The following is a 72,089-nucleotide window of genomic DNA, read 5'->3' on the forward strand; positions in this document are numbered from 1 at the left end:
ATGCTCTCCTTTTCCATGACCACTTTCAAAGAAGTTTCAAAGAAACTTAACATTTTGTCTCGCATATTGTGTTGCAAGCCAATTCAATGCTTTTGTAGACTTAAATTGCCCTAGGAAAAAAATTAAAATAAATTTCTGAGTAATCAAATCTATATATAATTAATTATTTGGTTAATTAAATATGTGCATGAAATTTTTAAGTTTAACTTTCAAATACACGTACCAACACAACCATCAGACTAACTCCAATGTTCTGAAGCATTTATCTCACGATTCACAAGATCATCAAAGAAATTCCAAAACAATGAGCTACATAGATCCTATCATGAACCCTATCATCACTAAGATTAAAATAGACCTCCTTGTTAATAATGCATTCATCTGGATCAATAATTTCTACCCCATCCACCTCAAATTGAGCATGTCTATAAGAAACTTGTACAAAAATTGCATTTTGATCTTAGTGTTAATATTTAGCTTGAATTTCAGATTGAGGGGAAAAAGTATAGTTTTCAAAAAAAGTCTACAATTGATAGAATGCATCCTAGCGGAAAATAATTTTTTGAATCTCAAAACTATTTTGCTTGCCATCTTGCACCATGAAAATGTTGGATGTGTGGATAAATCATAGTTCTAATTTATCCATAAACTCACCATATGAAAAATTGCTCTCCTCCAAAGTTTTTTTTTAAATTCTTCTCCATTCTTTGTTCAATATATCTCATACTCAAATCTATTCCACACAACTTGTGTTGAAATATCAATATTGTCCATTTCATATGGAAATTTTTGCAACTCTCCACAATTTGTACATGCATTTTTATGCATTGTACATTGAATTCATCTAACTCTTCAGCATTATCACATAACAAAGATTGGACAAATTGTGTTTTGCTTCTAAGAATTATCACATCTAGCTTAAGTGTTGTCATAGCTTTTCTAAAAGATTGCAAATAAAGATGAAACTCAACATGATTTCGACAACAACAAGTTTCACATACCTTATTTATGTATACAAAACATGGGTGCAACCTCTCAAACATTCTTTGGCAAATTTTCACATTTAAAATTTCTATTTCAAAAGCTTCAAATAATTCACTTTGTGTTGTATCTACAAAGTGTTTTGGATGTGCTATTTTCATACCTATCTCTTCCTCTTTGATCTGTAAAGTATCTCTTCTATTTGAAAAAACACGTGACTAGTTGGTCTAATATTCAACAACATGTCTTCTAACATCTTCATAAATTCTATCCCTTCGAAAAAGTTGACAAATATTAACCCAATTCTTTTCATTGTTCTCATCAAGCAAATTTCTCCTTTTTATTTATCTTTGAACAATTCTTCTAGATAGATTGAGCATTTCAGAAATTGCTCGAACTTGGTTTTTTTGTGACAAGTCCTTTTTCGTAATCATAGTCATCAATGCTCTCCATGCAACACTTGAATCAGCTACTCAACTTCTGTTATCAATAGCATTTAATGCATCTCTCAAATTCTAAAATATTGTTGCCTTCACATTATATTTTGAGCTTTTCTTATTGTTCACACCTAACAACTCTAGGACAGGACTCATTTCTCTTTTCCTAAATAATCTGACAAATAATTGTGCTTTACCAATCAGAGATTTATTTTCAAAAAATTCCTCCCACATATTCTTCAAATGTAGCATAATTGTCTTTTTAGACATCATGTGTTCAGATGATTCAATTTCTCTAAAAAGAGAGTCTTCATTCGTCTCTACCAAATTTTCCGACCATAAACCATATTTTCCAAATGTCCTACTACTTCCTGGAACTTCAACATGATATTCTTCAACTTCAATCAATGGATCTTCTATTGGTCGCTCTATATTACATTTTTTCTATCCCTTCTTCTGGTCATGTCTGACTCAATCATATCTTTCTGCTCTTTTCACTTTATTCCTCATTGCACAAAAACCTGAATAGAGAGCTTGATATCACCTGCATACAAAAGACTTCCAAATTCAATTACATAAATACTAATAGATCATAGACAATTTAGAAAAAACTTTCAACTTTAGAAGCTTATTAAATTTGACTATTTGTAACACTACAAAATCTTAAGACAAGTAGTTGCATTAAATCATTGCTAACTTTAGATTAAATAATTTATTAAATATAATAAATAAATTAAATAATTAACTATTTAATAATTTTAATAGTTTTCATAATATTTTAAAACACCTAAATTCATTCTAATAATATATTTAAATAAAATTAATTAATTAATTTTAAATAAACAATAAATTTAATTAATCGACTTCAATATAAAAATTGTTGGAATTATAGATGGAGTAACTGAGAGGGGGGGAATGAATCAGTTACCACAAAAACAAATCCACAGATCTCTTAGATGTCTTAAATACCTATTTACTGTTGATAATCGGTAAACACTATAAGAATGTTGTAACTCGGTAGATTAACTAGTTACTGATCATCTAGCATTCATAATTATTAATATGCATGTAAAAGTTAAATAAAATGAGCACAAGAGACATTAGATTTAACGTGGAAACTCAATATGGAAAAAACCACCAAGTAACTAGCTACCAATTTTTCAATATTCCAAAGTGAGCCCTATTAGGAGCCAACCCTGTTAAAGGTTACAATACACACTATTAGGTGTGACCCTATTAGAGGATTTAATCACCCTGTTAGGAGTGGCATTGCTAGAGGTCTTTAAAACAATTCAACTAAACTCTCACCTTGTTAGAGGATTTAGAAAATGGCTGTTAAACCAACTCTGTTAAAAGATTTGAAATCACTACTACAATGGTTAGAAAGTAACAATGAATTGACTTGAATAAGATGCAACTAAATTTGCTGATAACAGATCTCCATTTTGCACTATTAGATCCTTCTTGATCAAATATAGCTTTGCTGCTCCTCAATGATCTCTGATCATCCTTCAAAATTTTCTCTTAGTCCTTCTCATTCACATCCATCACACACTTAGAATTCGCAACTTGACCTTATATATATACCATTTAGATTATCAAGTCGGCTCATTCACAAGTTACATTTACCAATAAACCATATATCAATTAGCTACAAATATTACATTAAACAAATAAACTTTATTTCACAAAATAATGAAATCCTTTACTGGTCGACCCTGCTCGATAAATACTGCTTTCAGAAATAATTTTCTGAGTTAACCGTCTTAACTTAGTTAACATTACAAAAGCTGCAAAAAAATCCTTTGGCTGCCGAGTTAACTCAGTAAAAACTAGATTTCCTTCACTGTTCATGAAAGCTCAGTTAAAATTGTTTCCTACACTATTTTCTCTTGATGATCGAGTGAGCTCAGTAACAACTGAATTTCCTTTGCTAAACCTTGAAATCTCGGTAGCAACTACCTGTGCAAGGTAAAGCCTGAGAATTCTCGGTAGACACTGTAAACCTTATTTGCTAACCTTCTGAACTTGGTAAACTTTTTCTTTTGCCTTGTTGACCATCTGAGCTCAGTAGACTCTGACTGATAACTGATATGACATTTGTGTAACATCAAAGACAACACACAATTGAACAATTGTATCCAACAATCTCCCTCTTTGGCATTAATGGCAACACAACATGTCATAGCAGAATGAAATTTGAAAATGGGTCTAAACAGATCTTTACTTTACAGAAATCTCCCTCTTTTATACTAATCTCTCCCTCTTACACAAGCTCTCATTTTCTTGCAAATTTCAGAAAGATATGACAATATACTCTCTCTTTGTCAACACACGCCAAAGACAACAGAAATCAAATGAATAGCATTTTACCTGATGCACTGATTCATATGCAATGTCTTCATTATTTTGCTGCATCAACTGATAGATCTTAAATTTTGTTCCTGTTGATGCATCACTAAAACTATATTTTAGTCAGCTTTAGATAGGGGAATGACCCCTAGCTTACCTCTTAGATACAAGAATGCATCCTAAGGTAAAGGCTTTGTGAATATGTCAGCAATTTGTTCCTTTGTATGGACATATTCCAATCTGATTTCCTTTTCTTGTATCAATTCTCTAACAAAGTGATACTTTATAGCAATATGTTTGATTTTTGAATGCATCACTGGATTCTTGGATATGTTGATTGCACTTGTGTTGTCACAAAACATAATAACAAGTTCTTTGATTTTTTGCTTCATACTTTCCAATAATTGTTTGAACCATACAATGTTTGAGCAGTTTACTGCTGCTACAACATATTCAGCCTCTGCTGTGGATTGGGACGTACAGTTCTACTTTTTACTTGTCCAAGAAACCAACCTCTTTTCAAGAAAAAAAGCTCCTCCACTTGTACTCTTTCTGTCATCAACATTCCCTGCCCAATCTACATCAGTGAACACTTTTAAATCTAGATTTCCTCCAAGTTTATACCATAATCCATAATCTCTGATTCCTTTTAAATATCTCATGATCCTTTTGATTTCCATCATGTGATTTTCTTTTAGTTGTGCTGAGAATCTTGCCACAATTCCTACTGCAAGGGCAATGTCGGGTCTTGTATGCACTACATACTGCAACTTTCCAATCATAGATCTATACAATGTCTGATCCACTTCCTTTGATTCATCATCTTTGGTAAGTTTCAATTTAATACACATAGGAGTCCCAACTAGTTTGCAGTCTTCCATACCAAACTTTTTCAGTATCTCCTTGATGTATTTAGATTAAATGATGTAGATGTCATTCCTACTCTGTTGAATTTGAAGACCAACAAAGAATTTGACATTTCAAATTCCTGGTTCATTTGTTCTGAAAACTCTTTGCAAAGATTATCATTTCCTGTGAACAAAGTATCATCTACAAATATCTCTGCTAAAACAATTTTATTATCTGGTCATTCCTTTATGTACAAACTACAATTATCATTAGTTCTTTGAAAACCAATTTGAATAAGATAGTTATGCAATCTTTCATACCATGCTCTAGGGGCTTGTTTTAGACCATATAATGCTTTATGCAGTTTGCAGACCATGTCCTTCTTGTTTGGATCAACAAAACCTCTAGGTTGTTCAATGTAAACATCTTCATCCAATATGCCATTGAGAAATGCCGACTTGACATTCATCTGATAAACTTTGAATCCTTTGTATGCAGCATATGCAAGTAAGGTTCTGACACCTTCCAATCTTGCAATAGGAGCAAAAGTCTCACCATAGTCTACACCTTCTTCTTGAGAGTATCATTTGCATATCAATCTAGCTTTGTTCTTTGACACTTTACCATCTTCATTTAACTTGTTTTTAAATACCCACTTAGTTCCAATTACATTTTTGTCTTTAGGTCTAGGTACAAGAGTCCATGTTTTGTTTTTCTCTATTTGTTCCATTTCTTCATTCATAGCTTCAATCCAACTTTCATTTTCTAATACATCTTTGACATTTCTAGGTTCAAAATCAGCAAGTAAACAAGTGTCTTTCAACTTACTTCTTGTCATTGTTCCTTGTGATTTATCTCCAATGATCTGATTTAGTGCATGATGCTTCCTGACATACTTGGCTAACACGAGCTCCTTGCCTTTTGAATGACTTGCATGGTTATCCTTTTGTGTCTCAACTTCTAGTTCTGGATCTAGTTGCTTGGGCTCGGTAGATGTTGATTCGCTAGCTTTTGTTTGCAACTCGGGTTCTTGCAACTCGGTAGGCATTAGCTCAGTTTGAACTTCCTGCGACTCGATTACTAAAGATTCCTAATTAATAGGTATATTTGGCATTGTATCAGGTTCAATGTAAACAAATCTCATGTAGTCTTCAGTTTCCCTTTTGCTTTCTTCTTCAGTTCTTTCTGCAAACTCATCAACTTTCACACGTGCACTTTCTATGAATTTGTGAGTAGACAGATTCAAACATCTATATGCTTTACTTTTGCAAGAATATCCCAAAAATATTCCTTCATCACCCTTTACGTCAAATTTACCTTTTCTAGATTCTTTCAAAATGTAACATTTGCTTCCAAATACTTTTAGGTAACTTACATTGGGTTTGTAGCCATACCACAACTCATAGGGGGTCTTGAATGAGTCCTTTTTCAGTTGTACTCGGTTCAAGGTATGAACTGCAGTGTTGATAGCTTCCTTCTAGTATTTGATAGCAATGCTTTTCTCAATCATTAAGGTTCTTGCATAGTCCATGATAGATATGTTCATTCTTTCAACTATTCCATTTTGTTCAGGAGTTCCTGGTGCTAAAACCTATCTTTTGATTCCCCTTTCAATACAAAAGTTATTGAATTCATGTGAAATAAATTCACCACCTCTGCCAGACCTTAAACATTTCAGTCTTTTACCTGTTTCCTTTTCCACTTTGGCCAAATACCATTTGAACCAAAGTAATGTGAATCGGAATCGTATCGGAATCGGCACAGCCGAATCGAATCGTGAATCGGAGGTGAATCGTCGGTGAATCGGCGATGAATCGGCAAATTTGAAAAAAACCCTTTAAATGTAAAAATTTTAACAATTTAAGACTTATTTCATGCACCCTTTATTGAATATAACTTAAAAACACTATGACATCATCAAATAGAATCTAACATACCTAAACATGAAACATAAAATCCATCACATACGTAACTATGTTATCATTATGTACTAAAATGTAAATTGTATGCTAGCTGAAGTAAATAAAAATCAAATGATCATAATGATTCAAATCATAGAATCAGTAAGATGAAATCATGAAGATGTATAAGACATCAAATCATATTATGTATGTATAAATCTAAGATGAAGATCCATGAAAGTTTGAAACATGTCTATCAGTGATTCAGTATCACTATCAATATCTATACAGTGTAAACAAAATATAAAAACAAGGCTCCAGCTCAAGCCTCATCATCCTCCTCATCATCCTCTAGCTTTGTTGCAGCCTCAACCTCAGCCTCTGAGTATCTAGTTTGCCTATGAGAAAGGCGTGTAAGGTAGGTCCTAGAGGACCACCGAGCCATGTCCCCTGCATGGGCAATGGGCTCATGAATAACGTCACTAGGGCCTGTATCTGTGCGTGCGCGTGTGCATCTACCAATGCCTGAACGTGCTCTAGCTGCCTCCTCTGCCCTGGCCACAGCCTCGGCCTCTACATCCACCTGGTCAACCCACACGCGGTCTTCCTCAGTGAAGACTGGGTCCACAGTCTCTGTGATCCACTCTGATTCTGGATCAATCTCCTCTAGAATGATCGAAGAGGAGTCAGCGCCCAAAATCTGTCTGATACTAAGATGAAGGTTGTAATGAACAAAGACAAGATCATTCAACCTCTGCACTGTCAACTTGTTTCTCCTCTTCGAGTGGATGTGCTCGAACATGGACCAACTGCGATCACATCCAGAAGCGTTGCTCGGCCGACTCAAAATGCGGATGGCAATTTTTTGAAGGTTTGGGGTTGTGGCCCCAAACATTTGCCACCATCTATCTGAAATAAGGAAAAAACAAAAACAATTAGTCTCATTTACAGATTACAACTCTAAAATTAATGCATTATATAATCAACTTTAAGTTTAGAATCTAGATTCATGAACATTGAATATATTATTTAATTTTTACCTGGCTGTAGTGTTGTCTGAGCATTTATGGCCATCCTGCCAGAGAAAAGTGGCCCCTCCTTATTGTTGAACTGGTCTAGCTCAACAATCACAGCAGCGCTATTTTCATCGCTACTCAATCTCTGAATCACTGTGTATAAGCTGATGAGAACCTCTGCATCCGCCTTGAACTCAGGACGGAAATGAAATGCCGGATTCAGATAGTAAGTTGCTGCATGGATGGGTCGATGGAGCTGATTCTGCCATCTCCTATCGATGATGTCCCAAATAGGGCCATACCTCTCCTGCACTCCTGCATATTGGGCTCTGATGGCCTCCTTGGCCCAATCCATGCCCTCATAAATGTAGCTCATAGAGGGCTTCTCCTCATCAGCAGTTCCTAGGAAAGCTACAAGGGGCTCAGTGACCGACATATAAAGTAAAACAAAAAATTTGAGTCAAAACTTAAATATAAAATAATACAACTTAAAGTAAAAGCAAAATACTAAATGTTAAATTGCAATAAATTTACCTTAAGGATTTCTCTAGCGGGTTTCCAAAAACCATCCTCATCAAATATGCAATCCGCTACATCTAACCCTACAGTGGTCGTAGCATAGGAAGAGCAAATCCACTCCTGCCCAACAAACATGCTCCTCAACCCATCCCTTGATGTCAACAAGGACTGCAAGGAGATGAAATTCGAGGCAAACCTCGTGATACTTGGGCGAGCTAACTCCTTGCCTTTTGTGTACTTCCTCATTGTGCTAAGGACAAATGCATGATTATAAATGAATTTGCATATGTTTTTTGCCCTTTCCACACATGACTTGACAAACTCAAGTTTGCCAATTTCCTCCAACATGAGGTCAATGCAGTGTGCCGCACAAGGGGACCAAAATATGGTGGGGTGTCTCTCCATCAAAAGTTTACCTACAACAATTTTACGTCAATTAGAAACTCAAATTTCAAAATTCAAATAAATTTATTTTCAAAACTTGCAAAGTTAAAAGTTTACCTACTACAACATAATTTGTTGCATTATCCATCACCACCTGGATCACATTTTGTTCTCCCACCTCTGCTATAACTTCCTCAATAGCCTCACATAAATATGTGGCATTTTTCACATGTGCGGAAGCATCAATGGATTTTATGAACATGGTATATCTTACAAGTAACAAAACAACGAATTATAATATTAAATGGATCATTAACGAATTAGCATTCAACAAATCAAAATTTACAATGTATGTAGGAAAGTAGAATGATCAATCACCTCCACAGGATACAAGAAAATTGAGGAGTGTTCTATTCCTCCTATCGGTCCAACCATCAGTCATGATGGTGCAACCCTTTGCAATCCATTCCTTTCGGTTCTCCTCGAGGTCAACCCTCATGTCCTCTACCATCTCATCCAGGAGGTATCCGCTCAACTCAGCCTCAGTTGGGGCTTTAAACCCCGGACCACAAATAGCAACCGCATCTATCATATTCTGCCAATAAGGAGCTCTGTCACAAATAAAAGTTTAGATGTCAAAGACTCAAATTATAAAACAAGTAGATATAATTAAAGTTTTACTTTTACTTTTAATTTTAGCTTTAAAGAAAACAAAGAAAAAAGAATCAATTACCTGGCTGCAATAAATGGAATGTTGCAAAAGTACCAAAATTTGCATATCTCCTTTCTAGCAGCATTGTGAATCTCCTTGTTCAAACCCATGCCCTCAAGCGTGGGTTGGGAACTAAGAGTAGTGTGGGGCACAAAGTAACTATCCATTCTGTTTTTCCGCACTCTAGGCTGCAATAGGTTGTTGTGGGACTCTGTCTCAGTATGTGACCGACTAGCACTAGCACTAGCACAAGCAGAAGAACTAGGATAAAAAGGAGGCCTAGAAGAACCCTCTCCAACACAACCTACGGATGTGAAAGCTGATGCAAATGCAGATGTGGATGCAGCTGCGGATGCGGAAACATGGGAGCCAATACCCCTTAACCCTTCAACTTGCATTTTCCTATTTGCTTTGTCTTTTTCAATTTTTTCTAATGCCATTAAGCAAGTGTGTTTTGCCTCAGGAGTTTGGTGAGTGCAAACTGTAACATCATGTCCAGGTATAGCAGCAATGTGGAATTTCAATCTATAAATACCCCCGGAAGTTTTTTTTTCTTTACAAAACATGCATTTTGTTTGATATTTGGTTCTTCCAAGAAACTCTTCATTATATTTCCAACATTCATCTTTTTTACCCATTGGAATTTGCGAAAAATGAGAGCAAAGGCTGCTGCAATAAATTTTTTTATGTAAAATATCAAAGTTTGAAGCTAATAAAAATTAGAAAACAACAAACCCTAGCTTGCAACTTAGTAAAAATAAAGAACATTTAAGATTTACACTAAAATTCTTGAAAACTATAGAAATTTAACAAAAAACGCATAATACACTAAAAATTTAACAAAAAATGCATAATACACTAACATGCAAGAAAAAAAAAGCACTTACCTCTTGCAAATGAGTTGAGGAGTGTTGATATTGGCTCTTTAATGCTCCCAAAGAAATTGATGGGCTCCCCAAATGGCCTGCTGATCTCTTTGGTGCTCCTCCTTCTTGCCGGTTGGAAACCTATGGCTTTTCTTTTCTCTTCTTCTCTCTCACTTTTCCTCTCTTCTACTCATGCTTCACAAATAGAAGGCCCTTTAGGGTTATAACAAAGAGAATAGGTCAAAAACAAAGTGAAAAAAACAAGTGATTTTTTTTAAAATTTCAACTTCCCTTTTTACATGCCGTGGGCGATTCAGAGCCAATTTTTTTAAGCGATTTTGCCAATGTTTACATGAATCGCCTAAATCGGCGATTCATGGCCCAGAAATCGGTGATACCGATTCACGATTCAAAAAAAATCGCGCAGGATGAATTGGGTCGCGAAATCGCCGATTCAGGCGATTTTTGGGCAATTCTTGTTACTATGATTTGAACTTTTCAAATGCTTCTGATTTCTCTCTTAGGTACATGACAGTCATCATTCTTGAATGATTATCAACAAAAAGAATGAAGAATTTTTCACCAGTATAACTTTCAATGCCAATAGGTCCACATAAATCAGTATGCACAATTTCTAAAATTTCTTCAAATTGATAGTTCTTGCTTTTAAAACTAGTTTTTCTCATTTTGTCAATTTGACAATTCTTGCATAGACTAACCTCAGCTTTCTTTATGTTAGGAATGCCTCTTACTTTCTTGAATTTACTTATTTTTATCAAGTTGTCAAAGTTTACATGACATAACCTCCTATGCCATACCCAACTTTCTTCAACTTGAGCAATAAAATATGAACATTCACCAAGTTCGAGATAAAATAAGTTATCTTTTGTTTGAGTGCCTGATCCAATCAACTTTCTTTTGCCATCCAGTAATTTTGCTTTTCCATGCATAAATTCCACTTTGAATCCATTATTGAGTAGATGTGCCACACTCAACAGATTGTGCTTCAGTCCTTCTACCCAATATGCATTATCACATACAAGTTCCTTAGTCAGTGAGATTCTTCCTTTTCCTCTTATACAACAAGGTTCATTGTTACCAAATCTTACACTGCCACCATCATAGTCTTCAAAGTGTTCAAATTTAGTTTTATCACCAATCATGTGATGAGAACAATCACTATCTATAATCCATGTATCATTTTTGCTCACATGAGAAATGAGTGTCATTTATTTATCATTATCATATTCATCCTTTACAGCTATGTAAACAATTTTATCTTCTTCTTCTTCATCAGAATTATTAGAATCTTTAGCCATGAAACATGTTTTCTTACCTTTATCTTTGAATGATTTGAAGTCTTTCTTGTCATTGCACTTGTGACTTTTCTTCTCATCCTTATTTTTCTTATTTGGGCACCTAGCAGCAATATGTCCAATTTCTTTACAAGAAAAATAGATTAGAGGAACCTTACCTTTGTATTTTCCTTTGCCTCTTGAATATTTCCTTGCTAATAAAGCTTCAACCACCTCAAGATCACTGTCTAAACTTTACTCTGATTCTTCATCACTATCTAATTAAGGATCCTTTCACTTTTTGCCTTTTTCTTTGATTGAGTAAAAGCTTGGCTTCAAATACTGATTCCATGTTCTTGGCAGCTAGAACATAATTATCATAGTTGTCTAGCTCAAATGCAGTCAATCTTCCAACTATGGCGTCTAAATTTATCTTATGATTTGCTTCACATCTTCTTTCTTGAATTGCAGAGACTCTGATTGCATAAATGAGAAGTAGAGTTCTAAGAATTTTACTTATAACTGTCTCCTCCTTGATATCTCCTCCAAATGCTTTGATTGCACTAACACATGCTTTAACTCTTTCAACGTATTTTGCAATGTTTTCATCTTCATTTGATCAAATTGTCCTCTCAAACTTTCTACTTTGGCTCTTCTCAGATTATCATCTCCTCCATAGATCTCTTTTAGCTTGTTCCACATTTCAAAGGCGGTTTTGCAATCCTTGATGTCATCAAATTCTTCATAACTCAAAGCAGATGCTATATCTATCATCATATTGTTGTGAGTCTTATTTTCAGCAATATCATTGACAGATAATGTACCAGAAGGTTCTGCATATTTAGATTCTTGAAATCTTTTCCTACAAGCACCAAAAGCTCTGATACCAATTGTTGGAATTATAGATGGAGTAACTGAGAGGCATGCAGGGGAGGTGAATCAATTACCATAAAAACAAATCCACAGGTCCCTTAGATGTCTTAAATACATATTTACTGCTGATACTCGATAAACACTGTAAGAATGTTATAACTCAATAGATTAACTGGTTACTGATCATCTAGCATTCATAATTATTAATATGCATGCAAAAGTTAAATAAAATGAACACAAGACACCAGATTTAACGTGGAAACCCAATATGGGAAAAACCACCAAGTAACTGGCTACCAATTTTTCACTCTTCTGAAGTGAGCTCTGTTAAGAGCCAACCCTGTTAAAGGTTACAATACACACTGTTAGGTGTGACCCTGTTAGAAGATTTAATCACCTTGTAAGGAGTGGCTTTGCTAGAGGTCTTTAGAACAATTCAACTGAACTGTCACCTTGTTAGAGGATTTACAAAATGACTATTAAACCAACTTTGTTAAGAGATTTGAAATCATTGCTACAATGGTTAGAAAGTAACAATGAATTGACCTGAATACGATGCAACTAAATTTGCTGATAACAGATCTCCATTTTGCACTATTAGATCCTTCTCGATCAAATATAGCTTTGCTGCTCCTCAATGATCTCTGATCATCTTTCAAAATTCGCTCTTCGTCCTTCTTCTCATTCACGTCCATCACACACTTAGAATTCACAGCTTGACCTTATATATATATATATATATATATATATATATATATACCATTCAAATTATCAAGTCGGCTCATTCACAAGTTACATTTACCAATAAACCATATATCAGTCAGCTACAAATATTACATTAAACAAATAAACTTTATTTCACAAAATAATGGAATCCTTTATTGGCCAACCCTGCTCAATAAATATTGCTTTCAAAAATAATTTCCTGAATTAACCATCTTAACTCGGTTAACATTGCAAAAGCTGCAAAAAAATCCTTTAGCTGCTGAGTTAACTAGGTAAGAACTAGATTTCCTTCACTGTCCATGAAAGCTCAGTTAGAACTATTTCCTGCACTATTTTCTCTTGATGACCGAGTGAGCTCGGTAACAACTAAATTTCCTTTGCTAAACCTTGAAAGCTCGGTAGCAACTGCCTGTGCAAGGTAAAGCCTGAGAATGCTTAGTAGACACTATAAACCTTCTTTGCTAACATTTTGAACTCGGTAAACTTTGTCTTTTGCCTTGCTGAGCATCTGAACTCGGTAGACTCTGACTGATAACTGATATGACATTTGTGTAACATCAAAGACAACACACAATTGAACAATTGTATCCAGCAAACTAATTGTGTACATGGAGACCCTACACACAAATAGTAGTAGAAACACAATATTTTAAAGTATTTATTTGTTTCTATATACACCCCAATGTGCATGTCTAAATATCTCTCTGTCAAATGTATTTTTTTTGTTGAGATGCAAATGCATGCATTTAAGTTTTTAACAGACAAACATATTCAAATATACACACTTTTGTGTATCCAAACAAATACATACATCACACGGATAGATTCAATAAAGGTATTATGTACATTTAGACACCCAAGAAACACATAATATATGTTCCTAAAGCATAATATTACATATCTAATACCACTCTGTCTCTGTCTCTCTCTTACACACACTTGCACATTGTAGCATCCTCTGACAAGATTTTCTTTGCTAGGGTCAAAGATACATTTTCCCAATGAAGGGCAAATGAAAAAGCACCCAATCTTAAAATGTTTGGAGCGAGCCAAAGGAATTGTTTGCTGATTAGGTGAGTTTTAGATGAGAAAAAGAGTAATGCTAGTGGTAGTATCAGTGGTTATAATACATAACTGGCTCCAAGGATCCTGCTATAGTTGCCCCAAAAAGGTTGTTTTAACAGAGGTAAGTATGACCTTAATCTTGAAGCCCTGAAATCAAACCTTCACACTGCATTGCCAACCAAGATTCGATAAAGGCATGCGTCGCTAGGGCACTTTTAGGTCTTGAAATTTATATTACAATTTGTCAGTGTTATGTGTTAGTTTCCTGCAAATTCTACCATTTTTTTGTAGTCTAACATTATGAATTGAATGGGATAGTTTGTGCAAAGACTTGAGGTAAGTTGTATCTCTGATCATTTCAATAAGTTCTGATTTTTTTGAAATGACTTTATGTGTAGCCATGTAATTTTGTTGTTGTGTTTTATTTGTTCTACATTAGTTTTGTTGTTTTTATATCATCCGTTGTGGCTGATATATGATCCTACTTGTCTAACCTAATACAATACATTTTTTTTTAGGGTCTGTATTTTTCTTTTAATGTCAGCAAAAGTCACAATTGACATATTCCCAAATTATTAACTTTCCCTACTAGAAACCCTTTACGACTTATTACTACGTCAAATTAGGCTTATGTAGAATACGCTAGTTTTTGTCTGTGATTCTTTTCTGGTTTATTGTCAACATTATGGAGCTGCAATTATAGAGAGATTCCCTACATTTATAATTATACTTAATATTATGTAGACATTTTATCTTCTGGAATTTTCACCGGTAACATAATTTTTTCTCAAAATTTATTAACAGGTCATAGGTTCCAATTTCGGCAGTTTTGTTCATCTTCCATTCATTTCACGGATGGGCTACATCTATAGAGAAACACACATTTTAGCTTCAAGAATAACATTGTGTTATTGTAGTTAGATACTAGTTTTACTTTTTGCTGTTCAGATTTGTTGAGAACCAATAGACAACATTGAATTCCCATGTTTGGAATGATTTTGTAAAACTAATGCAACTAGTAAGCTAGACAGCTCTAAACACTTAATAAGTATGATTCTTCGATTTTTGGCAATTAATTTCTATCAATGAGCTATTGATTTATGTTTGATCTTTCATTTCACCGATTAATTTTGTATATTTCAAGGAATACTTCATGACTTCAGTATAATTCTATTTCAAGTTCATAGTTAAATACTATGTTACCAATTCGGATGTGGATTCCGGAGCATATTCTAAAAGAAGATACTGGATGCGGGAATTTTATTTTATTTTTTTTGTGCGCGCGCACGCGTGCGTACATTCAAAGAAATGCAAGAAATATACAAAAACAAATGATTTGATAGTATGTCTATGATACTTCACCCTTTATCAAAATTCAAGATATTTCAAAATTCATATGATATATCATATATCAATATGTGCTTGTCCAACATTAGAGTTTAGTCTTGGACAATAAGTTCAAATAGGTCATGTTCCAAAATGAGTTGTGAATGCCTTAAAATTCACCTTTAGGGTCATTTTAGGGTTTCATAGGAAAAAGTGACCTAAAAAAATCAATTTAGGCACATGCATAATAGGGAAATTAAGTTGTTTTTGGGTTTTCCTGTACATTATTGGCCACTGGGCCCATGGGTGTTGCTTGTTGCTTCGGGAAGCCCTGTGGATGCTGGCCGGAAGCCAGCCACAGGCTTCCGGATACGCATGGAAGCCAAAGACAGGCTTCCACCTGTATCTAGAAGCTTCTGGCCGACTTTTGGCCAGCTTCCACAGGGCTTCCAGAAGCACCGCACATCCGTCTACTTCCAATGTGGAAGCTTGGCCTATGGAAGAAGAATCAGTAACTTCGGTTAAATATACAACTTAATTCTTACCTCAAAACTTACCACATTAAAGGCATAAACTTTAGCGATTGCCCTTGTTCAATCCACTTTCATGCCATTCTACCCATTACCTCCATTTGTTATCTTTTGAAGCTATTTGCTTTGGAATCCCTTGGCCCATAGGTTGAAAAAGGATGTGTGAGTCATGTAGGCTGATTAGATAAGAACCCTAAATGAGAAGATGGTCATTCACTGAGAGTGTGTGTAGATAGTTGGATTATAATCCAATATCAAAGTAAGGGATAGTTATGAAGGAGAGAGAAAGACGAAGTAATGTGAGGAAGAGGAAGAGGAAGAGGAAGAGAAAAAGGAGAGGAGAGGGGAGATATGAAGTTGGAGGGAGAAATATGAAGAGAGAAGAGAGGAGGGGGAGATGAAGAGATAAAACAATAAAGATATTTGAGGTCATTTATAGATAGAATGGTAGAGGAAATGAAATATAAACAAAGAGAGGTAAAGGGTAAAGATAAGGGTAAGTTACGACAGGAATAAATGTGAAAATAAATACTCTATGAAAAGAAAGAGATAGATGTGAAAATAGATAATACTCTATGAAAAAGTATTAACTTATTATAGAGTAAATCCCACAGACCTGAATTTACATCATTAACTTGTCCTTACAAATATTCTTACAAGTTTCATAACATCTTTTCTTTTTGACAAGTTTATTGCAAGCTTCATAACATCCTTTCAAATTTTTGGGTACATTGTATATACAAGCACAAAAAACCTGTTGTTCGACCATGAGAAACAATCAAGATCTTGGAAATGGCATTTCACCAGGAAGAAATTCTACTCTTCAGAACTGAAACAGGCTCTTTTTCACAACTATCCAGATATATGGTGAAAAGGGCAGTAGCACAGAACTGATCGGCTTAAAGCTGAGGCTTCTTCACAATAAGAACTGGGCATTTTGCATGGTGTGCACAATAGTCACTAACACTCCCCAAAAGAGCCCTGTACAAACAATTTCTTCTCATCATCTTCTTTTAAGTCACATTTAGCTTACAGACTACAAGATAATGCCCGTTTGGCTAAAGCTAGTAGAGCAGGGACATTCATACCTTTTAATAGTGCTGTAGTCATGACTCCCCATAACAAGAACATCTGCCCTAAACTTCTTTGCTGCCTCACAGAGACTCTCTCTTGCATCTCCTGACAAGATCTTCTCTTCCAATTTCACCTGAAATGCTCAAAAAATGTAAATTTGACATGCAATAAACTAAGTTAATGCAGAGCATCCATTGTAAGTGCAATTTTTGCCCAGTTTGAAACTGTGTTTTTAGTAGTGTAGGACTTTATACTTGGCATTGTATCTTCTACAGAAAAAAATCAATTCATTACACCTCGCAGATTACATAAGACGTTTCCAAAGTAGGTCTTGTTGGCACATAATGTTCCAATAGTTGGAATTATAGATCTGTTATAGTTCTAGTTGTCAATCAGTTTTTAGTCAGTTGGCCATATTTTTAGTTTTTTGTCATTTATACTTGCTTCTTGTTGAAATCTAACAGTTAGATCTATATATTTGTATTCTTCAGTGATATGTTAATAAACTGTGATTTTTACATTTTGTAGTTCTATTTATTTATCCTATATTATAATATCTCTGTTTTTAATATGCTATCAGAGCAACTGGATTGGCTACAGCTGTTGTTATGATAGTTTGAATGGTAGAAGAGAAAGGAGAAGCTTTTCTCACAAACAGAGATGTATTGGTTTAGAAAGAAGCTGTCAAGGAAATGAGGCCTAAAGAATCATCAGATTGTAGATGGTGATGACAATTTCATTGAAGATGAGGCACTTTATTTTGAAGAGATTGCGCATTGTGAAGACAGAAAAGGTTGCAGTAAAGAATAGTGATAGGTGCTTGTGGATCAGAGAAATTATACGTCATTGGAATCATGAGACATACATGTGAGGATTGATATTCGAGAGCTGTAGGGAGTCCAGAGTCTGTTAAGTTCAATATTATACCTTTAAGAAGGCGATGAAACACTTCATGTCCAAATAGTATTCAATGATGTTGGAAACTTGAATGATAGCAAAGTAAATATAGATAGGGAGCAGCTTGAAGAATCCTTGACGGTCTGTAACTGTTTTCAAATAACAGCTTTTACACAATGTATTTCCTATTATTTTACATTGTAAGTTTAATGTTATAGTATTAAGGCGGGGTGCTGAATATAATGCTCCAACTGTTAAGAGTTTGAATAGAAATTTAGTAAAATTTGTAGAATCGTTTCAGTTGGCTTGAAGAATTTCCAATTAGTTGTTCCTCTCAATCAATTCATGAGTAATATTTTAAATTTTCTACCATTTCTATTAAGCATATTTATAAGAATTGTTGAAACCAGTTGAATCTATATATTTGTATCTCCAGTGATAACTAATGAGCTGTAAGTTTGATGTTCTTAATTTTGCTATTACTCCTGCCATAGAAAGAGACCATAGAATAGTATGTATTTTAATGTAACAGGCATAAGTGACCAGAACATAAAGCTAAGATGAAAGAGGGTATGGGCAAATGCTCAGAATATGGGAACCCAAAAAGACTTTCAAGGTAGCCACAAGGGATTAACCCCAAAACATTAAGGATATCTAACTGGCAGCAATGTCAGATATCAGAAGGTAAGTGTGGAGGGCATGACCCAGCTTAGAAGGTGGACTAACCATTGTCAAAGCATGAAATATATTAAGAAAATCACAAAACTTAAACTAGAGATGAAATTGACATCAACATCTAATAGTGTAGTTCTTGAGCCAAATTCATTGATCCATAATTCATGAGTAGTGATTCACACGAATCCATCTCTCATGAGAATAAATGGAACACTCACAGAGGTGAAGCACCGAGACTTTCCAAGAGGTCACCTATCCTAGTACTACTCCAACTTGAGCACGCTTAACTAAGAGTTTCCTTCATGGTTAAACCCACCCTACTTGCAACTCCATTTACAAAACCTTCACAAAGTCTTGTGCCTTATGAACCATTCGTTAGAAAGCTCCCTTAAGCTCATCAATTACTAAGTAGATATTTTTCCACAGCAAGGCAAATTGTGATATTGCTATCAAGACTTAACTGTGTAGTTTTTGAGTCATACTCATTGACCCATTTTTCATGAGTAGTGATTCACACGAATCCATCTCTCATGAGAATAAATGGAACGCTTAGCACCAACTGGATCTAGGTGATGCGTACAGAGGTGAAACACCGGGACTTCCGAAAAGGTCACCATCCCAATACTACTCCAGCTTGATATATTTTGTCAATAAGGAGTAAAATTCTATTTGGAAAAGGTTTTGCCTTTAGTTGGTCCAGATTGCTAGCATAAACCTAAAAGATAAGAATACAAAAGTAGAATGATGTGTGATATACAAACTTGACCACACCAATGCTGCAGGCCTTCTTTATAGTAGAGAAGGCTTGCGATAAGAGATGTCCAAGACCAATTTAGAAAGTACTTTTTAACATAAACTTGCAATGTACAACCCATGACCTAAAAGGAGATTAAGCATAAGTTTGGCGAGTTCCTAGCAGAGTTATGTTGGTTTTAAAGTAAAATTGTTTCTTTCTTCAAGGATAGGGTTTTCCTTTTAGACAAAAAAATAACCTCAATATGGTTGAGAAAATCCAAGGTGTGGTTCCCCTTAAATCTTATGTATAAGTACAAATTTTAATTTGTTTGAGGTAGAAATTTGCATTTTTAAGTCCAACTTCCTATGCTACTATAAATAGAGCCTCCCTCCACCCAAGACTATAACATGTGACTACATTTATTTGCTGAACTGAATTATCCTCCATTATTTTGATCTACTCAGATTCCTTTGTGAAGTAAAATTAAGCATTCTTGTCATGAGTCCATGACGAGTACATAGCATCTCTTTCCCCAAATTCACTTCGCCTAATCAATTGAGGCATAATTGAATTTGAACTAAAAGGGGTGAAGTTTTCACATCATCGCCCCAAAATTTTTGGGGACCCCCTTTTATTGATCACCTTGGCAATAATTTTTTGAAGTTGTCCAAAAGTTTCCAATTTTAGAAAATTTTATGCCTTGGACACCTTCAGGTCAAGAGGGAGGAGGTTAAATTTATTTTTCACCTAGTCCTAGCTCGATTTTCTGGAATTGACAATTATATCCTTAGGTCGAACAAATTTCAAAGACGACATTTTTTTCAATAGTTAGAATCATAGATGGAAAACTCGCCGAGTTTCCTAGCTCGGCGAGTCTTTCACCAGTTAACTCACTGATTTAAAAACTCGGCACTCTGGCAAAAACTCAGCAAGTTTTTAATAAAAACTCGCGATTTACTAGTGAAGGTTTTGCCCACGGCCTGTGACAGGTTAAAGCGGCAGTGAGTGTGTTTTTTCTCATTCTTTCTTGTATTTGCATTGTTTAGAGCCTTGAGGAGTCAAGAGAAGAAGGTTTGGAGGCATTCTTGGCTGATTGCAAGTGATTCAAGGCGGATTTGAGTGGATTGTAGAGGATTCTAACCAATTTTAGAAGACAAATTTCTTTCCAAGTATGTTCATCTTATCATAGTTTGAAAACTTTTTATAGTTTTATAACAAATGTTCTTTTGTTTTTGTTATTGTTTGTAAATGTTTTCAAATCATTTAAAATCATTTTGAATCATTTGAAACCCTAGCTTCTAAGGATATGGTTGAAGTTTGAAGTTTGAATCATTTTGAATCATTTGAAACCCTAGCTTCTAAGGATATGATTGAAGTTTGTTGTTTGCTAAGGATATGGTTGAAGTTTGAAGTTTGAATCATTTGAAACCCTAGCTTCTAAGTTCTAACTTTGTTTATTCATTTTTCAATAAATTTATGTGTAGGGCAGCGGTCAAGCATTAAAAAAAATGACAAATCCGCAAGAAGAGTGCCACAAACACCATGCCCTTCTGGATATATAGGCACTCGGCCTAAAAATGCAAGAGATAAGACATGGCGGTTTGCCTATGAAGCTCCAAATGATGTTGGGAAAGTGGTATGCATTCCATGTGAGAATTATTTCTAGAGGCATAAACCGCCTCAAATACCACCTTGCAAGCATAAAGAAACATGATTCAAATCCTCGTCTCAAGATAACTGATGAAGAAAAAAGATTCATCAATGCCCTACTTGCAGCTGTTGAAGAGAAGAAATTGAATAGGGGGAGGGCAAAATTAGCTATGAGGGCAGCCATAGCTGAATTTGAAGGAGCTCCTTTTGATATGCAAGAGGAAGAAGAAGCACTTGAGAACATACCAAGATCTCTTCGTGGCCCACGGATCCGCAAACAAAATTTCTCTTTTAGCGGTTCCACTTCTTCTACATCTCCTACTTCTTCATCACCATCCGGATCCCCATCAAGGATAGGGGGTTATTTTGTGCCCAAGAACACACTTGGGAGCATAGCCATCATTAGAGGGCACTGCATGGTTTAAGGAGGTGCATGAGCAAACTGATATTGTAGCATCTGATTTTTGGTTTTTCAACAATATCTCAATGAATGTCGCTGATAGTCCCTATTGGGTCAATATGGTCAATGCAATAACAATATCAAGCAAAGGGTACAAGCCGCCTAATCGAAAGGATATGAGTGGAAGGTTAGTATTTTACTATTTAAATTTTAGTAATTGTAAATAATTGTGATTCACTTTAGTTCATTGTTATATTTTAAATCTTAATTGTTATAACTTATTTCCTATTTTTTACTAACACTTACACTTTATTTAATATTACACCTAAATTTTGTAAGTTGCTTGACAAAGCGGTTGGTAGGGCAACATTATTGATAGAAGACCAAAAGAAAGAGTGGAAGAAGTATGGCTGCACCATTTTATCTGATGGGTGGACAGATGGAAGAAGTAGTACCATTATTAATTTCTTAGTTGCTTGCAAAGATGATGTAGTGTTTTGGAAATCTGTCGATGCCTCCAACAAAGTGAAAAATGCAGCCACATTGGCTTTAATGTTGGAGAATGTTGTCATGGAGGTGGGAATAGAGAATGTGGTGCAAATAATCACGGATAATGCAGCAGCATATGTGGCAGCAGGTAAATTTAATTTTTTATATTCGAATCAATATGAATCATAAATGTAATGCTATGGTATTATTCAATTTATAATTGATGTAATTTGTAAATACTAAATATGGAAAGTTTGTTACTGATTATTGATTTTTTGCTAATCTTTTAGATAGAATCCTCCAAAAGAGGCATCCCACACTTTTTTGGTCACCTTGTGTAGCACATGTCCTTGACCTTCTTTTGGAGGACATAGGAAAACTTGATTGGGTGAGTCCAATTGTGGAAGATGCTAGGCGAGTCACGAAATATATCTATAATCACCCATGGGTTCTCAGTTTGATGAGAAAAGCCACTAAAGGCAAAGATTTGATGAGACCTGCTATGACAAGGTTTGCAACGGTCTTCTTGACGTTGCAAAGTATTCTTGACCACATATTGGCTTTGAAGCAAATGTTTGTGTGTGCTGATTGGGTTGCTTCACCTTGCTCAAAGAAGCCCGAAGGAGAGGCTGTAGCACGGATAGTCTTTGATGATAGCTTTTTTGCAAAGGCTAAGGAGATTGTGGAAGTAACTTCAAAAATCAAAACATTATATTTTTAGTTAATTCAAATTTCATTATCAATTTGTAACTTACTATGTTATTAACTAATTTGTATTTTTCAAATTTCAAATGTAGATGTCTCTGCCCTTGGTTCTAGTTTTGCGCATATGTGATGGGCAGTAATCCCCAATGGGAGGTCTTTATGAGGCCATGGATAGGGCGAAAGAGGCTATTAGAAGTTACTATCATGGGGACAGTCTCAGATTTGACCCCATTTGGGAAATAATTGATAGGAGGTGGAACAATATGCTCCACCAACTTATTCATGCAGCAGGCTACTTCCTTAATCCCAAATACAGGTACTATGAATCATGATAATTGATTGTCCTTGAAGTTGGGATTTCACTAAGACTTTATTTTACTTTACTTTTTAAGGTTGTGTAGTAAGACTTGATATCATTTTCTATTTGTTTTAGGGCTGATGATTCTTACTCAGATCCTAATGGAGAGGTCATGGAAGGTCTCTCTAAATGCATTGAGAGAATGATATCAAGTGAAGAGGAGAGAGACCTTATTGTGACCGAACAACAAATCTATGTGGAATCGAGGGGTCCTTTGTTCTCTTCTATGCTAGCAAAGAGAACAAGATTTACTCAAGCACCAGGTAAAGCGTCAAACTTTAAAACTTTTGCTAATTGATAAGTTGTGCTTTTGATTTTTTTTTTATTGCTTTATAACTTTTTTTATTTTGTTTTGTAGATGCTTGGTGGGCAAGTTGGGGTGGCAATACCCCCAATTTAAGGAAATTTGCTTTTAGAGTCCTATCCCAACCTTGTAGCTCATCCCATTATGAGCGCAATTGGAGCTTATTTGAGTCCATCCACACAAAGAAAAGAAACAGAATGACTCAAAAACAGCTTAATGACCTTGTTTATGTGCACTATAATCTTAAGTTGCGCATAAAAAAGGCACAACTCTTAGAACTACCTGGTCCACTTGATCTAAATGAGATAGATCCTTATTCTGATTGGATAGCAAAAGAGCCAGGTCCATTGTTTGCACCAAATGAGATCGCTGATTTGGAGAGGCAGGCCATGGAGGGGGAGGCTGACGCTGATTTCCAGTTCACTATGGATGACATTGAGGATGAGGACGAGGACAAGGATGATTCAGGCGAGAATCAGGCATTACCATTAGGAGGAGATGCATCCTCTTCTAGGACGCCGCGCCAATCAGTAGGGATGTCGAGCCAGGGGGCACAGCCACAGAGTTCACAGTCACACAGCTCATGCCCTAACCTAGTGCAGGGCACTTCTTCTAGGACTAGACCCCCTCGCTTTCCTGCTAGTGCAAGTGGAAAGAGGAAGATGTGATTGAGTCATTGACATTGTATTGATGTATTTAAACTTTTAGTATTTACTTCTAGTTTGACAGATTGAAACTATTTACTATTTTGCTTCCTACCATGAGCATTCCGCATGAAAATGCAATTTTGTACGCACTATGCATTTATATATATCTAAACTCTGTTTGTTTCTTTTGTATTGTCTTTAATTAACTTATTAGATGCATCTTCTCATTAAATTTTGCAAAATAAATTTATTTTTAATTAAATTTCAGCGGTTTTTTAGGTTCCCAAGTTTTTTTTTTAAATCGCCGAGTTTTTCCTGATTAAACTTTTGGGGGGCTTGGCGAGTTTTCCAACTATGGTTAGAATAATATTCGGCAAGATAAATTTACAAATTTTTGGACTTAGACAATTTATTTTGAAAATTGGATGTAATTGTATAATCTTGAGCATTTTTTCAAAATAAAAAATCTTTTTAGATTTAATTGTTTTGGAATTTTTTTCATTTTTTTGGTGAAAAGAAAATTTTGTGATAGTGAAATTGAATTGAAAAAATCGATTTTGGATGTTAAAGAAATGATTTATTTTGGTAAAAAAAAAAAAAATTGATTGCATTGCAAAATCGAAAATGGATTAAATTGCAAAATTTTGAATTAAATTGGTTAAATTTGCCTTGAAGATTTTAAAATTATTTTTTAAAAAAATTGGCAAATTAAAGTTGAAAATCGATTTTAGCACGCTAAATCCGATTTTAAATAATATTTTAATTACTAAAACGTTATTAAATGAAAATTTTAACATCTCCAAGGCTTTCTTAATTTTATTTTGCAATTTTGGTTCTAACCGGCAATTAAATATGCTAATTTCACTATTGAAGAGGTAATTTTAATGATCCATTTAAATTTGGACCATGAATGGTGGCCTAATTTAATCTTTTTTGTCTCTCCTAGGGCAAGTCGGCCAGCTTTGAGGATTACTGAAATGATGGTATAAGATAGGCTTCCCCCTCTTTCACTTCTCATTCCATCTTTCTCATCCTCGTGTTGGCGAAATTTGTGGAGAGGCAATTTCCAACCTAGGTGATTTTCTTCTTGGAGCAGATTTTCCTTGCTTGGAGGCTTTTTTTTTCTTCTTCCATCTTGGGCGAACTTCTGCCCTAGGCGATTTTGAGGCAAATTCAGATTTCTCTTGCTTGGGCGAATTTTGTGGAGGCCTGATTTATTTTCTTGCAAAGGGGTTGCGATTTTATATCAGATCTGTTTATGGACAGCGAGTTAGGGTTTTGAGGCATGTGTTAGCATCTAGGGTTTTGGCGCCTCCATTGTGGACTGTTTTGGGCAGCATTTGATTCATTTTCAGATCTGATCCTTTGGTGTCAATTCCAGTCTTCATAAAGCAGCAAAATCCATCACATTTGAGCACCTTCATTCTGGGCAATTTGCATGTGCATGTTAGGGTTTTATTGGCGGCAACTTCTAGGGCATTTTGGACAGAATTTGGATAGTGTTTTCAAGGTCTGATTTATATCATTTATGACAAATTTGAAGGCCTGATTTGACAAGATTTATTGCAGCACTTCATGCCCTAGCTGGGTCATAACCAAACTCGAGCAATTTTCATTGACATCTTCTACTATTGGCAACTTTTTTGAAGGATATTGAAAGCAGATTTGAAGACATTGTTTTGTGCCCTAGATCAAGTATTTCGATGACAATTTCCAGAATTTGATCAAGTCTGATTTGGACAACATAAGAGCAGATTTTCACACATTTTGGTGCCCTAGACAAGGAGTTTTAATAAGCATTTTCAGTATTTGCATAAGGTGGACAGAATTCCAAGGTCTTATTTCACTTGCCATGACTTCACGTTCTTACCTGAAGGACTAAATTTTCACATGCTGGACAAATTTCCAAAGGTGTTCTTTGTTGGTAGAAGGACAAACTTCATTCCGTATTTGGAGGCCAATCTAAGGGCAAGGTTGTCTCTCTCTTGTTCTTGCTTGGTTTCGTTTCTCTTCTCTTGCTTATACTTTTCATCCACCACTTCATCATCCCATTGATAGGTTGGAGTTGGGAGATATAAGTGTAGTTTTCATGATAGGTCACTTGGAGAGGCAGAAATAAGTGGTAGTCCCACCCCTAGTTTGAAGATTGGAGATTGATAAGTGTAGTGATAGGACTTGGCAAGGCAGAAATAAGTTAGAATCCATCGATAGAAAGAAGGTCGGAGATCGATAAGGGTAGTCCATATCACTTAGAAGAATGAAGGGGCAAAAATAAGTGTTTAGGATGGTAGATGTTAGTGCAAGCGAGAACCCAAAAGGAACATATACCAAAAACAGACAAGGAAGACATGATGTCAAAGACCGCCTTCTTCTTGAAATTGAAGCAAGTCTGTGACACCAACAGTGGCACTATAAACATGATACAGTTGAGAGACAAATGATGGATCAAGCTACCAAGTTCCACCAAGATAATCAAGATGCCTACTTCACTCTCCTAAAACAGCATTGGGTACATGAAGGCAAGAAGGGAGTCACCAAGGCGTCAAGGTTCACCCGATCAGACTTCAAATCAGAGTATGGCGAACTCATTGTGCTGCCCAACTGAGTCATGAGCATCTCACAAGGTATGCAATTCGAGAATTGGATGTATTACTCTATTGATGAAATTGTAAATGGAAAGGGCAAATTTGATTGGTCTAGAATTATAAGTGAAAATCTAGAATTACAACTTAGGGCAGTGCAAAACTAGAAGCAATTCCACATGGGGTCCTAGCCCTTCTATTTGATTGCAAGCCGGCAAAGGTTGAAGTGCGAACTTTGGTGAAGAAAGAATGAAATCAGGTGAAGGGCGAATTTGATTGAAAATTGAGATTCAAGAAGCCCCGCAATTTCAAGAAAGAGCGGATTAGTAGAAGAGATTTGAAAATATTTCAGGTTGGGCAAGCCTTGGCTATACGTGCAAGCTAGCTTGGTTGGATTCGAATGGGAAGGTTAAGGAAGGCAAGGATAATGGGGGAGGTTAAGTTCAATTTCAAGGTAGTGGCCAAGAGCAAGGCTCTCAAGTTGCAAAGAAGTTCACATCCAAGGAAGCCATTGAGGCCAAGGCAAGATTACCCCAAGTGCATGAAGACCTCATCCTTTCAGGGTCAGGACATCAAGTACGAGCAAGTTCGAGTGGTGATGAGAAAGTTTCTAAGGACAAGCTCAAGCATCCAAGGCTTCACCTTATCTCAAGGATTGAATAAATTTATAAGATAAGGTTGATGAGGTGGCACTTTCATTGCATGCAATCAAATCATGCCAAGTGTCCTATGTTCTCATTGGTTGACAAATTATTGTAAATTTCTCATTGGCCCACAAAGTTGGTGCCCTCATGTAATTGGTTGAATAATGGTAACCCTAATTAGGGTTTGTAAGATATAATCTTGGCCCTTGATTTTGCCTCTTAATCTCGGCCATTCATTACAATTTGGAGCCTCTATATAAGGCCATTTTGCTCTCATTTGTGAGGGAGTTATGTTGGAGAATTGTTATCAAAATTGTTCTCTATTCATTGTTGTGGCTTGCATGGTGGATATACATGATCATTTTGGTGTATTGCATGGTTCTTCTCATCTTGAAAATTAAAAGTAGGATTTCATTTCATGTTGCTAGAGTAGAAGTAGATGGCTAATTGTATGGTGATGCTAGTGAATGTTTGATAGGAACCTATATACTAGGCCACTAGCATCCTAGCGGCTTGTTGGGAAGCCTTGTGTGGTAATATAGTCCAATCGCTCCTAAGTTCTACTGGCATATCATCTTTCCACTTGTACTTCAACTTGGGTTGGAAGATAGGTGTTAGTGTGAAAATCCTAAGAGTATCCCTTAGAATCATCGCACCAATGGAGGTAGCACCACTAGCAAGCTTTCATTTCGTTAGACCCCGTCCATTTCTTAATTTCTCCATCCATAGGAGTAGTAGTAGAGCAATAAGCATTTAGTGGTAGGAGTAGTTGAAAGTGAAAGTGATCAAGGAGAAAAGAACAAGTCAAGCAAGCGAAGTACCACCAAGTTATCTTCGAATGAATAACATAAGCCCGCCTACGTGATTACTAGCAAATCACGTTGATATACTGAGTTAGTATCCACAAGTGTAAGGAACATTGGAGTTCTTGCTTATGTCTTCATAACTATTAACTTTTCAAGAGAGGAATTGAGGACTTGATATTCCATATCATGTGTTTAATTACTATATGTTATGTAGTGGTACAAAACTAACATCAACAGTATACACCACTTAGTTTGGCAGTGATTTCTTAAAATTCTCTAAATCATCAAAATCACTTTGCGGTGGCCTATAAGGAAGGCTTGTGCATAAACACAAGCCATGCTTGTCGACAATGGCTTTAAGAACAAACCTAGGAACAACATAGCTCTGTTTTGTTTCAAAATTTAAAATTGTAAGTGCTGGACTTTGGGACCAGCTGTTTGTAGCTCCCCTTAAAAGTCTTTTGAATTCACTTCTTGTCAATTCCTTCCTCCCTGTCGTTTTCGGCTTGATGTTACTTTGACGATCTTACTTTTTGTTTCATTGTACAAGTTCGGACCCTATCCCACTTTATCTAATCAGAACATAGCTCTATTTCTACTTTGGACAGCTGATTGATCTATATTCCTCTGTTCACCCTTTGACAGAATTGATAGTGAGTATAACTGTTAAGACTGATCAAGAACATACATCTGGTATGGATCACCTATGACACAATTAACTAGCAATTTGAATCCTTGATGCCTAAACAACTTATAAGGATGACAAAGATTCAATTCATTGGTAGATTTATAGCCATTAGGAAAAAAGTGTTCATGTTGGTTTATCTAATTACATCAACTCATTAATAAAATAAGATAGTCTCACTTTTAGAATCTTTTGTGATCATCTTGAAAAGAAAATATATTGATTTAGAATCATATTCAATAATGCAGTCTTGAAATCTTAATTATAAACAAGGACTTCCCAGATAAACTGTAGTCAAAAGTGAGAGTAAGTAAAAAAAATTACACAGGATTTTGAAAAATACAATATTAGAATGTTCAACTACTCCCATATAACCATATAACACCAAAAGTCAATCATTAAGAAATTCTGTTTAAGCCTAAAACATTTGGTTCTTTTGTTACTCACCTACTGAGGTGCAAGATCCTATGTATAGATAGGACTACATCATTACTCACCGGGCATCTACTACAAATTTCCTTTGATTTCTTCATAATTATATCTGCACTCCGATTTTCATATCTCTCCAAGGAGATGGTCACCTGAGGTGTGAGCGCAAATCCTGCACAACAATTTTGTCTATTCAAAATATGTCATTTAAGTCATAAATTTAAATAAATCTGACAAAGGTTCCTAAACCTGTAACTCTTATAAAATTGTTGATACATGAAACACAATTTAAAATCAAAAAAATCTTACAGCATAACTTTATAGACGAGTTCTAAACCTAAACGTGTACTAAGTTATGTGACACGATTTATTATTAGAAGCAAAATATTCTTAGAAACAATAGATTTAAATTAAAACAATATGAAAAAAATGCATAACAAACACTAGTTCTGTACATCCAAGTGAAGCACACAAATCGTGCCCAAAACCAAAATCATTTTGACAAATTCAAAAGAAATAGCGATACACATCATAAAATAGTTAGATAGCTTTTAAGCATTTTCTCTACTACAGTACACAATTTACACCCACAATCAATAGCATTTAGAGAACTTCATATATAAAAGCACCATTTTCTATAACTTCTAAAGAGTACTACATGTACAATGTCAGGTGATTATGAGGTTTTTTTTTTTTTTTTTTTGAAATGAGGTCAACTTTAATAATATAAGCAATTCTCATGTTTCAAGAATTATGGAACCTTCCTATACCAGGATTTGGATATGCAAAGTCGAACAAGCTTTGCTCTTTCACATTTCATGTATCTTCAATTATGGTGTTCTCCAACTCATTTGTATATACTGCAGATTTTTAATCATAATTGTGCGTGCCTTCCTTTTAGATGTACTCAAACTAGCAAACCATGTAATTTATTATGTGTGAGTCTTGGTGTAATTTTGTTCTGTGTATATTCTGTTTTCTACTTTCATTATGATATTTAAACTTTTAAATTCTGTTAAATTATTTACCATTTACCAGGGGAATCATTTTTTCATTCTCTTACGGATCCTCACCCCCTTCATTTCAACATATAACACCTCCAACATAGAATAGAGTTATACATGGCTTAACCATCTCACTAATGTTGGACTTTTGTTTGTCCTTGATGCAGGGTTTCAAAAGGTTAATGCTGGCACATTGTCTTACGAATATCTGATGCAAGTTGTCTAAAGGCCACTTTACCAACAGCAATAACGGTTAAATGATGGTGCGTCATTGCATATGCTCTTTGAACACGTATTCTATTAAACCCGTGATTAAAACAATGCTTGACCTTGAGTTATTTCATTTGGGCATGATAGAACCACGTGTTGGCTCAGTGTGGTGGACTTCAAAAGAATTATATTTTTCTTAAGAGCATTGATATTTTGTCAAGAAAGAAAAGAGACTTCATTTTAATAATTTTCTTCAACCCTAACAAGGTTTCGACTGCTATGGAAAAATACATATTTCTGTTCAGGTAAATCTAATGCATCTCCCAGCAAGGTAGCAACATTAAAGTCATTTTTGATGTTCTCTCTATGGATATCTTCAGCAAGCCTACCTGTTTAGGTTTCTCTTTGCAAGTTAATATTCAGCTGTTGTGGTTTATGTGTTGCGTCTGCAGAGAATCGGAGGTTTTGCAATATTTCTACAAAGATGGAGTCCAAAGGAAAAAGAAAAATATTTTCTCCTGAGTAATTGCTGCTTCTATGTCTGCTATGGAAATGATTTTTTTTACACTTTGATAAGGTATGCATCTTTTTTCTCAGATATTTGTGGACTTACTGTGAAAATATAAAGATGACAAGAAGATTGATCCGCTTGTTGCTGCATGAGGTAAAAAAAATATTTAAGAAGATTTCATGATTCTGGGAACATATATATTGAGACAATTTCTATCATTCATTATATCAGTTATTGAGACAGTTTTTTTCTGGTTCCAAATAGCAGTTATAAAGGATTTTTATTTAGTAAAAAAAAATCAGTTTTGAAAGTGTGTTAATACGTTGAAGAGTTCTCAGAACCGGTGAACATTACGAGTCTATTCTTTGTATCAAATCTTCAATAGGGAAGTATTAACATTATACATGTTTAAAAAAAAAATTCAAACTGTCCAATGTACGAACAGTTACAAATTGACAGAGATGTTAAATGTACTATCTCAAATGGTTTCTCAACTGTTCAAATGCAAACAGTTCTTGTAACAGATTTTACTGTATATCATACTTTCCTATATAAGGAAATGTGTCTCTAGAAAATGCAAGTGAGAGGCATATTTCTTTATTTATGTTTGAAATACATAACTAAAACTTTGAAAGCAAATTTTAAGATTGATTATAAGCATAAATGTATGTATAAGCAACATGCAATTGTGTGTGTAAGCAATTTGTAAAAAGAAGAAGGGTGGGTTGTAGCCCAAGCAATTGAAGCTGCTGTTGTAAAAGGATCTGTTAATAAAGCTACAGGTTATGGAGTGGTTTTTCTCCCTATAACAAAACTGTAAGGATTTTTTAGGGTTTCCCACTCGGCACAACTCTTGTATATCTTTTGTGAATTGTAATACTTCCTTTGATTGGCTAAGTTTCCATTCATGATTATTTACTTTGAAATGAGAGTTATGTTTCAGTTTATGGTCAATCATTCTTAAATAAAAGATCGAACTGAAAGTTATATTTGGTATTTCAATGTTGTACTAAAGAATTAAAAGTTGTTAGAAGCTTATTGTTCTGATTCACCCCCCCCTCAGAACAGCATCCACTTCCAACAAGTGGAATCAGAGTGTAGGAGTTCCTTCCTAGGTTTGCCTATAGGAACTGTTCTTGGAATTCTTGGAAGTATAATGGCTCAAGCCGAAGGTGCTTCTTTTAATCGAGCTCCATTATTTGATGGAAATGACTATGTTTTCTGAAAGGTTATGATGAAAGCCTTCATACATTCTTTAGATGTCAAAATGTGGGATGTTGTTGTTACTAATTATATTGTTCCAAAAACAGTACCTACTGATCCAAATGATAAACTTACATATGAGTTGGACAAAAAGGCAAGATACGCTCTTCTATGTGGTCTTACTAAACATGTGTTTGCCAAAGCAGTAGATTGTCAGTCTGCAAATGACATTTGGGTTAAATTAGAGACCATCTATCAAGGAGATGAGAATGTAAAAGAGTCAAAACTGATAACTCTTAAAACTCAGTTTAACAATCTTAAAATGAATTAAGATGAAAAAATAGCAGCCTGTTTCTTGAGAGTTTGATGAAACAGTTAATGCTAGATGAGGTTTAGGAGAAGAGATTAAAGAACGAGACATAGTTTCAAAAGCCATAAGGTCTGTCCTCCCAAAGTTTGAAACCAAAATCTTGACCTTGTAAGAGAAGAAAAACTTCTCTAAAATGACTCTACATCAGTTACAAGGAACCTTAACTGCCTATGAAATGAGAAATAGCAATCAAACTAGTTCTACATCAAAAGAGACAACCTTTAAGGCTGAGAAACAAGAAGAATGCAATTAAGATTTAACAGAAGCCTTAGAAGCATTACTAGTAGGAAAATGAAAAAAAAAAAAAAATCAAGGAAAACCAAAATGTTTTAGTTGTGGTCAATTAGGACATTTTGCTGCAAAATGTCCCTATGCTGATCAAGATGATAATGATGAGAAAATTGAAAAAGTTCTCCAAAAGGAAGCCTTGGAAGCCTTGGAATCAAAACAAAAGATTCAAGAACTTTAAAAAGAAAAGTCTCTTGTCAAAAGAAGGCTCAAATGAAGAATCAAGTGAACTAGATGAGGAAGAAGAAAGATTATTGATAGCTGAAATAGTCAATATTCCCAATACAGAATCAAGCCTATCTGAATCTTCATGTGATTCAGATGAAGAAGTTGACCTTGAAGAAGAACTACTTCATTCCTTACAAGGATTGAAGAGATTAAAAAAATTAATCTCTAGTCATGAAATAAGTAACAAGAAACTTCTTGCCGATTTGGAGGAAACAAATAAATTAATTGAAAACCAAAAGTTGTCACTTGATGAAAAGGACAAGAAGCTGATTTCTTTGCAAAATCTGTTTAATAAATCTGATTTAAACATAAAAGAAGAGGAGGCTTCAAAACAGAGGACAAAAACAATTTTAAGGGTTATTGCTTCAATTGTAATATCTTTGGCCATAAGGCATTTCAATGTAATATGAGCAATACTAGTTATGGTTTGAAGAAAATTGTCAGGGGTTTCAAATGTTTCTATTATGGTCATTTTGCTAACTAATGCAAATTGAATTTAAAGTCTAAACATGTATGGAAAGCTATTGTCAAGAAGGTTGAAAAATCATTAATTGTTGAAAAAGCCCTATTTGCTCATAAACCAGCAACCTGTCTTCTGGACAGTGACTATTCTAATCACATGACTGGCTGTAAAAATAAATTCAAAACCTTAAAGGATTTTGATGGAGGATTTGTTTGTTTTGGAGATAATTCAGGTGCACATATTACAAGTCGTGGTTCAATAATACTTAATAAAGAAACACCTATTCATGATGTGTATTATGTAGAAGGTTTAAAACATAATCTTATAAGTGTTAGTCAAATTTGTGATAGTGGATACTCAATTTCTTTCAATGCTCAAGGATGCTCAATCAAAGATGAGAAAAATGAACTTATTGTCAGTGGTCTAAGGACAAGAGGAAATCTTTACAATTTAATTGATTCTACAGTTCAAGAATCTTTGTTAATTAATACCTGTCTAGTGAGTCAAGTTGAAGAAAATTGGTTATGGCATAAACGACTAGGACATCTAAACTTTGATAATATTACTACAATTAGTAAGAATAAGGTCAGCAGATTATCTCAGATTAGTAAACTAGACAAAATTTGTGAAGAATGTGTAAAAGGAAAACAAACCAGAGTATCTTTCAAAACAAAAGAATATCTATCAAACAGGCCATTAGAACTTGTCTATACAAATTTATGTGGACCAACTAAAGCTCCATCCTTGAATGGTGAAAAATACTTCATGCTGTTTGTAGATGATTATTCCAGAATAGTTTGGGTAACATTCCTGAAAACCAAATGTGAAGCATTCAATCGTTTTAAAGTCCTTAGGAAAATGGTGGAAAGAGAAACAAATTTGAAATTAAAGTGTTTGAGGTCAGATAGAGGTGGTGAATTCACCTCTCAGGAATTCATTGAATATTGTGAGAAACGTGGCATTAAGAAGTAGTATTCAACTGCCCATATACCACAGCAAAATGGTGTTGTGGAAAGAAAAAATAGACTGTTAAAGAAATGGCCAGAACTATGTTGAATGAAGCCAAATTACCTAACAATTACTAGAAAGAAGTTGTTCATACAGCTGTGTATATTTTAAATAGAGCTCAAATAAGAGTAAGGACAGCTCATACTCCTTATGAGTTGTGGAATGGCAAAACAGCAAATGTAAAAAAGTTTAAAATATTTGGCCGTAAATGTTTCATTAAAAAAGACAATGATTCTTTGGAAAGTTTTAATACAAGATCTGATGAAAGAATATTCCTTGGGTATTCTACACATAGTAAAGCTTTTAAATGCTACAATAAAAGATTGAATAAGATTGTAGAAGCTATAAATGTAGTGTTTGATGAAAGTTCATTTTTACACAGCAATAATAATGATGATCTTGAAAATATTTCTTTTCAAAGAACAAAAACCATATCTGACGATAAAAAATCAGATGATGCTGATTTAGATACACCTGATGAAAACGAAGAAGAAAGTTGTTCAAATCCTAAAATAACAAATACTAATCTAAAAGTGACTAAAACTCCATCCAGGCATTGCTAAAAGACATCCCGAGTCTTAAGTCATTGGAGACGTAATAGGAGGGATTCTAACTAGAAGAAAAGCCAAAACAGATGAGCATGCTCATATTGCTGAACATTCTGTCTGATATCAGATTTTGAACCAAAAACAGTGACTGAAGCACTAACAAATTCTTGCTGGTTGAATGCTATGAAAGATGAAATAAATCAAATTGAGAAAAATAAAACATGGGACCTTGTTCCTAGACCTGATGACAAGAATATCATAGGTGGAAAATGGGTGTTTCAAAATAAATTGAATCAAGATGGTAAAGTGGTAAGAAACAAAGCCAAATTTGTATGTAAAGGTTATGCTCAACAAGAAGAAATCGATTTTGGTAAAACTTTTACACCAATTGCGAGAATGGAATGTAATAACCCCAATAGGTTATAACTTCTTCCAACACCAAAAATCTTTATACTTCAGTGGTTTGACATTTCGTCAAACACTTTGCAAGCAAGCTCTGATACCATTGAAATAATCCTGCTCAATTTTGATCTCAAAATGCTGATTGAAGGCTTGAAGAATTTTGTCAAACACTTTGTATACAAGGGGTCATATGACTGATATAACTTTTCAAATTGCTACAATAACTCTTGTTTCGATTTGCATCAAAGAGAATGCTTACAAAAGATTCCAGATTTGTCTAAACAATGACCAAACATGAATGTGCAACTAATTTTGACAATATTCAATACAAATATGAGACTTAACTACTTGCAATATGCAGCTACAGCAACTAGTGATTATGACAAATACTTTGGATGCAACCTAGCATGGCATTAATGCACTTACAACCAATTGATATTTTGTCAAACAATTGGAATGCAAACTAATAAGCTGATCATCAAACTCTAGGCTTGCAATATAGTTAGTCTAAAAATTACAATGCTATTTCAATTGCAAAATCCTAGCCTTCCTTTGATACCAATAATGCCAAATGGCAAACAAAGACAAGTACAATATGAAATAGTGAAGTGCTGAAGTTATATTTGATACTCAGCTGAAAATCAACATTTCTCAGAAAATATGCCAGATAAGAAATGAAGAACCTGATTGTGGATGGCTGTAATATTTTCCTTCAATGCTGCCCCTTCTGCTTGCTTTTTTCCCGATCTGCTTTTTCCACTTGCTTTTTTCGGATTTGCTTCTTCCGTTTTGCTTTTTCGAACTGTTTTTTTGGATTGCTTTTTTTTCGGAGCTGCTTTTTTCGGACTGCTTTTTCCGCCTGCTTTTTCAGGTCTGCTTTTTTCGGCCTACTTTTTTGGTTCTGCTTTTTCGGCCTACTTTTTTGGACTGCTTTTTCGGCCTGCTTTTTTGTACTCAAGTATTTTTTTTTCAATGTAGCACAAATAGAAGATTGAATTATCTTCCTCCCAGCTGCAATAATTCAAGTGATATTTCACACCCTCAAAATTGCGTACCAATTGAGAGTTTTCGTTCTCAATGGCCAGTTGTGACTATTGCAGAAACCCTAGGCTCCACAATGCACATCAACAAACATCAACATCAACAACAAGAAGTCTGGATGATTAGAATGAAGCCCGGGGTGCCTATTTATTCTTTTTCCTCCACTTTCTCCAAAAGCTTCTAGAACATTATTTTATTTTATCTATTAAGTGACTTTATAAAATATTTTATAATTCAAGTCACTTTATTAAATTAATTAAATATAAAGTTACCTTTTAATATTTATTTATTTGATAACTTTATAAATAATTAACTTAATACCACTTATTTATTTAATTAAAATAATTAATTAGTCATCTTCATAAAATATTCATTATTTTGGACAACCTAATTAATTTAATTAATTAGGTCAAATTGCCTCCAAAATGGGGACATGACAGTCCACCCTTCCTAAAATTGCTTGTACCCAAGCAATGGCTGAACAATAAACCAATCAATTCGCCTAGATCCCAAATGTAGTCATGTACTATATTGCTATCAATCAACACAGGGGCCTGCAATATCCTCTGCAATATAACCAAGAGGAATCCATAATCAAATTGACAATTATAGCTCAACCAAACTCCAAAATCACAACTGCCATAGTCAAAAACCCACGAGACACAAACTCTTAGAAAATCAAAACCCAAGTAAAGTGGACAAATCAAACTACCAACACAATAAATACCATCAACGCATCCCACTGGCCTATACAGAATGTACAATCCAACTCTGCAACAATGGTGAACGCTCCCGAATGAAACTGTACCAAGCATGGAGAATCCACACACTGTACAACTCCTGCAGTCAACACAACTTTACAGATCAACGGCCACTGTTTCATAACCATAACTCCCATGCACTGCTGATGGCGAAAAGACATCACAAGATAAACAGCAAGAAATAGAGCCCAAACCAAATCTGCCTGCCATCAACTCCTCAACACAAAGATCAAAGGCTAACTGATGTACATACCCTGCAGTATAATGCTGATAAAAAGAACCAACCTCAGTCAATAGCTCACCATGAGCAAGTGATACAACCCACTGTGACTGATCACCAGCTAAGTCAGGAGATGTCATAGCCAAAGGAGTAGAATCAATAACTACAACCGCTGAAGCATCACTCCCAAACTCCTGCTCTAAGTCATGTATTATCAAGCTGTCAACCGCAAAACCTATCGCCATGTCATGCCCATCACAACTCTCATCTCGAGGCATCAAACCGTCCCATAACTGATGACAAGCACTAGGAACCAAAGTACATCTCTGTATCATCTCATCAACATGGTCATCAAAGGTAAATTGATAAGCATACTTCACAGTGTAATGCCGATAGAATGCGCCAATCTCAGTCAATGGCTCAGATTGCAATCGACCACTAACCAAGCTGCAACTGACTACTACCTTCGAAGACATCGCCAAGGGAGTAGAATTACTAGCAAGAACCATGCCAACTGCCCGCTCACCAACATCACACATGATCTTTGATACAACATCTCTAGTCTCTGTGCCATCAGTACTAGAGGCCACCACCATGTTAGGCATACCACAACAATCTGCTACAACACCCAACTCAACTGAACCTGACTCTAGTGGTAACGAACCCGATATGTTAATGTTAGTATCAAGGATGGATGCATCCCCATCTCCACTGTCAATCTCGACCATGGACATCCTCGAATCACCAGACACCACAGCTTGTGACTGTACAGAATTTGGTAAAGACTGCAGTCGCTCTAACTTCACGGTCACCTTAGCCAAATGAAATTGTGACTCCTTGAAAGCCAACTATGTACTCTCAAGAATCTCAGAAGTCACCTCGAGCTGCTGAGTAAGCTCACTCACCTCATCTTCCTTGGCCAATAATGCATCATATGCTGTACTCCCCCACTGCATAAGATAATCTTTGTCGGCTACCAGCTACATATAATTCTGTCTCAGAATCCGAATAGCCTCCCATAAAGAGTGAATCTCTGTCAAGGAAAAATAACTGCCTCCCTGCTCATCACTAGTAGGAGAACCCCATCCATAAACTGCTAACAACTGACGAGCAGCATCGAAATGCTGACAAGCGATAGCAATGTCTAGCTCACTAACTCTCAACTGACTGGACACATGATGGCACTGGCTAGACTGTCTCCTACAAACCTCCTCTGACGCACTGTCTAAAGGAGTATCTTCAAAGTTACTGGTCTCTAGAGTATTACCATCCATATCCTACGAATCAACTCCAAAGCTCATATCAACATACAAAGTATCAAAAACTGTAGCACTATTTTCCAACTCCTCTGTACCACAAGAAACTGCCAAAGAAACTAAGTCTTCAAAACTGCCCACTGCATCCTCCCAAATGTCATCAATGCCAATATGATCCTGGGACTCATCTGTACACACTGCCAAATATGAAAGATCATCAACACATTCCAACAAGAATGGTCGACTGGATATATGAACAAAGCCCACCACTGGTGTATAAAAACTAATACCAACATCGGACAAGCTGCTGGCACAAGAAAAGACAACACCGTGCAATCTGCTAATCAAATCCATGATATCACCCAAACAATCACTGCTACCAAAAAGTGATAATGATCTCCAGTCAACTGAATCCCAAACGCCAATATAACAATCTCGAGTCCATATCCATAAACTAGAATTAGCTAGTAACTCAAGCAAACTCCTCACCTGAGCAATATGACTAGTACCAACTAACTCCACATAACTGTCTGATATTGTCCCTGTATCCTGGATGTGAATGCAAGATGAACTCACAACACTATCAACGACCACATATGATCAGCCTACTGCAGAAAGCTGAGTATCAGGAGTGCAAGATGAAACTAAACTCAACTCCATGCCATGCTTATCCCCATGTCTCTCCAGTCCTGTAATGCCAATGGAGTATTCACCAAAGAAGCTCGAGTGTCCTCAAGCTCGCGAGAAAGCCTGTCAACTTCCTCCTCCTTCCTCCTCAAGGCATCTGAATAGTCTCTGACAAGGCTAAGAAGATGGTCATGATCTGATAGAAGATGTAAATAACTCAACTTCATCGTTCCCATTCCTTCCCTAATCGCCTGTAAGTCAACACAAGAAGACTTTGCCTGAACTCCCTTATGTCTACCCTGTAACTGAATCATCTGAATGTGATCCTCTATCATATCTCGCATCCTATCATGATGAGATAATGAAGTCACAATACTATCTTCGCTCACCTTCAGCTGGCTGGAAAAATCATGTGAAGTACTACCAAATTCAACCTCATGTGACGAAGCATCTATCTGTGCCTGGTACTCTCTCTCAGCAAAGTCATGAATGCTCAATGTCTGCTCATTTCTACCAAGTATATCACCATCATGCACAACAACATCCTCATAATCATCATCTGAACCCACTACGTTGTAGTCACTGCCTGTTGGAACTAAACCATCCCGAGTACCTGTGACATCACCCTCTGACGACCTGTATACAACTGTCTCAACTTGAGTACCAAGTTGACAGTTACTATCCATCAGCGTGATATCCTTCACCACTTCTTCCTGTTGTTGAACTGAAACCTCTGACTGGTTGCAAACTTGTTTCTCGAACTCCTCATTAAGGTTCCTAGTAACATCTCTCACTATATCAGTCAATGCTTTGCGAGAAGATTTGCCAAATAGCAATCCAGTCAACTTATCCACCTTAGCTGGGTCGGACAGCCTGTCATTTATGCGGTGGTGCTTAACCAACAGTTCAGACATGTTATGCCTTATTTTCCTAAGTTCATCTCGAATGTCTGAATAGCCATCCTTTCCACAATTCCGACTCTTGATACTGTGTCTATCAATTGTCCAAGATTGTGTCCTCAGAGACTTTGTACTGTACCTGTCCATTCTGGATAAAGTAGAGTGTTGATCACTCATGTAAGTCGGTTCTCACCCCACAGGATGGCAAGAAAACCGCTCTGATACCACTGTAATAACCCCAATAGGTTATAACTTCTTCCAACACCAAAAATCTTTATACTTCAGTGGTTTGACATTTCGTCAAACACTTTGCAAGCAAGCTCTGATACCACTGAAATAATCCTGCTCAATTTTGATCTCAAAATGCTGATTGAAGGCTCGAAGAATTTTGTCAAACACTTTGTATACAAGGGGTCATATGACTGATATAACTTTTCAAATTGCTGCAGTAACTCTTGTTTCGATTTGCATCAAAGAGAATGCTTACAAAAGACTCCAGATTTGTCTAAACAATGACCAAACATGAATGTGCAACTAATTTTGACAATATTCAATACAACTATGAGACTTAACTACTTGCAATATGCAGCTACAGCAACTAGTGATTATGACAAATACTTTGGATGCAACCTAGCATGGCATTAATGCACTTACAACCAATTGATATTTTGTCAAACAATTGGAATGCAAACTAATAAACTGATCATCAAACTCTAGGCTTGCAATATAGTTAGTCTAAAAATTACAATGCTCTTTCAATTGCAAAATCCTAGCCTTCCTTTGATACCAATAATGCCAAATGGCAAACAAAGACAAGTACAATATGAAATAGTGAAGTGCTGAAGTTATATTTGATACTCAGCTGAAAACCGACATTTCTCAAAAAATATGCCAAATGAGAAGTGAAGAACCTGATTGTGGATGGCTGTAATATTTTCCTTCAATGCTGCCCCTTCTGCTTGCTTTTTTCCCGATCTGCTTTTTCCACTTGCTTTTTTCGGATTTGCTTTTTCCGTTTTGCTTTTTCGAATTGCTTTTTCGGATTGCTTTTTTTTCGGAGCTGCTTTTTTCGGACTATTTTTTCCGCCTGCTTTTTCGGGTCTGCTTTTTTCCGCCTGCTTTTTTTGGTTCTGCTTTTTTGGACTGCTTTTTCGGCCTGCTTTTTTGTACTCAAATATTTTTTTTCAATGTAGCACAAATAGAAGATTGAATTATCTTCCTCCCAGCTGCAATAATTCAAGTGATATTTCACACCCTCAAAATTGCGTACCAATTGAGAGTTTTCGTTCTCAATGGCCAGTTGTGACTATTGCAGAAACCCTAGGCTCCACAATGCACATCAACAAACATCAACATCAACAACAACAAGTCTGGATGATTAGAATGAAGCCCGGAGTGCCTATTTATTCTTTTTCCTCCACTTTCTCCAGAAGCTTTTAGAACATTATTTTATTTTATCTATTAAGTGACTTTATAAAATATTTTATAATTCAAGTCACTTTATTAAATTAATTAAATATAAAGTTACCTTTTAATATTTATTTATTTGATAACTTTATAAATAATTAACTTAATACCACTTATTTATTTAATTAAAATAATTAATTAATCATCCTCATAAAATTTTCATTATTTTGGACAACCTAATTAATTAAATTAATTAAATCAAATTGCCTCCAAAATGGGGACATGAGATGGAACCTATTAAAAAATTTCTTGCATATGCTAGTTATAAAAGGTTCACCGTTTATCAAATGGATGTTAAAACAACATTCTTAAATGGCTATCTTGAAGAGAAAGTTTATATGGAACAGCCAGAAAGTTTTGAATCTTCTAATAAACCAAATTATGTGTATCGCCTTAAAAGGGCACTATATAGTCTGAAACAGACTCCTAGAGCTTGGTATTCCAAGCTGGATAAACATCTGATTGCAAATGGTTTCTCTCATGGCAGTGCAAAGAGCACTTTATATGTTAAAGTTGTCAATGATGATATTTAGCAGTTGAAATTTATGTGGATGATATTATTTTTGGATCCACTAATGATGAATTGGCAAAACATTTCTATAACATCATGGAATCTAAATTTGAGATGTCACTTTTGGGTGAACTTACATTCTTCCTTGGTTTGCAAGTTTCACAACTTGAACATGATCTATTTTTGTCTCAAATTAAATATGCTAAAGAAATGTTGAAGAAATTTAACATGACTGAATGTAAACCTGTTAATACACCTATGGAAACGGGTTGCAAACTGATTAAAAATTATGATTCCGCTTCAGTTAATCAAACTGCATACAGATCCATTATTGGCAGTCTCTTGTATCTTACTACTTCTAGACATAAAATAATTCAAGCAATTTGTATGGTTTCTCTGTTTCAATCTGCTCCAAAATAGTCCCATCTTAATGTTGTTAATCGAATATTTAAGTATATTCAAGGTATTCTTGATTTTGGTTTATGGTATCCACATAATGATGATTTCACTCTACTTGGTTATAGAGATGTAGATTGGGGTGGTTCTGAAGATAAAAAGAGCACTAGTGATGCTGCATTCTTTCTTGGTGACCGATTGGTTTCCTGGCATAGCAAGAAACAAGATTGTGTTACATTATCTACTTGCGAGTCTGAATTTGTTGCTGCTACAACATGTTGTACTTAGCTGATTCGGATGGATTATCAATTATCTGACTTAGGGATTCAAGTTTCAAAACCTATCACCATTTTGTCTGATAATATGAGTGTCATTCAGTTAAGTAAAATTCTTGTTTTACACTCTAGAACCAAGCATGTTGCTGTGAAACTTCACTTTCTTCTTGATAAGGTCATTGATAATGAGTTTCAGTTGGTATATGTTCCAACTCAATGACAAGTTGCAGATATTTGTACAAAACCTTTCTCTCGAGATAGTTTTGAGCAATTCCAAGCACGGTTAGGAGTTATTTCTTAATCTCTCTTGCACTAATTCTCTAATTTTTGGGGAGTCTGATATAGGTTTCTGCTCCTATTTAGACATATCAAATGTACAAAAGCAGTGTTACAATATTTCTATCTGCATAATCATTTTTTGGTCCTTGATGCAAAATAGGGGAGAATATTTTGTGGTGACTATAATTTTTTTTAGTAACAGGTACAGGTTTTCAGTGACAATTTTCCTGAAACAAGATCAGGTACAGGTTTCAGTAACAGTGACAGTTTGGAGCATGGTATTTAGTATATTATTTCTGGCTCTTGGCATCTTTTTGTAAATGACTATGATTCAGTTGAAATGTTTAAAATGAACAAATAATTTTGCCTCAAGGACAAATCGGGGAGTTTGTTGGACTTTTGTTTGTCCTTGATGCACGGTTTCAAGTGCTGGCACATTGTCTTATGAATATCTGATGCCAGTTGTCTAAAGGCCACTTTACCAACAGCAATAAAGGTTAAATGATGGCACATCATTGCATATGCTCTTTGCACACATATTCTATTAAACCCATGATTAAAACAATACTTGACCTTGAGTTATTTCATTTGGGTGTGATACAGCCACTTGTTGGCTCAGTATGGTGGACTTCAAAGAATTATATTTTTCTTAACAGCATTAATATTTTGTCCAGAAAGAAAAGAGACTTCATTTTAATCATTTTCTTCAACCCTAACAGGGTTTTGACTGCTATGGAAAAATACATATTTTGTTTAGGTAAATCTGATGCATCTCCCAGCAAAGTAACAACATTAAAGTCATTTTTGATGTTCTCTCTATGGATATCTTCAGCAAGCCTACCTGTTTAGGTTTCTCTTTGCAAGTTAATATTCAGCTGTTGTGGTTTATGTGTTTCGTCTGCGAAGAATCTGAGGTTTTGCAATATTTCTACAAAGATGGAGTCCAAAGGAAAAAGAAAAATATTTTCTCCTGAGTAATCGTTGCTTCTATGTCTGGTATGGAAATGATTTTTTTTACACTATGATAAGGTATGCATCTTTTTTTTTAAATATTTGTGGGCATACTGTGAAAATATAAAAATGACAAGAAGATTGATTCACTTGTTGCTGCATGCGGTTAAAAAAAAAAGTTTTAAGGAGATTTCATGATTCTGGGAACATATAAATTGCGGCAATTTCTATCATTCATTATATCAGTTATTGAGACAGTTTTTTCTGGTTCCGAACAGCAGTTATAAAGGATTTTTTTTTATTAAAAAAATCAGTTTTGAAAGAGTGCTAATACATTACAGAGATGTTAAACGTATTATCTCAAATGGTTTCTCAACTGTTCAAATGCGAACAGTTCTTGTAACAGATTTTACTGTATATCATACCTTCCTATATAAGGAAATGTGTCTGTAGAAAATGCAAGTGAGAGGCATATTTCTTTATGTATGTTTGAAATACATAACTGAAACTTTGAAAGCAAATTTTAAGATTGGTTATACACATAAATGTATGTATAAGCAACATGCAATTGTGTGTGTAAGCAATTTGTAAAAGGGAGAAAGAAGGGTCAGGTAGTTGAAGCTGCTGTTGTAAAAGGATTTGTTACTCAATAAAGCTACAGGTTATGGAGTGGTTTTTTTCCCTATGACGAAACCGTAAAATTTTCGAGGGTTTCCCACTTGGCACAAATCTTGTATATCTTTTGTGAGTTGTAATATTTCCTTTGATTGGCTAAGTTTCCATTCACGATTATTTATTTTGAAATGAGAGTTATGTTTCAGTTTATGGTCAATCATTCTTAAATAAAATATTGAAGTGAAAGTTATATTTGGTATTTCAATGTTGTACTAAATGATTAAAACTTGTTAGAAGCTTGCTGTTCTGACTCACCCCCCCCTCCAAGAACAGCATCCACTTCCAACAACTAACACACTCAGTTGTACTTGAAAATCCCATAACCAAAAGCTTAATTAAGGAGTCCTATGCTGCTAGGGTGTAGAGTCATTATGTTTTTCTTGTCATTATGAGGTCTCAAACCCTTATCTCTGATGTTTATATTTCAAAAGTCCTTCAAAGCATTTATAAAATATATACATATGTATTTCTTGTGGAAACCCTACTTTTTACATGTCTCTTTGTTCGTAGAACTTTTTCACAATTTTTTTAATGTTGTAACCCTCCATCTCTAATTGATGGCTAGATTCTACAGAATAGACCACACCAACAATTAAAACAATTCAATTTCAATAAAAGTGAAAATAAAAATTAGCCAGAGAAAACTGAAAGCATAACACGTACTAAGAAAACATTTATGCGTCAGAAATTTTCACATACCAGGGCCTCCAGCACCTCCGTAAGTCACAGGATGGCGCTTCACATGGCAGAGAATCAGAGTATCAGTAGAACTCAACTTTAGATTATCAGCAGCCCATTTCAATGCATACATGCTCTGTTCTGTCTCATCCACTGCAACTAAAATCCTTCTTTCCTTGTCAGCTTCCATCGTAGAATCCTTCGAATTAATTGACTATACTCGGTGATTTTCTCAATTTCTACATGGTTTATGAAGGTGGGTATCTTCTATATAAGAATCTGTTTTCTTCTTCTTTGAGGAACCACAAAAATGTAGAAACTTCTCAAGCTTTCCCAGACTAATTCTAGTGGGTCTTCACTCACGTGCACTGTTTTTGTATTCGGGCTAATTAATGGTGGAAGAGAATGTGTTGGATAATAAAATTGTAATCAGGATTGGAGTCGTTTTCTAATGTAGTTGCTTACACATGGGGAGGAGTGCTCTTTTAGTTGCAATTCACCTATAAAATAATGCTGATAAAAATAATGTTGATAATAAGCGTTTTGAAGGTGAAGGGTAACTAAAGGAGGTCATTGCATTAAAAAAATAAAAAAATAACAACAATAATTAGCACTTACATTGGAGTGTAATGAATATGTTGAATAGGCATGGGGAGGAGTGCTCTTTTAGTTGCAATTCACCCATAAAATAATGTTGATAATAAGTATTTTGAAGGTGAAGGGTAACTAAAGGAGGTCATTGTATAAAAAATAACAACAATAATTAGCACTTACATCATGGAGTGTAATGAATATGTTGAATAGGCATAGAAGGAGAGTGTAAATGTGAATTTTGAAATGAATGTAAAGAAAGCGCATTTCTAATGATGTAAAGTAGAAATAATAAGAAAATTAATTGTGAAGGAATAGTATTTTAAATTTTGTATAATAGGATAATGTTTAGCATGTATAGCATGGATGTGAACAATATTTAGAAATTTGACATATTAAAACCCTGAATTTGTGTTTGCAAAAGTGGAGTTATTGTTAAACAATTCATGTTCTAGAATAAATACTATAAAACAATTTGATAGTTTGAGGTCATCTATGTAAAGAGAAAGAGCTCTAACGGGGGTAGTGAAAAAGAACTTGTTAGTATAGATCAATTTACATGGGTGGAAAATTATAAACGATGTTGATTCTTAAACGGAACATAAAGAGAGCAAAGTTGATTAAACCTATGTATTGTTTTAAAAATCATGTTAACTTGTGAAACAAAACTGGAGCACTTGAAGCTAAAGTGTGTTGCTTGAAGAAGTTGTATTAGATAATTTTGTTGACCATGCTACCTTTTCTTTCCATTGAGCAACATATAAACACTGTTGAATGTGTACATATAGATTTCAAAAGTGAAAGGAGTGTGTATGCAAAGGCCTATAAGCTCACGAACACTTAAAATAGCTACGAATGTCAACCCTTGTTGGCCAATGTTTGTAATGTTGATTATTGTTCTTTGAAGTTTAAGCCCTTGTTATTTGTGTATCTTTAAGGCCCATGCAATCATTAGTGGTCTTTGATGATGATTTCTACGACTCATTGGAGTTATGGGTACATTAGTTGGATTGTTGTGGTCTCAAGGTAGACCTATGTAGTTTTTAAGTTGAACAAAACAATAAGAGAAGTTGAGGTGGTTTTTAACCATCATTATATGCAAATTTTTTCACCTATTAAATTACACCATTCATAACATTTTTTTTAACCTCGTGATTTGTACAAATAAGAGGATATGAGATTGAAGATTATTCCTCATTGTCAAAGGGCCCTTTATCTATTGGTGAAGTTGAAAGGCTCACAAAGAGCCCACCAAGGATCAAGTCTTGCTAAGTGCAAGGCCCCTAACACTTAAAAGGGATGAGACCGAGCTTCTGCCCTAGGTGAATTTGGTGGAATGGATACCCCTTAGTCCTTGGTTCTTAACCAAAGAGGCTAGGCAAAAATTGTTGAACCTCCATAAAAAAATAGATTGCTCCTCATCTAAATCTAAGCGTAGTAATCTCTAAAGTTCTTGCTACCTTCTATATAGCAAAAAATAAATTAAAACCATACTTTTAATATAGTATTTTAAAAATCATATGGAATATAGTAAAACTAAATTGAGAATTTCTATATTAAATAATAAAATTAAAATTAAAATTAAATATTAAATTTACTAAAATGGAAACAAATAATTTTAAATTTTAATTTGAAATAGTATAATTGATTTAATTTAATATATCATTTATTTTAGAATTGTAATATTTATTTTTATCATTGGCATTGAAAAATGGGAGTACATTAAAAAAACAAGTGGAATTTTTTTTTCTTCTTCCAACCAAATCATGACCTTTGTCCGCAATTTCAAAGAACAATTATTTTGACTAACTAACTTATAAGAAAATAAATTTTAGATGATAACATCCAATACGAGGATTTGACTGTTTCAATGGTTGTTTATGCCATTTGTGATCAAAATTGTTTATGTGTATTTGTACATTTGAGGAATATGAAACAAGTATGAATATGAATTAAGTAGGTTTATTTTATAACTTTGTTAACATCTAAATGGATAACATTCTCATTTGTCTAGTGACATTTTTGTTTCTAAAAATTCTTTGTTGAGGATTTAGGATTGTCAAGAAGGGCTCTACATGGTAACTATTAGAGCTAGCTTAAACTTTTTCATAGGTGAAATAAGACTGAACTTATGGTGACATTTTTTAGTGAGGTGCCTATATCTTTTCATATCTTAGATGACCAATTTACATGAATAATAATTTCTCTGTGTCTATTCTCTCATGTAGATTTTGACAATAATTACAAGGCAAAGGAAGTAAAGGATAATTGTAGTTAATTTATTCATAGTTAATGTGTTTTTTTTGGATAGTTGTGATTATTAGAGATTATGGTCAATTTTAACATAAGATCATGGTACATTTTTTCTTGTTTTGCATGTATTTCTTTCTTTCTTTGTGGTTTTCTTAGCTATGAGAAGCTAGATATGTTAACACTAGCAAATCAACAATAAATAAAGTGTAGGCCTGATAAAGAATAAAGTATGCAACTATAGCTATTATTGCACATCATCTTCTATTTAGCATGGGGGGCATGGAAAGTGGATGTGCAAATTATAGATCACAATTGTATCAATTAAGATAAATATAAATTGAATTTGTTTTTAATTAAAGATGTTATGATTAACCATAGATAGAAATAATTGTTACATGCAAATATAACCAATATCAGAAAATAATAAATCACAAAGAAGAGAACACAAGACACAAATATTTAATGTGGTTCACCCAATCCCTAGGCTATGTCCACCAACAAGAAGTCCAATATTATTATTATCCATTGATTACAATCAGTACTCCCTTATAGCTCAATACCGCTGCAAGAAGCTACAATATCACCATACATTATGAAATCCCTAACCCCAATCCATTTCATACAAGCTTTTTCTTTCTTACAAAATTAGGTCTAAATAAGTCATCCAATAGAAAAATAGTAGCCAACGTCCTTTACAACAGTAAGGTCATTTTTGGCTTCGGGGGTGTTGCCCCCGAAAACCCTCGCAGGGGCATTGCACCTCAATCCTACCCTGTACTGCAACTAAGAGCACACCTGGGGTAGTGCCCCAGGACCCTGTAGGGGCATTATTTCTTGACCCTATCTTGGGGGCGTTGTCCCCAAACCCTTATAGAAATAATTTGGGGGAAAAACCGCACTAAATAAACCTCTGATTAGGCTCCACATCACAAAATAAAGATCAATATTACACTAATAATTAAGTGTACATGTTATTACTCAATTTGATTATGTGTTAGATTTTTCCATTAATAATTTGAAGACATTTATTTATATTTTTTAACTACACAGCTTCATAGACTTTACTTATTCACTATCCTTATCTAGTTCATTTTTTATTGTAATGTGTGTAAACAATATTTTCCCATGATTAAAATATTGCAATCATTTTATTTTCTTACAACACTTTATATAAAAATTGTTGGTCTCTAAGCCCAAGTTTCCTATTAGTATCTAAAACTTAGTTATATCCAAGGTAGCATTGGATGGTCATCATTGCAATTGAGTCATCCAAAGAAGGCCAAGCTACAAAGGACATGTTTATATTCTATCATATGTCGAGCAAGCCAAAGATTGTCAAGCACCCTAGTAGAGATCAAGTCAACATACATGTCGAGTAATATAGAAGAGCCCAAGCATTTGAGAAAGTTAGTTAATGTCGAGTGAGTCAGTTTATGCTAGGTGTATAGAAGCCAAGCGATAACATGAATGTTAGTTATGACCAAGCATCAAAACATTCAGGTGCCAAGTAAACTAGTTTTGACATATGAGTTCATAATTGCACAAACACTTATGTAAATCATTTTACGACTTCTACATGACATTTAAATATTGTCAAGGAAATTAAGGAGAAGTTTGCACATTTTATCATCCCAAGAAAAGAAGATTAACTGATCAGAAAATTAGAAGGGTAAAATGACAAAAGGATGATTTATGGATCATTTATTATGATCTAGAACTTTCTATGATTATCTATTTAAGAAGGGTTGGACCTAAGATCAATATGGTGAAGGAGAGTAAGTGGAAGCGAGTGCGAAGGAGTGAACAAGCTAAGTATAGAGTGAATAAAGGCTAAGTTTGAAAGGATTTCAGATGTAGCAACCTAGAAGTGAAGGACATAATAATGATATCAAATAAGGAGATCAAATTGAGATATTGAAGAGAGGAGATCTGCAATTAGCTTTCACAGAAAACCAAAGGATTAGGTATTGAACCAATTTTTACAGATTGAGTCAAGGCAAATTTCTTAACAAGGTGGTTCTAACAACCCTATTTTAAATCTCCTAATAGAGTCCTTACTTTATTGTAAGTGTAAAATCCTTTAACAAGGTAAGACCTAACAATCTTAATAGCTTCTAATAGAGCAGACCCCTCACAAGGTAGATCATCAGATATGATCAAATCGTAGCCCTAACATGCAAAATTTATTGTTTTAGCAATAAACACTAGTGAGTTTCATCCCCACCCTAGTTTCACCTTCAACTTGAAGTGTTTTTAGGTTACCAAAATCATTATGTTATGAGTTTATGTTTTCATGGATGTTATGCTTGGATAGATTTCATTTCAGCATTACATGTTTATGATTATATGGTATGAGATATAAGATATCAGATGGATTAGGTGTGAATCTAGTAAATTGTTTTATTAGTGAAAATATTTAAATATTTAGATTCATCCACCCCCCCCCCCCCCCCCCCCCCCCTATCTTGTTTCCCATTGAGATTTCCAACAACTAGTATTAGAGCTCAGTTCTCTTAAATGAAGTTTAACAACTTGAGAGCACAAGATCTTGAAATGGAGGAATACAAAATGGGAAAAATCATTGAGAACTAGATACTAAAATCTAGATCATACTACAACAACTTGAAGGAGTAAAAGATGAGTTGAGGAAATCCTTAAAGAAAAGGAAAGATATGGCCATTCAACAAAATGACACACTATACAAGGAAGTTGATGTCAAAGTATTTCTTTACAGTGGGAATACTAATGACAATGATGTAGTAATAGAAGATCTACTCGAGAAGAACACCATTATAAATAGAGAACTCAAAGAAATCAAAAGAGAACATGAAATTCAATCAGTAAGGCTATGTGAGGTGATCGAACAAAAGAAGAAAGTTGAAGAAGACAAAATCATGGTTGAAGAAGACAAATGAAAAATTGCTACTAGACTTGAATAAATATCATTTTATTTGTAGAATATTACAAGATACTAGTTGGACATGATGAACTATTTGTTACATGCAAATTAGGAGTTGAACAAAAAGGACATAGAGATCAAAAATTTGAGATTATAGAGTAACCAACTAAGGAGTGAGTTGAGATCTAAGAAAGAGCTTTTGGAGGGAATGAACAAACCAAGTGAAGCTATCTAATACTTTGAAGAACTAATGAGATCACCAAGGTCATCCAGTGATACTTTTGGTCTAGGACATGTCAAGAACTCATCATCTATTAAGGAAGGAGAGTCATCAAAGAGTGGAGAACAAAGAAATGCAAAATCAAAAGGCAAACCTACTTTTCATCATTGTGGTAAACTTGGAAATATCAATGTAACATATGCATAAGCAAAAATGGTATGCAAAACCCTAAACCTAAGTTTATTGGTAACTATTTTAATTTCAAGAAACAAGGACACCAAGCACATGAATGCAAGTCAAAGAAAAGTGATGCACCTACTACACCTAGATTTGAAGGACATTGTTACAACTATTAGAAATATGGACATAGAGCTCATGGATGCAAATCCAAGAAAAATCTAACTGGACATCTAAAAGGCAAACATATGTACCTAAGCAAGGTAACTCTTACAATTAGTGTTACAATACATGCTATAACTATCATTATTGTGGAGAGTAGGAGCACATTCCAAAGACTTGCATTAACACAAATTTTAGTGGAAATTACAAGAAATGGTTAAAAAGAAACCTAGTTTATTTCAGTTGTCTCAAGGTTGGACATGTTAGTAAGATTTGTAGGACCTAAGCACCAGCACCAAACAATGAAAGAAACAAAGAAAAATGGAAAGCTGAGATCAGTACAACATGGAAAGAGATAGTAGAAGTTGGAGGTAGTGGATCAAGTGAAGCTAAGATCACCCAATCCAATGGATCAGGTGATCACACCACATCCAACTAAGAAAAGAGGTATGTGAGGGACTATATACTTAAATGAACTATATCATATGCTAGTTCCTAATAAGAAAAGTGGTCAAAAGTCCATATCAACATGAATCAAGATGCATTAGGAAAAAATTGAGAAAAGTAATGCATAATGGAATATGTTTCACTATCAAGTGTTGAGCATTAGTAATACAATATGTATTGACCAAGCATTGCAATATAGATTGAGATTTTACAATGACTGAGATGATGGTATTGACTAAGCAAGGTAATAATAACCAAGTATTTGAATAAAAAGAAGTGAGAACACAATTTGAGAAGGCTAAGACAACTATTGTGCACTTACCAGAGTACAAGCACATTTATTGCAGACCTAATTGAATAGATTGAAAGTATATATTGAATTTTGATGTTCATTTTCATTTTACCAAGCAATTTTTAGTGCAAAAGTGATTCAAAGGTGATTTTAGCGATATAGAAAGCGAATCATAGTATGCCATTGGTGAATTGAAATATCATAGTAAGTTAAGTTTTCAATGTTAAGTTGAGTTATTTTTGATGTTGTTAAAGAAAATTTGATAAAACCCTAGTTCAGAGATGACATCATATGCATCTGCATCTATGAAGGAAAAGTTGAAGGAGAGAAATGCACACATTGTGAGGAACAATCAGTGTCCTACACCAAATTTCAAGGAATATATGAATATTGCATTGACTAGTGATGAATTTAGCACCTTATCATCAATTACACCAAGGGTGTTGATGATTCACGATGTACGATTGTGTTATATGTGTAAAGTGGGAGAAATTGGAGATTAAGAACTTCATGCAACATTTGAGAAATTATATGATAATGGAGTGTTGTAGGAAAAGTACAAAATTATTACTGAGAAAGGGTTGACCCATGCCCTAGCTTGTCTAAAAATTTTCAAAGTCAAATGGATAAAGATCATCTTGAGCCAAGTACATGACATGAATATTTGGTTAGAAGTTGGACCAATTAAGATTAATAGGGCTATCATACGTCGAGTTACTGGTTATCCTACTTTGGGTAGACCTAAGACAATGTGAAGTGTTATGAGGGATGTCGTTGAGCAACAAATGAAGGCCAAGTGGAATAGTTGTAGAGTGTTGATCGATGGGATCGAAGACCCAGTCATTGAGTTTGTAGTACATGTAATTGCACACAAGTTCTATTAGTCAAGCCAACTAAATGGCTTGTGTTGCATTTCAATGGACTTAGGATACAAAATTGTAAAGAAAGATCATAGTTATGATCTTGGTAAGCTACAACTGCAACAATTATCAAAGAATCTTGGAGCAATAAGGAAAGCCAAGACTATATCATGTAAGTTTGGTTTCTTACTTGTTTATATTTTTTTTGGAGTACATAATTCATTCCCCATAGTAGGAACAATTTCATGGGATAGAAGCATAACAACTATTGGGTAAATGAATGATTTGATTAGTTAATTGGTAGAAAATTTTGAAGCCATAATGGATAATTATTTTGAGTAATTCAAGAACAAGATGAAGAACTGAATGAGGATACCTAAGTTGATTGTACATAACTATTTTGATTATATATTTTGTATGGTAGATACATATTTTATCTATGCATAGGCAGTAATATTGAAGGTTGCATGGTTGAGGTTGATGCAATACGAAGTAAATGTTGATGAAGTTGTAGTAGCAATAATTGCAATGTTGTTTGAATAAATTGATATGAATACCAAGCCATTCGGTACATGTGACACAACCAAGAGTAGAATGACATTAGAGACAAAAATTCCAAAGATAGAATGAAAAGGGAAGAAGATTCTTGAGGGAAAACTTGGTGAAGGTCAAATTTAGATCACTGAAGGAAAAGAAGATGATGAGGAATTTGAAGATGAAGATGAACTTGAATCATCTAAGGAGAAAGAGCTAACTATTACTAAGCCCAAGGCAACAAAGTAGAAGAAAGTAGTAATTGTTGATCCAAAATTGAAAGAGGATCTTAAGAAAGGTGTAAAGAAGGTTGTTACACCACCTGAGCTAGAACCAAAAAGAAGAGTAATTACAAGGTCAAAAGTGTCTTGACCCCCAGCTATAAAAGAGAAAGAAAGTCCATCAAGCTAGCCAAGACACCAAAGCAAAATCTATCTAAGAGGTTGGGGTGAAAATTGGTCATGACACATGAGGAGGAGGAAGATGATGAAGAAACAAAGTCTTGCAATCTGAGAAAACTTTAAATTGTACCTAGACTGCCTCCAACAACTGTTGACTAGGTACGTGAAATGATGAAAGAATCAACAAGCATAGAAGCATTAATGACAACAATTTTTAATTCTTTAAATAAAGAAGATCAAGAGAAGCTTCAAAAGGCTATGATTGATATGATGATATAGTTCAAATCTAAACCAATAGAGTTAGGTCAAGGAATTCTTGAAAAATTGTATAATAAAGTTAATTCTAAGTAGAAGTGGGCATTATCAATGGGAAGACAGGTCAAGGAGACCACTTTAGCATAGACAATGCCAGATTTAGGGAAGACACATATGTGTTTATCGCTGAAAGATTTTGAAAATAAATTTATGCCTAAGGAGAGGGCTTACAAGATTTTGATGAATAAAGCTCACAAATTTGAGCAAGAGAGCATAAGTATATGGAAGGAAGCATTGGACTACTTATTCCATCGGCTAACAAAGATGAGGAAGAAGAAGAAAGAGGTGAATATGTAAAAGAAGAGGAGGAGGATACAAAAGAAGTTGAAAAACTTGCAAAAGAGATAATACAATTGGTAGAATGGTGTGAACAACAAGATGTTGTCACAATTGAGGTCATTCTTGATTCATCCCCATAGAGTCAAAATGTGTTGACTAAGGAAGATCTGAAAATGCTATACCAAATGCCTCAGATCCCTCTCTACCATGTACCGATCTAGTGTTATTGCAAATACAAGATTATAGGATTGAGAGTACAAGTAGTGAAGGTTTTATTGTTACATTAGTTATAGTGGTTTCTAACATGAGTGTCGAGCAACAAGGAAAGGCAATAATTGTGTTTCCAAAATTTATTTTTGTCATAGCGGGCCGAACAAATGAGAAAGTGGAAAAAGAAGAGAAAGAGATGTTAGAGGAAGAAAAACCCAAAGAACAAGAGGATATTCAAGATCTTATACAATTGTCAAGTGCCATACGAATAGAGATCTTATATGTTACACTTGTACAATAGGTTAAATCAACTCATTAGGAGAAGACACATGGATCAAGTGCAAAGGGAAAAAAACTATAGATATCATTAATTAGTGATAGTACCCCTTGATCTCGGATGATGGTACAACAATGATCTACCAAAGGAAGCAATGAGTTAATATGAATTCATCACATTTCCTATGTATGACTTGAACAACATGACTTTGGAACATATGGAAGAATTTAAAAACTTGCTAAGTCACAAGACAAAGCAAGGACAGTTAAGAAGAGAACACAAAAAGAAACATGTATTGCACAATATAAAGGGAATTTTTGTTGATGCATTTGAGATTTCTAATATTTAATGTGCAACATCCAATTTTGAATCAACTAGTGTATATAGTTGATAAAGTTCAAACAAAAGATATAGAGACCAATGATAAATTGATGAGATGGTTTGAGAAGAAAGTTGAGCACAAAGTTTTGTAGAAAGTGTCAATAGAACTTATAATTAGGAAAGTTGATCTTTCTAACCTTACCACTTAATTGGAAGCAATTTTGAAAGTAATTAATTATTTGTACATGAAACTTTGTGACGTTGATTTCTACACATTGGAGAACCAACATTCTATTGATTTGATATAGGCAAATATGAAGGAATGTACCATTTTATTGGGCAAGAATGCAAGTTCAAGCTCACCTGCATATAATAAGTTGACATTTGATCAATAGAAATTAGCCAAGTTAATGGCTAGAGATAGTGGCATAAGGAATTTTTTTTATTTCTATTCAATTCAAGCTAGTACCCCATTTGGAGATAATTAAGAGGGAATTATCTATAGCTTAGAACTTAATGAAGAAAGACACACATCTTTCAACAACAGAGAGCTTAATTGATCTAGCTTCTTAGTTAGAGATTCATATTCAAGTAATGGAATCTACAAGAGATAGATGGAATAAATGACTTGAAATTTTTTTGGTAAATCATCAAACATTTTTGGACAAATACAAGCTAACCCTTGCAAACCCCAAGCCATAAGTGACAAAAACAAGGGGAAAATATTTGCATGACATAAGTGAAAGGGGGAAATATTCTAAATTCTAAGGAGCATAAAATCAGAAACAAAATTATGAGATGGATCAACATCAGAATTTATATACGTGTATATAGTGTATAATAGAGATTAAGTTTTGAACATTGAGTGATAGTCTCAGGGGGAGAATTATTTTTGCATGGATAGCTAAGTCAATACAAAAAAATTTGGCCACTAATTTCAAAGGGGGAGATTGTTGATCTCTAAGACCAAGTTTCCTATTAGTGTCTAACACTTAATCATTTTCAAGGAAACATCAGATGGTCATCACTATGATTGAGTCATCCAGAGGAGGCCAAGCTATAGAGGACTTGTTTATATTTTATCACATGCTAAGCAATTCAAATATTGTTGAGCACCCCAGTAGAGACCGAGTCATCATACATGTCAAGTAACATAGAAGAGACCAAGCATTTGGGAAAGTCAGTTAATTCTAAGTGAGTCAATTTATGTCGAGCATATAGAAGCTAAGTGACAACATGAATGTTAGTTATGACCAAGTGTCAGAATATTCAAGTGTCGAGTAAACTAGTTTTGGCATATGAGTTTGTAATTGTACAAACACTTAAGTAAATCATTTTAGCTAACTTTTACATGATTTTAAATATTTTTGAGCCAATTAAGGAGAAATTTATGCATTTTTTTAGAAGGCATTAATCCCAAGAAAAGCATTTTAACCAATCAAAAAATCAAAAGGGTAAAATAACAAAAGGATGAAATATGGATCATTGATTATGATCTAGACCTTTCTACAATTGTTTATTTAAGAAGGGTTAGACCTAAGATCAATATGGTGAAGGAGAGTGAGTGAAAGTGAGCATGAAGGAGTGAACAAGCTAAGTACAAAGCAAAGGAAGGCTAAGTTTGAAATGAGTTTAGATAGAGAAACCTAACAATGAAGGACACGACAATGATATTAGATAAGGAGATCATATTGAGATATTGAAGAGAGGAGATCTGCAATTAGCTTTTAGAGAAAACCAAAGGATTAGGTACTATATAGTTTTGATAGATTGAGTTAGGGAAAATATCTTAACAAAGTGGTTCTAACAAACCTATTTTAAATCTCCTAATAGAGTCTTTACTTTATTGATAAGTATAAAATCCTTTAACAAGGTAAGACCTAAAAACCTTAAAATATTTTAAAAGAGAAGACCCCTCACAGGGTAGATCATAAGATATGATCAAATTGTAGCCCTAACAAATGAACTTTGTTGTTGTAGCAGTAAAGATTTGTGGGTTTCATCCCCACCCTAGTTTCACCTTCAACTTAACGTGTTTTTGGGTTACCAAAATCATTGTGTTATGAGTTTATGTTTTCATGGATGTTATGCTTAGATAGATTTAATTTCATCATTACATATTTATGATTATATGGTATGATATCCAAGATATGAGATGGATTAGTTGTGAATCTAGTAAATTATTTTTATTAGGGAAAAGTTTCAAAGATCTTGATTCACCCCCCACCTCTCTCTTAGTATCTTGTTTCACATTGAGATTTCCAACAAAAAATGTTGTTGTGAATAATATATAGTTCCTTTATTTTTTAAATAATAATGAATTTAGAAATAAAAATTAAAAATTAAAACTTAATGATCCAAATCAATGTCTTGAATATCTCAAGAAAAAAGTTCTTTTTCTTCAAAATTTGACATAGGCTATGATCAAAACAATAATAATGAACATAATATTTCTAGAATAAAGAATATAATTTTTATTTTTTTCTTATACATTAAAATAAATAAATTATAATTATAAATTTAATAAAATAAACATGAGTGGGCATGAGAGTGGGACTAGGGTTTAAAGTAGCAAAGAGGGGTTAGAGGAATCTACCGTCGATGATGGAGAGGCAGATGGATTTATAGGGAAAGTAATTTGACTTGGGTTATCCTTGTGGATGTATGGACACATATCTTTTGGCTTACTATTTTGGCACAATCTATTTTTCTTTTATTGTATTGGGGTGCCCTATGGTTGCAGGTTGGGGGCTTTGGACCTCTTCCCCTTCACCTTGTGGTTTCCCTTTTTGGGTGTTGTTGGTGACCAAGTCTAGAAGCTTTTGCTGGCCTTTAGGATTGAATCTTGGGGCATTTGTTTAAGATTGGAGTGGTTTTGGGTATTGAGGTTTTTTGCCACCCTGCCTCTTTTTGGATTTGTGGGCCTTCTCATCTCCAATGAGTCCTCTTATGTTGGTGATTTATTTGTTCAAATTTTGTTGTTGGGTTCTTGGGGTACTTATTAGTTTGGTGAGGGTTTTCCCTTTTCTCTCATATATTTTCTTTTCTTTGGATTCTTTTGGGATGACTTTTTGGTGACTTCAGAGGCCTTATGTGGTACCTCCGTAGATTTATTTCTTCACCTCTAATCTTTAATCATTACCTACCTTCTTTTCTTGGTTTGGTGGGTTTGAGGTTTATTTGATCTCATCCTTGTTCTTTGGTTTCTTATTTTGTTGGAGGCTTTGATGGAAATTTGGATAGGAGGACATATAAGGATGATATAGGGTTTTTGTTTATGGAAATATATACCTACTATGAAGAAGGAAAAATATGATACTAAGTTTTGCATACTTGGACTTGCAAAATTATCTAAGTATTATTTAGAAAAGTAGTGAACAATCGAGGTATTTTCTTTAACATAGTTTATTGGAAGCACTTCATTCTATGCATGGTTATGGGAAGCTTGTACAAGATATATAGAGCATTTAGTTAAAAGAACTCAAGAAGATTCATTATATGAACAACTTGATATGGACAGTTTTCTAGGTATAAGTCTTAACATGTTGAACATAGAAGATGCCAAAGTAAAGACATTTTGGTTAAGGAATTGTTTGGGTTTACCAAAACAATCACTTAACAAGGTTACGATGATGTCGTAGATGTTAACCCTCACTTATCAAAAATTAATGTGTTAACCATATGAGAAATATAATCAACAACTATAACAAGATACTCATACACAATAACACTAAATATGTTAACTAGAAAAAACCTCACTATTATATTTAGACTTGAATTGTGATGACAAGCCATCACAATTACGACATCTAACCGTTGCCTAGTTACAAGACCATGAATTGGATCTCGTCGGACGAGTGTCAAAATTTTGCTATCACAAATTACAATGGAGAGGTAATTTGTCATAATGGTGATGGGCGACACTGCGGTTTAAGCTTCCAATTAGTCATCATAATTGTGACGTCAATGCAACAACTATGCTATAGAAGTGACATTCATTCATCAAGACTAGTTGTCGTAATGGTGATGAAGTTGTGATGGCTATGCTATACAAGTGATGGCTATCCATCGAAATGTCCATCACAATTGTGATGACTAGTTGAATTATTAAAAAAAAAATTGCTTTTAACCACTACCCGCAATAATGGTGATGATTTGGGTGTGGCTCATGCAAATGAGATTGCTTACATCATTTTGGAGTTGATAGATATGGAACTATTGTCATTCATCAAGAAAACTATTCATGGAGGATCATTAATATATCCATACAATCATGATGAACATAACTGGTTACATTTCAGGAACATTGATAGGGTTGGCTTAGTAAAAGGGTTAATATAGGAGCTTTGTTGTGGTGTGGCACATTGCTATGACATGGGTGTTGTACACAGAGATCTTAAGCTTAATATTTGTCTTCTCTCTATTAAAAAGGCAAGAGGCATCAAAATTAAGCTTGTAGAGTTTGGATCAACAAAGATGGTGAAGGATAAACAGAATTGTGTGATGGAAAGAATATACATCCTTGTGGTACAAAACTCCTGCATTATTAATGCAACAAAAGACATATAATTTATTTACAATTTATGTTTGGGCACTTAGATGCATATTATAGAGATGGTTATAGGAGAACCCCTATTTTGTGAGAAATGACTAGAAGACTAGCTAAGTATTGTATTTCACCATGTGGGAGGTTCTTCCTAGGAGATGATAGACAAATGTGTGCAGCTTTTGAGCAATATTTTGGGATGTGACAGATGGAAGTTAGGTTTGTAGAATTGGCTTGAAAGCATAACTGAAAAGATGGGATGATCAGTAGGTGTAGATTTTCTCTTGAAGATGTTGGAGGTGGATTCCAGCAATAACAACAAGATAGTGCCTTCAAAACCCTTCTCCTCTTTCCACACATTTTAATTATTGGAGTGCAACACCAATGTGAGCTTTGCAAGCTATGAGACTTCTTTCCTATAATCTATGGGTATTGATGAGGCCAATTATTACCTCTATTTTATATTAATTTTAATACTCTATTTTTAATACTGCCAAGATATTTGTGAACTCATAACTAGTTGAACTTATGATAAAGTCTAGATAGAACTGTTAAACAATGGGTAGATAGTTACATCATATTTTGCCAATATTATACATATAATGCAATATTTCATATATTCATCAGAATGTGTGTTCTAATATTTGGATTTAATTTGATGGAGGAGGAATCATTATGGTACTAGAAGACACAACTACTACAAAGGAGGAGCTATTATCCTAGGAATGCAGTGATGAAGTGTTGCCATATTCCCTCTGTGTTTACTATTGTGTTGAATTGGTTACCCAAAATTTATTGCTTATACCATGAGCTGTTATATTTCCTTCTTCTTCTTTGGTGGATCTTTAGTCACTTTGTTTTCTTTTCTATTTTAGAATAAGTATAGATCCTCTATTTATAGGGATTGGATCCATAGTTTTAGAGGTTGGAAAAAGTTTATGGAAAAACATTGTTGACTCTTATAGCAAGTTATCTGCAGTTTTATGTATTGTTCTTATGTAAGGAGTTTTTGAAATATAATGAAATAAATCTTGGTTTACATTCTATGTTAGTAGATTAGCAGAAGCCAACCAAGGGGGCCCACTTGGGAGGTGGATTAGATTAGACTAGTGTAGGTTTACTTCTAGCATTTCTAGTATTTTAGATAGAAGTTACAATTTCTTCCTGTAGCATCACTCTTTGTGAATGTTCCTACAACATCTGCAAGAGCAATTATAGTGGATGGTCTGGGTTGAAGTATAGGTTAACATAGAGTTGTATTTTCAACATTTATTTTAGTAAGTAGTTAAGTGTGTTACTTTCCTATAGCACTAGTGTAGGTTCTTTATATGCATTTTAGTTTCCTACAACAGAAGTATAATGACTCTTCAAGGAACCTAGTGCACATATCATGCTGACCATTTCAAGTATATATCCCTAGGTTGAAAAATTAAATGCACCTCATGATGGGAGAAGTTATCCTTAGATTGAATAAACTATTCCTAAGTAAGGGATTGGGCATGATTATCACACACCTATTGTGAGGTGGACTATTTTTGGTGTTGTTGCCGAGGATGGTACCAAGCTAGGAACATCTTTTTGGGTCATTTTTTTTTATAGCTAGTTTTTAAATTGAGATTTGCTATCCTAAAAATTGCTTCACAAGTGTGAAGAACTCAATTGCATGCATCAAAGAGGAAGACAATGAGATGAATATGGAAAATTTCTTCCATGAGGGGCTACTAATTTGAATGAAAAAATTGAAGAAGTTGAGTTGCCCTTTGAGGATCCAAGTCTTGATTGTGCTGCAAAATCTTCTTCTAGAGTAGAATCTTTGGATACAAGTGGTCTTTAACCTTTTGCTGAAATCTTGGCCAACTTTCTTGATAGTTCTAGTCCAAATCCACCTATTGTTAACAATCCTGTAGCTAATGCTCCTTTTCAACAACAATTCCATAATCAAATACCTCCAGTAATGGCACACCTTACTTTTCTATTTCCTCTCTCGAGCCTCATGAAGAATGCTAATCTCAAAAATATACTCACAACTACTCTTCTAAAGTTTTATTGCCGTATAATTGAGGACCCTGATACTTTCTTGTTTGACTTTGACATACTCTATCATAGCTTTGACTATAACACCGATGCCCACACACTCAAGTTGTTTCCAACAACACTAATAGAATCAACCCTATGATGGTTCACGAGCTTAGGAACCAATGCAGTAGGTACTTGGGATGAGATGCAAACTCTATTTCTAGAGAAATACAAAGAGTACTACAAAGGGAGTGATCCAGGGAGAGATGGCATTTTTAGAATATCATAAAAGGAGGATGAAACATTGGAAGACTATGCTTCATGTTTTGTGTACATACTGCAGAAGAACCCCCATCATGTATTGGCAGAGGATTCATAGAAACTAGTCTTCTTGAGAGGGGTAAACAATAATTGTCTAGAAGCATTAGACTTGATGGCTAGTGGCGATATATACCAATCTTCTTGGGGTGACCTCAAGAAAATCTGTCTTAACTATTCAAGATCAACTATGAAGAAAGGTAGAGGGTACCGATCCACAGCTGATAAAGGGATCAATTAGGGTATTTCAAAGCTTGAGATATCTAATTTACTCTCAGATTTCAAGTAGGAAATCATAAATGATGTCGCTACACATCTCAACACCATGACTATAAAGAAGAAGCATGTAAAAGTTGAATCACAATTCGCAGAGTATTATCCTCACTGCCAAAAACAAAAGCAATACTACACATGTAAGTTGGTAGCCAACCTGGAGAATCAACATTTGCCAACCGAGTACATGAAGATAGATGGGGACAATGATCAAGTGTTCTCATTGCTCAACATTGACCATGGCTTCAAGACAAGGTATGCCTCAAGATCCTCTACAATTTTCAAATCCTTACAATAATTAGTGGAAAAACCAAAGTTATCATAATCCTTTTCAGAACTCCCAAATTCCTTGGCAAAACCAACAAAATAACTAGTGGCCTAATCAGTAAAATAATCAATGGAAAAACCAACAAAATAATCAATGGAAAAACCAACAAAATAACCAGTGCCAAAATTAGCAAAATCAATGGCAACCACTGCAAGAAAATTGGAAAAAAAAACCAATGGAGGGGGCCTCCATAGTGGCCTAACCAAAATCTTGGTAACTCACAACTACCGCCCCTCATGCAACAACTTGCAATAATGCCACTTCCTGCTACAAATAATGCTAATCCTAAGCCAACCCAATTTCCTACTCAATCTCAACCAAATCCAAACAACAAGCAAAAACAACAACAAACATACACTACTAAAACTTAGCAGTACCCTACTTATTCACTAGAGATATATGATATCCATTTAATATCTGGCACAACTCTTACTACACTAGAATATCCTATTATCATGGAAGTTGCAGGCACTCCTGTAGTACCACTTCCAGAAGCTCAACTACCAAATACCAATCTGCCAACTGATGTACCTAGTAGGACTACTAACCACACCTTAGTGAATCCTCCCTTTCCACATAGGCTAAATAAGAAGAATGTCTATTCCTCTGCCATAAAATGAGTTGGTCATGCATATTATTAGGTATTTTACCTATGAAGGAAGATTTTCTAATTTGTATGCATATCATTTTAAGTTACTTAGTTATGTAAGGCATAATTTTCCAGTAAATATCCCCAATTTCTTATTCAATATGTCATGCATTAGTGTTGAGAAAACCCAGAAAGGAAAAGACAATTTTGTTACTCACCATGCCCTAATTAAATTTTTCATAGAAAGATCTCTTAGGGATGTCTCTCCTATGTCATGGGCATAATTTTTCCAACATAAAACCTTGCAGCCTTAGATTGCCCCTAATGTGCAACCTAGCCAAGATAATGCAGTCTCCACTAGCACAACTATTGAGCAATGCACCCAATGTGCAAAAATAAAAAATGTGTAAGAAAATGTGCCTTTACCTACTCAAATGAGAAATGTACCTAATTCTTCCTAAGCAAAGAGAAAATGGAAGTTACAAGAAGAAACTTCAGTTCTAGCAATAGAAAAATGAAACCCTATAGTCTCAAAACAAAAGAATATAAAGGTGGTTCCTACAGTAGCTACTCTTGCAGCAGAGACACCAAAAAGGGTTAGCAAGAAAAATGTTGTGGTGCTTGAAGAAACCCTTATGTGAAGAAGCCCTAGAATGAGAGGACAAATTCCTAAAGTGCCCTTAGAAACCCAATCTACTTTACCTAAACAATATGGTGAAGAACCTCTAGTACAAGTTATCCCAGATGATTCCCCCAATCAACCTAAAATTCTAGACATTCCTTGAAATCCTGATGAGAAATGTAAAGATTAGATGAATGAATGCCAAAATGATTCCCAAGCAAGCCAATAGGATACCCCAAATTGTGAAGAAGAAGAAGACCCAGTAACACACCAGCTAGCCTATTTAAAAATAGCCCTAGTTTCCTCTAAGCAAACATGGTTTACAAGCTTCTTGGAATGCTCATGTAGGGAATAGAGGAAGAAAAATAATTGGGATGAAGAAAGTGGCCCGATTACCTTACAAATGCTACTTTTTCAGCTATTTAATAAACATATGTTAACAAAAACCCTATGGGAAGAGAAAAAGAAAATGAAGAAGGTAATAATAGACTAAGGTGAAGAAATTGCAGAATTAAAAGAGCAATTAGTGAGATAGAAGCAAAAGATGGATCATGCCCTTAAGCTGGCTGACCAAATAATTACATGTAGGTTGCTACCTAGGATCTATGCCATCTATTTAAAAAAAGAATTCCTCTTATTCCAATTGATGATGACCCTCAAAGATATAGATATAGAATTTAGGCCAACTCAAAAATTCTATGGTTTGTACCAGACCCTTCCACCATGGCAACAAAATTTACTCTGTGAATTGTAGGTGCATAATTTCACTATCCCTATAGAAACTCAATGGAACCCTCTACTTTATATAGGGGATATAAAACTTAGGGCCCTAATGTCTTGGATGCACAATGAGGCCAACTATGATAGATAATTGAATAATTATAGAGACCAAGAGAGAACAAAACCCCTACCATTAAGAGAAAAAAACAATACACTAGAAGAAATCCTTAGGGATTGGTTTAGGCTGACCTATGGAGATTTTCACAAGGAAAAGAGAAAACAAATCTTCAAGGCCAAAACAAAAGTGTATGCAGAGTATGATGGCATGCCTTACTTTTTCTTTCAAAGAGCTATGGATGGTGTCAAAAGCAGATGGAGTAGACTACCCAAGGGAGTCAAAAGGTTAGAACCACACTGCCCTCTCAACTTAGAGGCAACACTTCATTGTGCACCAAAATACATGTAGCTGGGAAGAAAAATTAGACTAAAACTTTGGCGTCCATTAACAATGCAACCACCCATGCTCCTTTGGCCCTTATATGCCATCAACTCTAAACGACTTGGCAGGTTGCATGAGGATCACACGAGGTAGGTATGGGAAAGAACAAGAGGTTTCTACTACACTTTTAGGAGTAATAGGTGAGGGGCGACTGAGGTTGGAGACTTTCAATCAATGGCCAAAAGATGCAATGCTTGAGGACAAGCATTAAACTTACCAGGGGGTAGATGATGAGGCCAATTATTGCCTCTATTTTATATTAATTTTAGTACTCTATTTTTAATATTGCCAGGACATTTATGAACTCCTAACTAGTTGAACTTATGATAAAATCTAGATAGAACTGTTAAACCATGGGTAGATAGTTATGTCATATTTTGCCAATATTACACATATAATGTAGCATTCCATATAACCATTTGAATGTGTGTTCTAATATTTGGATTTACTTTGATTATGCTAATTTGTGTAAATATTTTTGCATCGCAACTAACTTGCTAGGAAATGAAGAAGTTGGAGAGTGTCGACAACATTCAAGAAGGAGTGTCAAGGCCCAGCTACAGCGGAGGAATCATTATGGTACTAGAAGACATGGCTACTAAAAAGGAGGATCTATTATTCTAGGAATGTAGGGATGAAGTGTTGCTATATTTCCTCTATGTTTCCTATTGCACTAAATTGGTTACCCACAATTTATTACTTATACCATGAGCTGTAATATTTCCTTCTTCTTCTTTGGTAGATCTTTAGTTAGTTTGTTTTCTTTTCTATTTTAGAATAAGTGTCGATCCTCTATTTATAGGGATTGGATTGATAGTTTTAAAGGTTGAAAAAAGTTTATGGAAAAACATTGTTGACTCTTGTAGCAAGTTATTTGCAAATTTTATATATTGTTCTTATGTAAGGAGTTTTTGAAATATAATGAAGTAAATCTTGGTTTACATTCTATATTAGTAGATTAGTAGAAGCCAATGAAGGGGGGGCACTTGGGAGGTGGATTATATTAGAGTATTGTAGATTTACTTCTAGCATTTCTAGTATTTCAGATAGAAGTTACAATTTCTTCCTGTGGCATCGTACTTTGTGAATGTTCCTATAGCATCTGTAAGATCAGTTATAGTGGATGGTATGGGTTGAAATATAGGTTAACATAGAGTTTTATTTCCAACATTCATTTTAGTAAGGAGTTAGGTGTGTTACTTTCCTACAACACTAGTGTAGGTTCTTTATATGCATTTTACTTTCTTGCAGCAGAAGCATAATGACTCTTCAAGGAACCTAGTGCACATACCGTGTCAACCATTTCAAGTAAACATCCCTAGGTTGATAAATTAAATGCACCTCATGGTGGGAGAAGTAATCCTTAGATTGAATAAACTATTCCTAAGTAAGGCCTTGGGAATGATTATCACACACATATTGTGAGGTGGACGAGGCATTCCAATTGTGGGTTTCAGATAAGAAATTTTCTCTATTTGTAACATGGGTGAAACATTGAAAAGCTTTTCACTTTACATTGTTGATATTCTATAGAATGCCAATGTCAATCAATCTCTATTTATATGAACTATCTACTAGTTTATGATTTTCAAGAATGTTCTTTTACATCTATGTATAATTTGAAATGTGCCAAAGGGTGTTGCTATAAAGTGTAATAACAACTTGTAAGAGCTCTAATTATAATTAGAGTCAGCCATAGATTCCATTGTATAGTTTCTCCACCTTTTATTAATATTTAGGTCTTAATGAGTATAGTATATCATACAAGAAAAGTAAATTAATAGTTAGTTGAAATCTAAATCTAGTGTTAGTGCTTCTAAAGGTTTACTAGGGCATTGTTAGTGAGTACATACAAGAAGGTATTTCAACTTGAATTTTCTTTTGAAAAAAATATTAGAATTATGGTTTGGGAGGGTAATAAAAATGCCTCAATATTATTTAACAAATCAACATATTAAAAATTAAATGAAGCTACAAATTTTCATAATGCTCTTCGCTCATCCACTCGAATAAATCAAATGTTGAAGTGTAGAAATTATACACCATGAGATGCATGATGGGCTTATCTTTCCTAAGACTCTAGTGATCACTCAAAAAACTCCATCAAATTTTGGGGGAAGGGATATCCATCAAAGATATCTATATTATCAAATAATATACCTATGGAAGCATCTAAAATTCCCTAGACATAGACTACAACTTGTTTTCAAAGAAAGTTCAAGAGAATACTAGATGTTTTCCTATTGAGGAGGAAAGATTGATTGAAAATCTATGATTATATCCACAATCAACTTAGTATCCTTTAACTAGACCAAAAAAATGAGTTCATATAAAGTGGGAGAATGTCTTACTTAAATCGACTATTACTTAATGCTTGCATGAAAGCACATCAACTTGTAGAAAACAACATGAAGATAGATGAATTGAGGATAAAATATAAAAGAAATAATAACCAATGGATCTACATAAAGGCATTATTTTCTGAAGGTACATCTAATTTCAAACAAAACTACCAAAACTCAGATGATAATGCAAATAGGACAATGCTAGATCATGACTAAATTTAGATAAGATTGGGACAAAAGGGCTACATATCTATTTCTTTGCTAAATAAAAACTACTTTAGGAAGGGCTCACATAAAGCACATGGACCAATCCAACCATTTTACCATCTCTACTAGGTTATTTTTTCCTTACCTACAATAATTTAGATATATAAAAGGTTAGTCAGTAAAATAGGCTGGTCTAGAAATGCAATGCATTATTTTTTATTAAATATGTTTACTCACATAGAACCAACCATCTACTTCATATTCTATTTCAACTTCCTCTCTAGATGTTAAGTTCAACTGCAAGTGCAACATCAACCAACAAATAGTTAAAACAATGCTTGATCACATGTATCCATTTCAAAATAGGAACCCATAACACTATCAAATCTTTAAAGATAGATACAGATACTCATGTGGGAGCCTAACTAGTGATCTTGGGATGATGAAATTTTTGAAAGGTTACATACTCTGCTTTGTCCAAGTATAGACTTATCCTCCTGATCAAGCATAGCAGATATACAATAATGTTCCTTTCAATTTCCAATGCTCATTCTTAACTATTATGTTTGCAATATTTAAAATTGCAGAAATGTCATATTGAACAAAAATTGTGGCATATGAATTGAGATTGCATATTGAATTATGGCCTCCTTTTGCATTGCCTGAAACTAAGAGATTCACATAGTTAGTTGTTATGCAATCATAGGTTAATGTTGAGATTCACTTGGTTTTGAGAAGTCCATCTTCATTTCTCACATGATTAAATTTATTTTATTATTATTAAAATAAAAAAGAAAACAATGTTCACCTATTTTAGGATATATGACTTGAGGATATGATCACCTATTTCAACCTAGAATATGAAGAAAATAATGTTCTTAAATGATATGTGTGACAATATATTCATATTATTGTGGATACATGTGATAAAATATTAAAAAATAAGGTTCCAGACCTACAAAAGTGACATCATTTTCCCGTCTTTTGGTGCATATCATTTTTTTATCACATCCAAAATAAGACTCTATCACTTTGAATCAAGAATGCATGTGTCGTTGCATTGTATATGGATGGACAATAGGCAGAGATGAAAAAATGCACCACGATTACATTTATTTAATAGGTCTATTAAGTTTTTAAAATTATAGACCATCATGGACATTAGACCTCTAGTTGCTATGGCCAAGAGAATGTCCTCAAACAAGCCAACACATAGAAAGTCTTGATTTTCTTGCATGCTGAGGACATTACCCTTGTATATGAGAGTCAAAGTTACTTTGTTTGTGAACGTCTATAACTTAAAATATCTAATTAGAAACCTCTAATAAAATACAAACATCTTGTATTTTTCAACTACACTTGATGTTGTATGCATATGAATTAAGATTGCATATTGAACTATGGCCTCCTTCTGCATTGCCTAAAACCAAGAGATTCACATAGTTAGTTGTCATACAATCATAGGTTAATGTTGAGCTTCACTTGGTTTCGAGATCAGTTTAATATTCTCTACTAATTAGGGCCAACCATGTGAAGGTGGAAGCTCATTTTCCACCCCCCACCCCAACATCTAAATTCCACATTAACATCTAAAATCTTTAAGAAAGTATCAATCTTTAAAGTACCTAGAAGTTGAGATACTCTTAGCGGAAGTCCATCTTCATTGCTCATGAGAAATTCATCAAATTTCTTTAGTGTTCTCGTACATCTAACACGAGTACATCCAAGAATTTCCTCATTGTCTCCTACATAATATGAATCCAATATTACAAAATGCCCGATAAGAAATAATAGTTCAAGTGAAATAAACACATGAATAATGAGAGAGAAAAAGAGGAATATGCTTACCAATAGGTGTTGTCATTGCATATGTGGCCATGCTATGTGTTGAGTGAGGAATCTACAAACATACATAGACACACACATATATGTATGTATGTATGTATATATATGTATATACATACATACATATACAAAGATCACAAGGGCATGACAATGAAATGAAAAGATCAAAAGGGCATGACAGTGAAATGTAGCAATCACAAGGGCACAGAAATGAAATCCTATATCTCCACTAATCTACACCAATATTCAGAGCTCTCCACCCTTGTTTGAAGCTTTCCACCCTCTTTCACACACAACTCTTCACAATTGATCAAAAAAAAGGGGAATGATTAATGTCATGTTTTCTTTCTTTTTTGTTTATAATCCATAATCCACAATCCACAAGATCTCTCTCTCTCTCTCTCTCTCTCTCTCTCTCTCTCTCTCGCTATATATATATATATATATATATATATATATATATATATATATATATATATATATATATATATATATATATATATATATATATATATATATATATATATATATATATATATATATATATATATATATATATATATATATATATATATACACGCGCGCGCGCGCGCACACACACACACAATTTTAGTTGTATACATACATAGACACACAAATATACATATACATATGTATATACATACATAGATACATATATACACACATACACACATATATAGATGCATGTATACATACATACATATACACATACACACACACACACACACACACACACATACATACATACACACATACATACATTTGCATATGCAATTTTATCACCTTGGAAAATTTTATTTGATCCTACTAGCTAGGAACAACTAATTGTTCATTTTATTATCCCTAATCTGATGATAGTTCTATAGGAATTTGTAATCAACACAACTAATCAACAACTAGACCAATTTAACTAGGTTATGGCTTGTTTCTTTCTAAAAATATATGCTATGATATTATGTTTTTGTAAAATTTCTTGCAAACTCTGCCCATTTTTCTTGGTCTGCATTATTTTTGTGTAAGATTGTGAGGTAAGTCACTTAGCATAGGTTGAGTGCATTTTATTGTTTTATTATGTGGATTTTGGAATATGTATGTAGCTGGATCAATTTTTATATTGTGCCAAGATCTCTCTATATACATACATAGACACAAACATATGTGTGTGTATGTGTATATATATACATATACATATGTATATATACATACATACACACACACACATACACACACACACATATACATATACATATATACATACATACATACATACATAATAGCAATATATGTATTGCATTTGCATTTGCTTGGCCATTTCTTATAAGAGTGTTTCAAGGTTGAGAACCACTTCAACATCCTTTGCATGGTTTAGAGGTAATATCATGTGGTAGATGCTTCTACAAGGGAATAAGCCTCATGATTATGGCATTTACATAGAAGCAAAATTTTCTTCTTCAACTCCTTACACTCAACTCTTCACTTAAGTTATTCTTCCAATGGTGAGAATAGCTGCTACAAATTCCTAGGAGCCAAGGGACCCTAAACCTATGCCATATTTTTTTGGAGATATGGGAGAAGTTACTACCAGCTTCAATACTTCATAACATTCTAGATCATATAGTGATGCCCAAATTAATAGTAACAGTAGATACTTTGGATCCTCATACGGAGATTACGCCAATACATGCATGGTTACATCCTTAGCTTCCATTGTTGGGATAGTATATGGAGCCTTTATATCCAACCATTCATTATAAGTTAGGGAATGTGCTTCATGTTTGGCATGCAAGTGATGCATCTGCATATGAAATTTTATGGCCTTGGAAAATTGTATTTGATCCTGCTAGTTGGGAACACCTAATTGTTCATTTCATTGTACCTAATTTGATGAGAGTTCTACAAGAATTTGTAATCAACCTAGCTAATCAACAACTAGACCCATTTTACTAGATTATGGCTTTTTTCTTTCTAAAAATATCTAGTATGATATGCTTTTGTAAAATTTCTTGCAAACTCTGCCCATTTTTCTTGGTTTGCATTATTTTTGTGTAAGATCTTGAGGTAAGTCACTTAGCATGGGTTGAGTGAATTTTATTATTTTATTATTTGGATTCTAGAATATGTATGATTTTCTATTGTGCCAAGATCTCTCTGTATATATACATACATACATAGACACACACATATGTGTGTATGTATGTATACACACGCACATATATACATATACATATGTATATACATACATACATACATACATAAATACATACATAAATATACATACATGCATGCATGCATACATACATACACATATATATCCATGCATCACATCAACATAACTCTC

At 34.5% G+C, this 72,089-nt stretch overlaps 3 protein-coding genes across 3 annotated transcripts; all 3 read right to left on the reverse strand.

Moving 5' to 3' along the window:
• Positions 1-6,700: 6,700 nt before the first annotated feature.
• LOC149564665 (uncharacterized) lies at positions 6,701-8,342 on the reverse strand. The gene is made up of 3 exons (XM_089816909.1): positions 8,071-8,342; positions 7,561-7,947; positions 6,701-7,429 (listed from the first exon to the last, which is right to left on the reverse strand). Exons 2-3 carry the CDS (start codon positions 7,910-7,912, stop codon positions 6,843-6,845), a joined length of 939 nt encoding a protein of 312 aa, XP_089673035.1. The 5' UTR covers positions 7,913-7,947; positions 8,071-8,342; the 3' UTR covers positions 6,701-6,842.
• A 223-nt stretch (positions 8,343-8,565) lies between these two features.
• Positions 8,566-9,550, reverse strand: LOC149564666 (uncharacterized). The gene is made up of 2 exons (XM_089816911.1): positions 9,173-9,550; positions 8,566-9,050 (listed from the first exon to the last, which is right to left on the reverse strand). The coding sequence occupies exons 1-2, from the start codon at positions 9,547-9,549 to the stop codon at positions 8,810-8,812; spliced, it is 618 nt and encodes a 205-aa protein (XP_089673037.1). The 5' UTR covers position 9,550; the 3' UTR covers positions 8,566-8,809.
• Positions 9,551-16,388: 6,838 nt separating this feature from the next.
• LOC149564667 (universal stress protein PHOS34-like) lies at positions 16,389-45,603 on the reverse strand. Its single transcript, XM_089818223.1, has 4 exons — positions 45,206-45,603; positions 28,982-29,085; positions 16,921-17,039; positions 16,389-16,813 (listed from the first exon to the last, which is right to left on the reverse strand). Exons 1-4 carry the CDS (start codon positions 45,372-45,374, stop codon positions 16,732-16,734), a joined length of 474 nt encoding a protein of 157 aa, XP_089674349.1. The 5' UTR covers positions 45,375-45,603; the 3' UTR covers positions 16,389-16,731.
• Between the last annotated feature and the right edge of the window lie 26,486 nt (positions 45,604-72,089).

Source organism: Cupressus sempervirens, chromosome 3, assembly GCF_028749045.1.
Source record: "Cupressus sempervirens isolate cs-2001-9-10 chromosome 3, ASM2874904v1, whole genome shotgun sequence".
Lineage (NCBI taxonomy): Eukaryota > Viridiplantae > Streptophyta > Pinopsida > Cupressales > Cupressaceae > Cupressus > Cupressus sempervirens.

Bases quoted from the DNA above. Each gene is read 5' to 3' on its own strand.
- LOC149564665 (XM_089816909.1), bottom strand. From the start codon at position 7,912: ATGAGCTACATTTATGAGGGCATGGATTGGGCCAAGGAGGCCATCAGA. The intron at 7,430-7,560 runs GTAAAAATTAAA...TCCTTATTTCAG, and splicing joins TCAGACAACACTACAGCCAG to ATAGATGGTGGCAAATGTTT.
- LOC149564666 (XM_089816911.1), bottom strand. From the start codon at position 9,549: ATGCAAGTTGAAGGGTTAAGGGGTATTGGCTCCCATGTTTCCGCATCC. The intron at 9,051-9,172 runs GTAATTGATTCT...TATTTGTGACAG, and splicing joins ATTCCATTTATTGCAGCCAG to AGCTCCTTATTGGCAGAATA.
- LOC149564667 (XM_089818223.1), bottom strand. From the start codon at position 45,374: ATGGAAGCTGACAAGGAAAGAAGGATTTTAGTTGCAGTGGATGAGACA. The intron at 29,086-45,205 runs GTATGTGAAAAT...ATTGTTGTGCAG, and splicing joins CGGAGGTGCTGGAGGCCCTG to GATTTGCGCTCACACCTCAG. The intron at 17,040-28,981 runs GTGAGTAATGAT...TGAGCATTTCAG, and splicing joins AAATTTGTAGTAGATGCCCG to GTGAAATTGGAAGAGAAGAT.